Genomic DNA, 70,077 nt, shown 5'->3' with positions numbered 1-70,077 from the left:
GCATTAATCAACCAGAGAATGACTCTGGCGGGACGCAGGAAATGACACTTCTTCATGTATTTACCAACTCATTAGCATCTTGTGTCCATGTGTCAAGAGACCCCGCATCACACAGCTGGCGTCTAATATCAGGATAAGGGTCCGACGCAGTAACCTTTGGAACAAATTATGAGAGTGCTCCATGAACCCCATGATTTGATTTATTACCTGGGAAGAAAATGAATCATCTTGCCTCTCACCTCCACTTCATACACCGCATCTAAACTGGCCTCAGGTTGCCAGTTATCATAGAATTCCTTAACCATGTTCACGTTCATCGACTCACCGGGACGGAACAAGCTTTCAAAACCCAGGTATCTGATGTTTTTATAAATCCCCGAGTATTTCCTGGCTAGCTTACCATCATTAATACCGACTTCCGGGTCGGGACTCACTGCCGGAATAAAGGTTCGGTACCACATCCTAGCATGAGCTGGCACAACCCGAATGTCATACTTGCAGCCTAGTACTACATCCGCATCGGGATCAATACACTCCTCTTCCTCCTCCACTGGGGCGGGGGAAGGTGCCCGCCTACCTCTTATATGGATACTAGAGGCAACCTCTCAGGAATCTGTGTTAGAAAGTTTTCTAGGGCGGCGAGACATTGTACCTGCACAAGACGAACAACATTAGCCACAACATGTAAAACAAAAACAAGACCAAACGGGGTAACCACCCCACACTTATGTTATTGGCATATTCACAAGTATAATGTATATTCGGGATTCATACTACCGTTGAATGCATGCCACAAGTAATCAACTACCCGCCCAACCACCAATACAATGTAACAACAATATCACCACGGACTATACTAATGTAAAATACAAAATCAAGAAGCTAAACTAGTAACTAAGAAAATAAAAATAAGCAATTATACCAATTCACTACTACAAAATTTAGAAGTTACAATACAACACTACACAAGTACATAGCATGAATCGGACATCCCAAATAGTGCCTAGCAACACATTAGCATGGGGTGGTTAATTGATTAGCACTCGGGACTAACACGTTAAAGTTTCACAACATACGAACATAACCTCCCACCCCACACTTATTATCTAGCATCACATTATCTCATAACAATTATCCTCCAATTAAGCTACAATGTCACCTTCTATGTCGTTGAGGCATTTAATCAAGCACATGGTAGTCACCAAATTTACCTCATAAATTCATCTTCAATTAATCTAAGATTAATACACAAACATCACCAATAAATCACCTTACAACAACCACAACACCACCACAATGTAACAATGGCACAAAGTGCTCCAAATTTAAACAAAACACCTTCCATTTTCGGCCATATAGGCACCTCCACCATACTTCACCAATAAATTATTCCAACACCACCAAAACATACTAAAAATCCTCCACAATTATAAGAATAATGAAAATGCCACAAGTTAAGCACCATTTTCGGTCAAAAGATGAATATTAACCCCAAAAATAATTTTAAAAAATTTAAAAACTACCTAGGGTTAGATACATTAACTAAATACCTAAAATTCCTACTAAAAGAAAAGATATGAGAGAAGAGCACTTACCTTGATGAGTGATGGAGGTAGAAGAATTTGAGGGGATGAAGGATTTGAGGAAGAAAAATGGAGGAAAGAAGAGGGATTTGGAGTGAGGGAGAGAGAAGTGAAAGAATAGAGAAAGAGAGATGTGGGAATAGGGGAGGGGAAAAATGGGTTCTGCTTTATGTTGGGTTTAATTTTTGTTTTATTTTTTAAACTTTTTTTAAAAAAAAATCAGCCGTAATTATTTTTTGCCTTGCCGCGTCGCCCCATTCGGCGTGGTAGTGGGGGTTTCTAGAGAGTCAATTTCTGATAGATTTTGCCCGTTTGGCCTAGTGCGGCGCCCCACGCGACGCCTAATGCGGCGCGCTAGGCCACCTTTCTCAGAGTACCAATATTTTTCACTTTTTAGCCTACGGGTCACACCTTGAATCTTTTATATACTTATTTTGTGCTCGATTCATGCTTATACCTGTCCAAACAAGTACCAAAACTCCTAAACTCTAATAATCCTATACTATAATTATCTAACTATTCTACAAAAGCAAGAAAAAGGGTTAGATATAGTTCTGAGTTATAGTCGTCAGCTTGACTCCGTCACTTAGGCTCATTTGATCATGATGCTAGAGGATTGCTTGTCAAATCCTTCAACAAGGTACGGTTTCAACCTGTGCCAATTCACCTTAAAGCTTTCATTCCCTTCTTCATCCTGAATTTCAATGGTACCATACGGTGAGACATGTTTCACCACATACAAACCTGTCCATCTTGATTTGAACTTTACGGGGAACTGTAACACCCCAAAATTTTTTAAAGTACTTAAGCGCTATTAAGAAAGTTGATGTGTGCTAATTATATTATTTTGTGTGCAGGCGAGGACTATTAATATGATAGATATCAATTAAATATAATAATAAGTGTACGGGGCATATTATAAGTGATGTGGGGTCTAAGGAGAGCCCTAAGTCTAAGTCAAGTTGGAAATTACATGATAGACCAAAGTTCCAAATGAGCACGCTCAAGACCAAACTTTGGATGAGCATATATACATATATATAAGGAGTTATATAATTGACAACCTATCAAAGGAAATATCTTCGAGTCAAGTTTCTAACACTTTAAATCGTTCGTCATTTGGACACTCCTACAAGAAGTTATGACCAAATTCCCAAAGGCTGGCAGAATTATTCTACGAACTTCAAAAGTTATTTGCGGACTGCCGAATGGTCGCAGACAGGTCCAGTGTAGCCCAATTCTAGGCATCAGTTTTGCAGTCCATTTTGCGGACCGTATACCTGTTCTGCGGTCATTTCTGCGACCGCAGACCTGAGTTCGGATGGTCCATTTTTCTATTTTTATAATCCGACCCCATTTTGATAAATAGCCTTTGGGGCTTATTTGGAAGGCAAAAACCTGATATTTTTAGAGAGAAGTGAGAGTGTTCTAGAGAGAGGAAGTAGCTCAAGTGCTTTGTTCATCAAGATCTTTTCCAAGCTTTGAAATCCAACAAGGAAATCTCACAAGATCTTCACTTAAGAGGTAAGGATCTAACCCTAGTCTTCAATTTCGAGTTTGGGGTAAAAGATGAGTGATTGGAAGTATGATTCTTGGGTGTAAGAGTATTATTTATACATGCATGTAACAATAAGGTTTGTAGGAAGATTGTTGAGCTCAAATAAGTAAAGATTAGATTGTGGAATTAAGGAAATCTTGCAGAAGAACCTTGTAGTCAAATTTGCACACCTAGTGTTTGATAAAATGCTCAAATGAGCTGAAACCATGAATATCTTACTAATTTGTATTCAATTTTGTTATGTCTCAAAATAGATTGGGATTGCTAGGATTTTTGGAATGCTGTAGTAATTTAAGGAAAGCTCAAAGCGAGGTATGTTGGCTAAACTACTCTCTTAGGATGGAATTCCATAATGTTCCCATAAGTTTCAAGTATTGTTGGCTAAAGTTCCTAGTTCTTATGTTCCAGGTTATCCCTTATAAACTTGACTATTCCGAATGAGCCTCATGTCTAAATATATATGTTCAAAGTGTTGATTGAGTATTAAAATGTTATAGCTTTGAGTCGTATTTCAAATGAAAGCTAGTATGCCAAATTATGTAAGAAAAACTCGATATGGCTAAGACTCTTAATTGCTCATATGGGTACCTAAAGTCTTGATTGGAAATGTCTTGTTGTTAATAATCTATAAAGATGCTTGAAAATAAAATAAGTGAATTGGGGATATAGAGTGTGGCCGATGTGCCAAGAATGAAAGTTATACTTATGGCTAGTGGTGCCAATGAAATAAGATGATGTGAGAAAGATTATGAAATAAGCTTTGATTCAACTGTTCCAAAATTATTTAAAAAATAGAAGTTCCTAAAAGCTTATGTACTCAAGTCATGCCCATATGTGGCTGTTTTAACTGATGCTATGCTTGGTGAGTATTTTCAATGTGTTTTGCGTTTTTACATATTCGTGAGTTGAAATTGTGTATTGCCCTTTCTAGGGAAAAGTATTTCAAGAATAAATGGTGTGTTACTTATTTATGATTTTAACTTGCGCATCGATTTCCAATCATTTTACTCTATTCTTGTAAAGAAATCTATTGTGCTTATATTCTTCATTTCTAATGAACATAAAGTTGTGATTTCTGAAATATTATATATGTTGATATTTATGATGATGATACATGAGAGGAAAGAAATGAAAGTGTGGAATATCAAATATGGCCACCGTGCCTTGAATAAAGAATCTTCTGAATGACCAAAAGAGTCAAGGGAATATTGTTGTTGTTATTGGTTGAAAATACTAGTGGAGATTCATACAATGTGAAAGATGATGAGGTAAATACATTTGTACCTATGTTACCTTTGTGTGCAAAAACAATAGTATCATTAGCAAATCGAGGAAGGGTGGGTTGTAACAACCCACACCTAAAACTACACGTGCCGGTGTAGGAGTGGATTGTGATTATTCCTCCTATTTGGGACGAGATTGATGGGTTAATATAATTTCCCTTAATTGAGATGAAACTAGTAATAATTGTGCATTGGAAAAGTCTACCCACACGGCATATGTGAGAAGGCGGCCTAGCTGATCGGGTGGAGATCAGACGCCATGTTGCGCACATGGTGGTACTACTCTTGGTAACACTTTTCTTTCGCATCACATGTCGAACCACTTTGTTCGTGTGGAGATGGCCTAGCCGATTGGTCTTGATCGGACTCCATGCTACAAACACGGTGGTATGTCAGTGTTAATGATCTCCCAACCAATAATATATATTAATTTCGTATTTTGCAAGTTGTTATGTTTTAACTGTACATTTGGATATTGTTGATTGTGACTTGTTGTTTCTATGTTTTTCCTTTTCTTATCTGGGTATTCTATTTTGAAAGAGGACAGTCATCTTTACATACTAGTACTATTCCATATTTACTAACGTCCCTTTTGCCGGGGGCGCTGCATCTTCAATGGATTCAGGTGGTTCATCAACGGGCAACTTTGGTCCTCGTTAGAAGTTACTCCCTATTTAGCAGGTTTTGGTGATCCTACTCTATTCCGGTCCTGATATCATTTGATGTTATTCTTTGTGTTTTGAGGTATAGCCGGGGCCTTGTTGCCGGCATTTCCATATAACTCTTCTGTTGTACTTAGAGGCTCCGTAGACAGGTTGTGGGTGGTGTTTGATGTGGGGAATTGAACTAGAAATATTGATATTTGGAAAAACATATTTTTCATTATATCTATGAACTTGTAATATTTTGGAAATTATGAACGAAGATGCTAATGGAATGAAATGGGAGTTGTTAATGAAATCTTTTCAATATTTGACTAATGGAGTGCATCTCCTCTTTATTCATGAATGAGTTTGGGTAGAAGAAAATCTAATAGGCTTGCTCGGGCGGGTTCACTCGGTTGAGCACCGGTCGCACTCCCCGAGTTCGGGGCTTGACAAACTTGGTATTAGAGCCTAAGGTTTTAAAGTGTCCTAGGATGTCTCCGAGCCGTGTTTGGTAGAGTCCTTCTTATCGGTGTGTTGTTGACCAGATCTATAATGAGGTGGCTACTTTGACATTTAGGAATTTCACACTTCTTTGGTACTCCAGATCGTGCGATAGAGCTCAAGATAGGAAGCTAATTTCCTTGTCGTGTCTCATTTTCCATAGGAGTAACCCACGGGTTCGAGGCAGTGAGGAGGTTTTGAAAGAACTAGTTGCTAAGGGAAATGTCCTTTTTCCTATTAATGTCACGACGCCACCAGATTATGTGGTGAGAGCACCTATGAAACGAAAGAGGGTTGTTTGTACCGATAAACTAGAATGTTGATCTGTAAGAAGCGCCACTTGGGGACGTGTTGAATGACTTTTGAAATATGTTATGGTTGTTGATAGAGGGGGCACAAGATGGACAAATTCCCTAGGTTGGGTACACCTAGCCCGGTCTGCCCGATATACGGGCGGGAACAGTTTTCATCGTGTTATGAGTATGCTCAGGAGCGTGTTAGAGGTGGTAAGCTTGGGGATTTCCAAAGGCCCATAGAGCAAACTGTTACAGAGATTGTTACTCCCACCGTGAAGGCCTGGACGAAAGATAAGAGGGATTATTATGACTTATGCAAAAAGGGTAAACATTAGGTCGGTGGGGTGAGTTAGTTTAACGGACCTCATCCTCGTTGTGAGAAATATAGGCGATGTCATTCGGGGGTATGTCACTATTGTCACGCCCCAAACCTAGGGGATATGGCTGGTACCCGGTGCCTTACTGGCACGGGTGAACCACTCTGTAACTCATGATCGTTCGACCAAAACTAGAACATGCATAGGTCGAGTTGGTTAAACCCATTCTTTCTGTAACCATCATGGGCCAACATGACCACAACTCGTAATGTATAACTATAAGTGGGAAACGTTGTATCAATGAACCATTGTTCTCAAAACAGGAATACATATGGGCCATCAAGGCCTCTGACATACTGTACATGATGAACCTGTGTCTACAAAGCCTCTAAGAGTATTTGACATCAAAACATGGCCGGGACAGAGCCCTGACCTACCCATAAGTCTGTAGCAAAACTATGACACGAAGACTTACAGACTCGGCTGCACTCCGAATGAAGTGGAGTCTTACTGATCCTTCGTTGAATGTTAACCTCGTCTACTATGAGGGCTCGCCCAACTGATTATCATACCTGCAGGCATGAATGCAACGTCCACAACAAAAGGGCTTGGTCATGGGTATTGTACATGTATAAATGAATGCAATGTATAATGAAATAAGTCAATAAGATCTCTCAGAATGTCATAAAATCAATATGCCTTTGGATAAACTTTATCAACTTATGTATTTTTTGAGACCCATGAGCAGACGATATAATAATAGGACACATGGGGAATCAAGAACATAGGCACCCCTAGTACTTTTATGAATAAAGTCATTTATGAAAGTTGCAAATTTGCTCGTTTCATTTGTATCACATGGATCATTCCAAAAATAAAGAAAGGATAACCTTAACATACCTGTTCTTAACCCACTGGCTCAAGAGCTCAACTCGTATCCACTTCACGATCTATGCAATAACAAGAATAATACTATTGTCAACCATACGGATAATTCTTTTAATCGCATAACGGAAGATAACCTATCCTACAATGAAACGGACATGATTTCCCTTGTTATTAGCATCCCCTCAAGCCTACCATAGTCAAGGTAATACAACAACACAGCTAGCAACTCCCACAACAAGTTTTACAACCCAAACTATGATACAATGAGCGACAAGCTCGGCTACGATTATCAAACATACTTCTCCAATATTTCTTTCCTTCAAAACACATATCAATGACAACTACAACTATATATCCAAGTTACTCCAATGATTTCCAGCCACAACACAACTTCGAACATTACCGAATAGCCGACACAATAACAACAACGTCAAAATGTAATTTTCTGCTATTAATTCCATAACTCTCATTCCACAATTTAGCCATGACCTAGACGAATTTAAATATACTAAGGAGAGGAAAATTATTACCTTATTTTCCAAGAAATACTCTTATTACATCTTACTTCACATCAAAGAAAGCCCGGATTAACCAACGCGCCAAAGCGGAACAACGAGATCGAGGCGGTGCACAAAATCCATATATTGTCTTTGAGAAAGATTACACTTTGCTTTCATGAAATTTTGAGCTCATGTTTCTGAAAATTATCTCAAATTAACGTTCTTTGCTTCTACACTATGTTGAACCTATCTATTCTTCAATTTCATTCTCAAATCAAGTGAAACAAGAGACATAGTTGTACCATTTTTCCATTTACACATGTCCTCCTTAGCTTCTCTCTTGAGACATTGAGTTTAATAGTGCCACCACCACTTATGGGTGTAGATTAGTCACTAATGTTGCTGCCACCATGTGACATGTGGAATGTTATCCACTACACCAATTATTCAATAATTCAATTTAATTAGTCTTCCACTATAATTTTCTACTTAACTAATTACACACATAATTAATTTCTAAATCTCATTTCACTTAAATACTAATTAATTTTAACATACTTTATATACCTTAATATCATGGTCACATGGTATATTGTATTGCACTAGTTCATACATACAGGGTATTATAGCTTGGATCATTTTTTCATCCCAAAATAACAAACTTTGACGAAACTTATTTTATTCGATCTATTTACCCTATGACCTTCGCGACTTTACTTATCACTTGTTATAAATAGTATAAATACTTATAACCCCAAAAATAATCTTGTCCTTGAACTTATGTCAATTATCTTACGATAAATCCAACGTTCAAAAGTACGGAATGTAACAACCATGGTACCAACTAGCTCGTCGTTCGATAGTTTGAGGCCTTGAGTAGCTTCACTTCAGGTATTATGACTTGTACGTGTGGTCGGAATTGAATTTCGAGAAATCCGGAGTTGATTTAGAAAGAAAATTCTCATTTCGGAAGCTTTACGTTGGAAGAATTTACTAACGCATGATTTTCGAGAAAACGACCTCGGAATGGGGATTTGAAGGTTCCAACAGGTTTAAATGATGATTTTGGAATTGGGCATATGTCCGGATCAGGTTTTGGATAATCAGGAAGCGTTTCAGTGCCTATTGTGGAAAGTTGGCATTTTGGAAGGATTTCATAAATTTGGATTGAAGTGCATTTCAATGTTATTGATGTCCGATTGGGATTCTGAGCTTGGGAATAGCTCCGTATGGTGATTCAGGACTTGGGGATCACGCCCGGAAGTGGATTTGGAGGTCGGCAGGTTGTTTCGGGGTCTTTTGGCAAAAAATGGAAATTTGAAGGTTTTTGGAAAGTTTGACCGGGAGTGGACTTTTTGATATCGGGGCCGAATTCCAGTTCCAAAAGTTGGCGTAGGTCCGTAATGTCAAATGTGACTTGTGTACAACATCTTTGGTCAATCGGACATGATTTGATAGGTTTCGGCATCGAATATAGAAGTTTGAAGTTCTAAAGTTCATTAAGCTTGAATTGGGGTGCGATTCATGATTTTGATGTTGTTGGATGTGATTTGAGGCCTCGAGCAGGTCCGTGTTATGTTATTGGACTGGTTGGTGTGATTGGACGGGGTCCAGGGGGCCTCGGGTGAGTTTCGGATGCTTAACAGATTGATGTTTGGACTAAGGAAAATGCTAAGGCAGCTGGTATCGGGTGTAACCGCACCTGTGAGGTTTTGGCCGCAGGTGCGGAGCCGTAAAAGCGGCTAGGAGGGTTGCAGAAGCGGTTTTGGGCGAGCTGGGCAGTGCCCGTAGGTGCGAGACTTCTTCCGTATCTGTGATGATGCAGATGCGGCCTCTTGGAGCGCAGAAGTGGAGTGGAGCGCATGAGCGAGGTGCATTTGCGCACCTGCGATGTCGCAGAAACGGGTAATTGTCCGCAGGTGCAAAGGGGAAGCCTCCAGTGTTTTCCATAGAAGCAGTCTTGGTGTCGCAGAAGCGACACCGCAGAAGCGGCCTTTGGCATCGCAGGTGCGAAAGTCGCCTGGGCAGAATATATAAGTTAGCCAAATTGGGTTTTGGCTCATTTCACCTCTTTTCTCTTGTTGGAGCCAGTCTTGGGTTCGATGTTGAAGTGCCATTTTGTCATTCTTCATGAGGTGAGTAATTCCCACATATTGTGAGTTAAATACATGGTTTATATATGGATTTAGGCATGCAAATTTGTAGAAATTTGGGATTTTGGTAGAAAACCTAGAAATGGGTATTTTTGGATTTTGACCACGAATTTGGGCATGGAATTGAGAATAAATTATATATTTGAGTTCGTGGATGGGTAATGTTTATCTTCGAAAATATTCGGAATTTGGGCACGGGGGGACCGAGGGTGATTTTATCGACTTTTCGAGCGGAGTTAAGAATTGTTGTAAATTGAATTATAATGAGTATTAGAGTATACATTTATGGATTTGCACATTTATTGACTAGTTTTGAAGTGATGGGCATCGGTTGGAGTTGTTGGAAGGGATTGGGAGCCGGTTATGGAATATCGGAGCGAGGTAAGTCTCCTTTCTAACCTTATAAGAGGGAATTAACCCCATAGGTGAATCAAATCATTATGTGCTTCTATTTGTGGGGGCTACGTACATACGAGGTGACGAGTGTTCGTGCATAGCTACTAATATGCTTATGTCCGGGTAGTCTAGGACCCATATCATGTTGTACTTCCGATGCTGCGCCCTATTTGTTAATTTAATTGAATAAAACATTTAGAAACTCAATAACGGAATTGTAGAAAGGTTAAACCTCATTTACTTGACCGTTAAATGGGAATTTGTAATTCTTGGAATATTTGCCCCTTAATAAATCTTGAATTGGTTGTTTAATGTGTTTTCTCTTTTGTGGAGTGATCCGCATGCCTCGGTAGCAGATAGATGCATCTATGGTTCACGTCATTCGACCCTCGCCAGTGCACAGTTTAAATATTTATGTTGGATCAAGCCGTATGTGTCACGACCCAAACCGATGGGCCGCGACGGGCACCCGGTACCTTACTCAACCGAGTACCAACATAATGTATCTTTTCATGTCATACTATCATAGATAACTGAGCTGAAAGGCTGCCGTGAGATAAGTAGAATACAACATGTGATACCAACTTATACATAAGACATACGGGCCTATACGACCAAAATAACCACTCGTATACCGAACATAGGACGACAAGGCCATACAATCTTTTACGTACATGACATCTATCTAAAACCCTCTAAGAATACATAATTTTCATAAAGGTCGGGACAGAGTCCCGCCAGACCCAACAATACACGTCTAAATCATACTAACCAAACAAGCAACTCCGAAGTAAATGGAGCGCACCAACATCTTCCGCTGAGCTGATAGCCTACTTGAAGGGCTCTCGACCTGTCTATCGGGACCTGCGGGCAGGAAACTCAGCGTCCCCAGGCAAAAGGGACATCAGTACGAGTAATGTACCGAGTATGTAAGATACATAAATAAGTACATAACAGACATGGAAGAAATATAGAGTAAATGACTCAACTTGTAAGTCTGGATAACTCTATAAATCATGAAATAATTATAGTGTCGTGCGTATGCGTATGAATGTCATGTCGTGCATAGGTACATATTTCATAACATCATCAGGCCTCTGAGGGCATCCCATCATATCATCTCGGCCACTGTGGGCAAAATCATCAACGTATACCAGCTGATCAGGTGGTGGTGCGTATATAACGCCATAACCTTTCCCATATCCCATATACATATATATACATATATATACGCGTATATAATACCATTTGGTCATAGGTATATATATATATACGTGTATATAACGCCATCTGGTCATGGATCAATGTGCATGTATAAATGCATGAAATGCATATGAAATACATTAATAAAATCTCTCGGTACGTCATAAGACCGTTATGCCTATGATTAATATCATAAAATAAACTTTACTAAATTACGTATTTTTGAGACCCATGAACAGATGATAAAATAATATGACACATGGGGAAACAAGAACATAAGCATCTCTAGTATTTCTATGAATAGAGTCATTTATAGAATTTGTGCATCTGCTCATTTTGTTCGTGTCGTATAGATCATGCCAAAAAGAAAGAAGGGATAGCCTTAACATACCTGAGCCGATTCTCTTGACAATCCCTCTAACACACGTCAATTGCGACAACATGTAATCGGCAGATCGAAGTAGGAAAAAATCCGTATCCTCCAATCTCTCAATTGATAGGAATATCTAGCCAAAAATATCTTCAATAACATAGTATTGCCAACTAAAAGTATGATACAAGATTCTGAAATGAAATTCTTCTTTAAAAGTAGGGAAACGATACTTTTGGAAATCCCTCTAATGTCTTTAACACTAAAGTATTAGCAGCTAGCTCTTTTGGATAATGAATGAAACAGTAGCAATTGATTAGGAGAGCTTGTATAGTTATATAACAAAAAGAGACTTATCTTAGTGGGTGATGACTTAGCCAAGAACCCCTAACATATGTGCCACCTTTCTTCATATCATATGAGTCACTTGGTGAATTTATTAATCATTTCATGGGCTTCCATGTGGGGGCCTTTGTCCCACTTATTAATTATCCATAAATTCATAATTACATGGTGAATCTTCCATTAAACAAATAATTAACCAATTACCCACATAATTAAGAATGATCTCAAATTACTTAGAGTACTACTCCCTTTTAACACACCTTATACACCTTACTATCATGGTCATGGTTTACCTTGTACGGTACTAGTCCATAAATACCGGTTATTTTAGCTCGGGTTATATTTTATCCCAAAATGTCAAACTTCGACGAAATTTATTTTCTTCGATTTTCTTACCCTCCCACCTTCACGAATTTACTCATCACTCGTTTGAAATAGCATAATGCTTATAATCTCAAAATAATCTTATTCCGAACTTACGCTGATTAACTTACGATGAAACTTTAACATGCGAAAATGCAGGATGTAACATCTCATTTCTGATCTTCCATCAATTTAGTTATGGCGTACTTTCACGTACGAAAACATGGGGTGTAACATCATTCCCCCCTTTGGAACATTCGTCCTCGAATGTTAACTGATACACTTATCATTTTCATGACCTATGCCTTCCGAATACTTTAGTACTCTCCTTGCCATCTAGGCAATTGTTCTGTAAATAATTCCAAAGGCCAGGGCATTCCCCCCTTTAGGCCTTTTTCTCTCACCATGACTTGTGGTCGGAATCCTTCCAATCTCGTAACTATTGCTACCTTCTGTCATGCAGCCTGTATGACTTCTTCCTATTATGTGAGCCTATGCAACTCTTCCCTCCTCTTTCCTCCAAATTTTAGCTAATCTCCAGGCCTCACTTTGTGAACATATACTAAATTATGTCAAGCTGTCCCTCTGAGCGTCATTAGCTTTACTATATCTAAGTAGGCCATACTATACCATAACTCTTACTTTGATTTATCGTTATTGAGGTCTGCTACCAACTCCAGGTTACTCTCATTGCTTATCCTTAAGACTGATGGCCTAATCTCATCTCATACTTTGTAACTTTTATCCATCCCTTGTTGATTCACCTTAATATTGATCTACGATCTACCACTGATAACTTGAGCTCTTATGTAACACGGCCACTAGGGCTCAAGTCTTATCGGGGAATATCTGAAATGATTAGACGGATCCACTTGGGGGCGATACTATGCTTCCATAACCGTATTTCATATTATCCCAATGTGATTCACCTTAGGTGGGTATTTTAATCCCGTTCAATTCGTGAAATCCTCTTCAAGTCATTACTCAATCGAAGGCCCAAACGCCATTCTTTATCCATCACAATTACACCCTCATTATATTACCAGGGAAGCATTCTATCTCATCTAAATGCTATTAGTCTTAGACTCATTTGAGTTCATTCGGGCTATACTGAGCTTTCTATAACTTAGAGAAACCATCAGCTTTCTTATTTTTATGAGCTTAATCTCGAGGACTTATCCATTCTTATCACCTTCTCACTCGCCCTTTCTTATCCTTACTCCTGTCTTCCTAAAGCCTTGTCGCTTTACCATACTTTAGCTTGTGACCTACACATATCTATTTATACTACTCGTAACCTTCCTTCAACTTGCTTACACCATAGATTTTCTTGTGTCATTCTGAAACATCAAGCGAGACACCGTATCGTTTCTAACTCTTCTTTACTCTTTTTACTAGACTTCTCGATACCTAGAAACCATAGGTTGGAAGATATGCCACTGACGATGCCGCTATCCTCCCTGGATACTGAATCCCAATGCTTTTAGCCCTCAATCTAAAGTATGGATTATTCACAATCTTCTGCACCTGAGTATCTCGTATGTTGTTCACCTTTACCTTACTTTCCTTAAAATCTTGCATCATATCTTCTATCTTTTTCATGACCTTCCTTCCACTTAGGTATAATTCACGTCCATAACTTGAAGCTTTATTATAATACTTGCATCTCTGGTGCATATAAAATTCAGTGGGAGCTTCATACTGAGGCTGGTACTCTTCTAACTGGCCTTATCGTAGAGCCATTATAGAATAAGGCTAATGTACTATCTTTCTTGTACCTCTGATATTAAGAGTGATCCTTCAATGTTCTCAACCACGATTTCTATAATTTTCTGGGTCTAATAATCAGATTCCTGATTTACTTGGTTGATGTAACTCTTTTAGTTTCCTCTTCCTTCTGATCAGCCTTTATGTAGGCTTAAGCTATCTTCCGATCTACGACTTCTGGTATTAGTTATTACTTTAGCCTTTCATGGGCGTTATGGAATATCCATGATACAATCTCCTAGCAATTCAATCCTTTGTCTATGCCCTGGACTCAATTCTTTCTTTTAACTTATACCGGAGTCTTCTATGTCTGTATGAATGACAACATATATGGTGCATGGATATCACTCTGAAGTATTAAGTGCATAATCCCTTTTGTTCCCTCTGAGCTTCCTTTAAACGTAAGCTATTACTTTTCCTAGTCTTTCTGCCCCTCTGTTGCGTGTATACTTAGCTTATCTTATTTCCCACGCATGCCGGAATTTTTTTGCAACTCACATGGTCTCGAATATTACTTTTGATTTTTTTTCTTACCGTTACTTAGCCATGGTAGGTGCCACTTTCTCATGGAGTACATACAACGTTGTTGTGAGACTGTTGTTATAAGATCACTTCCTTTTTAGGTCACTGAGCTTAGGTCGAAGCCTTCTTCCTTACTTCCTCATCTAGTTTTTCATTGTAGTACTTAGGGAGGACCCTCTAATTCTTGCAAAGATGTGAGCTTATTACGGACCTTTTGATGTCCTTCCTTGCTTATAATTATTCGTAGTTACTTACCTCCATGCCTTTGTGCTTGTAGGGCTGCTTTTGCACTGATATTTTGACTGTCTTCCCAGTGGCACTCTCTTTTATTCCCTTAACATTCATACGATACCTTTAACTATCTCGACTCCTATCTGAATATATTTCGAGTAGTACAATGACATTACTATGAGGCTAAATTTACTATATTGGGTTTTACTATGTTTATCTTGCACGATCTGCTGATTCATCTGTAACCTCCTGTCTAGCCATAACTAGGCTCTTCCTGAATCAACTGCTAACTACTCGTTGGCCCATTCTCATATCAATATTTTGCGTAATCTCTCTTGGGTTATTTCCTTTGTCTAACTTAACTCTTACACTGGCTCCTTATTTATCAATAACATTCCGGGAAGGAACCCTTACTTCCTTTTCTTGACGTCGTGCTTGCATAATATTCTAGAATTGTACCGTGTCTGTAGGATTTGGATAAGTCCAATCTCACTCCTTTTCTCATTTTTTTATCGCATTTGTTTCCATTTCATAGTTACTAGAACTGCTTAATTCTGATTTAATGCCACATCACTCTATATTCCCCTCTTTAGGGAAGTACTAAGATTTAGCGCTATGATGATCTACGTATAGATGTTTTACCTCTTTGGCATCTTTTCACATCATCGATGACTCTTACCCGCCATGCGGTAATCCTTCTGCACTAAGGATAACAAAATTCCTTACTCACGAGGGTGACACTTAGTGTAACTGGAACACTTAGTACTTTAAGCTTAACTTTGCTCACATTGCTTGCTATAGGAAAGCATCTTCCTGAATGACCTTTAAGGGTTATTATTCTGTCGTCCATTCTATTATTGCCGAAATGCAATATCTGAATTCTCATGATGCCGACAATTATAAAATCACTCAGTCCCTAATCCATGTTTAGTTTATCTTGTTCACCAGCCCATACTAATTTCTATTACTCTGGGGTCTAACTCTCCCTTCTGGTAGTCATGTTGGAGTCACGAACTTATTTCTCGAAATGAGGATAAGACTTCATGGCCTATATTCTTTTGTTGTCTCAAGGCCTGTCACCTCTTGCATTTTCCTTCACTTGACTATAGACTCTATAATACTGTCATATTTTTGATCCACCGTTGTCATCCATATCTCACATCTTACTCATATTGCTTCATTATCTCTCTTCTTATTTCCCTGCTAATATTTCTGTCTATCACTTTTTTTTCTGAAAACTTCGACAAAATATGCTTTCGGTTTTAGCTACCCTTGCTTTATTCATTGGCTTTTCGGGTTGCCCAGCATTCTCGTTCTACTAGGGACGGGAGCCATACTAAGATAATATTTATTCCTTCCAGGATTCCAGTGCTTGTCCTTGGACATTCTAGTATTCATATCTAGCTATACTATCCTAGAGTGCACCATCTGGGTGTCTCACAAGGAGATCTATTATCACATTTGCTATATCCATCAGAAATGTTAACTAACGCAAACAATACATCCGTCATTTTGGGTCACTCTAACCCCAGCAGGATCCTAATATTTGTCCTTCTCTTATACTACTTCTGTTAGCCCCCCATAGGGCACAACTGATATTGGTGTGGCCGATTGTACATACCTCTGTTACCGTTGAAGGTAACTCAAAATTCTTACATTGATCTACCTGAGTGGGAAATACTGATAATCTTCATTAACTGGGTGCCTCATACCCTTCTTCACCTTGCTTCTTTTACTTGTTGAAACTTGTATCTAGCTTCTGAATCTCTTATTCCTTTTTTTACCGTAAGAGTGGATAGATATTCTTGTCTTAGGGATCCTTATTAAGAAGCTTGCACGTCTTAGTATCCTCATGTTCTACTGGAGACCTTACATTCATCATAAGCATGATGCAAAATCGAGTTCCTATGACTCAATTCTTCCACAGCCACATTCAGTCCCTTACCAAACATTTTTTCTAGATGTAGGCATCGTCGTATTATGAATAAGATAGAATTTAGGAAATTGAGTTCTTACAACCGAGCTCTACCACACGATCTAGAGTAAAAAGAAAGAGTGACAGTCCTAAATGCCCTGTAGCCTCCTGCTTATAAGTGTGGTACACGACACACTCATAAACAAGACTCTACTAGACACGACTTGTAGATTCCCTAGGATAGAACTAATCTGATACCACTTTTTTCACGACCCAAACCGATGGGCTGCGATAGGCACCCGGTACCTTACTCAACCGAGTACCAACATAACGTATATTTTCATGTCATACTATCATAGATAACTGAGCCAGAAAGCTGCCGTGAGATAAGTAGAATATAACATGTGATACCAACTTATACATAAGACATACGGGCCTATAAGACCAAAATAACCACTCGTATACTGAACATAGGCCGACAAGGCCATACAATCTTTTACGTACATGACATCTGTCTACAAACCTCTAAGAATACATAATTTTCATAAAGGTCAAGACAGAGTCCCGCCATACCCAACAATACACATCTAAATCATACTAATCAAACAAGCAACTCTGAAGCAAATGGAGCGCTCCAACATCTTCCGCTGAGCTGATAGCCTACTTGGAGGGCTCCCGACCTGTGGTCATGAAACGCAGCGTCCCCAGGAAAAAGGGACGTCAGTACGAGTAATGTACCGAGTATGTAAGGCACATAAATAAGTACATAACAGACATGGAAGAAATATAGAGTAAATGACTCAACCTGTAAGTCTGGATAACTTTGTAAATCATGAAATAATTATAGTATCGTGCATATGCGTATGAATGTCATGTCGTGCATAGGTACATGTTTCATGACATCATCAGGCCTCTGAAGGCATCCCATCATATCATCTCGGCCACTATGGGCAAAATCATCAACGTATACCAGTTGATCAGGTGGTGGTGCGTATATAACGCCATAACCTTTCCCATATCCCATATACATATATATATATATATATATATATATATATATATATATATATATATATATATATATATATATATATATATATATATATATATATATATACGCGTATATAATGTCATCTGGTCATGGGTCAATATGCATGAATAAATGCATGAAATGCATATGAAATACGTTAATAAAATGTTTCGGTACATCATAAGACCGTTATGCCTATGATTAATATCATGAAATAAACTTTACCAAATTACGTATTTTTGAGACCCATGAACAGATGATAAAATAATATGACACATGGGGAAACAAGAACATAAGCATCTCTAGTATTTCTATGAATAGAGTCATTTATGGAATTTGTGCATCTGCTCATTTCGTTCGTGTCGTATAGATCATGCCAAAAAGAAAGAAGGGATAACCTTAACATACCTGAGCCGATTCTCTTTACAATCCCTCTAACATACGTCAATTGCGACAACACGTAATCGGCGGATCGAAGTAGAAAAAAATCCGTATCCTCCAATCTCTCAATTGATAGGAATATCTAGGCAAAAATATCTTCAATAACATAGTATTGCCAACCAAAAGTATGACACAAGATTCTGAAATGAAATTCTTCTTTAAAAGTAGGGAAATGACACTTTTGGAAATCCCTCTAATGTCTTTAACACTAAAGTATTAGCAGCTAGCTCTTTTGGGTAATGAATGAAACAGTAGCAATTGGTTAGGAGGGCTTGTATAGTTATATAACAAAAAGAGACTTATCTTAGTGGGTGATGACTTAGCCAAGAACCCTCAAATATGTGCCACCTTTCTTCATATCATATGAGTCACTTGGTGACTTTATTAATTATTTCATGGGCTGCCACGTGGGGGCCTTTGTCCCCACTTATTAATTATCCACAAATCCTTAATTATATGGTTAATCTTCTATTAAACTAATAATTAACCAATTACCCACATAATTAAGAATTATCTCAAATTACTTAGAATACTACTCCCTTTTAAGACACCTTATGCACCTTACTATCATGGTCATGGGGTACCTTGTATGGTACTAGTCCATAAATACCAGGTATTTTAGCTCGGGCCATATTTTATCCCAAAAAGTCAAACTTCGACGAAATTCATTTTCTTCGATTTGCTTACCCTCTCACCTTCACGAATTTACTCATCACTCGTTTAAAATAGAATAATGCTTATAATCTCAAAATAATATCATTTTTGAACTTACGTCGATTAACTTACGACGAAACTTTAACATACGAAAATGCGGGATGTAACATTATCATTACCGAGCTTCCATCAATTTATTTATGGCGTACGTTCACGTACGAAAATAAGGGGTGTAACAGTATGACCTGAATATGATTTACGCATGATTGAATTGTTTGCTTTGGAATTTATGATAATTGATACCGCTTCATCGGCCTGAGATACAAAACAAATTATTAAACGATGAAAAATAAATTTGAAAATTTCTTGTTAACAAAAGAATTGTTTACTTATTTCATGATATTGAGATTACGGCCATTCTACGTAATCCATGCTTAATTATACCATTGATATTTTATTTATAGCCCATAGTAAGTGTCGAAGTCGACCTCTCGTCACTACTTCTTCGAGGTTAGGCGGGATACTTACTGGGTACGCATTGATTTACGTACTCATGCTACACTTGCTGCACATTTTTTGCAGGTACATATATGTCTAGTGGCCTTGTGGGCGCAGGGACACGGTTATTGCGGGGACTTAGGAGAGCTTCACTGTATACCACGATCCGCAGCCAGCAGAATCTCTTTCAGAGTATTCTCTTTCAGAATCTCAGCTCAGTAGCTAGTTTTGGGGCTATGCACCAATTTCTATGATATTCATGAGTTGTTATCGCATAATATTAAGGTAATGGCAGGATACTTGTCTACGTGTAGGGGCGGTGAATGAATTAAAAGGATGTTTTTTCTCAATGCGTGATTCAGAGGTTCAGGTTTTTATTTCTAGCGGAGGAAAGGCAATCGTACTAAGAATGTTCCGGTTGGATTGATGGAGTAACGAGACTTGATATTTTTGAGTATAGTGGAATCTTCATCCGAGATGTGGTGTTGTCGTCCTTGATTGAATGTGTTAGGTTTGCCGGTGTTATGGCCTTCTTCAAATCACCTTTGGGGAAGAGTAGTGTGAATGGTGCCGGGGAAGCGGCTGTCAGATGTCGCAGTGTGCTGTGGTTCAGAATCGAATCGGTAATCCTAATGTTGGTGTCTTAAGGAGGATGATCTTCGTGGAGATTTAGGGTTGGCGGCGATCTGTTGGTTCGGGTGCTACAGAGATGAATTTTGAGTTAAGGCAACAGTTGGGCATCGAAGGGTGAGGAAGGACATGTGGGAGGTGTCTTGCGGTGGTTAAACTTCTCGAAGGCCAAGTGTAAGGAAACAGAAGTCGAGTAGTTGCTTAAATGAGAGGATTTGACCAAAGTGGGAGAATGAAAGAGTAGCATACGGGTTCTGTGGTAGGATAGCCACACGCCTTAGGGGAAGTTAGAGTAATTTGGGATTCATAGTGGACAGTGACTAGGTCTACGAGCTTAATTTGGAATATTGGATGCTATATTGAGGAAGATTAGGTGTGACAGGAGGGAGTTGCTTGATATGAAGAAGGATACAACATGACTTTGGATTGAAATCTATTGTCGCACCTTTAGTTGATATCCAAGAGGAGTGAACGAACTTGTACAGCTGGTGAATGAGCACGAGCTTAGGATGGTTTATTGGTTTCGTGGTAATTGTACTCGGTGCAGCGTTGTTAGAGGATGTCGGCATAGAATTTCCACAGGTGGGTTATCTCCTGTGACCAGGTTAGCGGTTGCGTGGTGTTGATGAAGCTTCTACAAAGAATTTTACTAGCTATCCAGTAAAAGGTCGAATATGTGAATGTGGCTAGTGATTCAAAATGTTCATGAAATGTTTAACATAAGGATTTCGAGGAATTTGGCGGGTTGGTTGTGCAAGATCATGTCAATAGGGGATAAGGAATCTTGGTGGGTTCCAGAGTTATGCAATGGTAGCTTCAAGTTAAGTGGGAGAGCCCCACCGTCTATGATTGGATTGCGTAGTTGTCAACTTGTGCAGTTTCTGGTTATCGGTGTATTGGCGGGTTATCATGACTAAGGAAAAAGAACATCAGTGGTAATTTGAGCAAAGGATTTGAGGAATGTGTACTGTAATTGGCCTTATCGATTCATGTTCAGGTTTTGGGAAGACTCAGAGTTTATGCTTCGTAGGGATGTGATGTACAAGGAAAAGGAATTTAGCCGGTTGCTTCTTTGAGAGGGTGTACACGTGCTAGCAGAGCCTTAGAGTTGGTTATATTCGGGACCAAGCCAGAGTGGGTGACTCTCAACAATGGTCCTAGTGGATTCAAAAGTTAAAGTGCGGTGCCTCAGGATTTCGAGTCCGTAGTATGGTTAAGTATTGAGCTTTTGCAATGGATTATGAAAGGGGATGAGAGTGTTCTACGTTATCTTTGGTCTGCAGTGTAGCATTGGAGGAATGGGTGAAAGTAACTTCGGATTCATAGAGGAATTATCATTATGGGTATACCAGTTGAAGATGTGAATATGCGCACAAGGAGGGTATGAGATGGTTCATGGGTTTTGAGACAACGTGGTCTCGTGAAATAAGGTCACTCAGGATGAGTACGGAATTGGGTTCATGATGCTTTGAATGGAGCTATCATTATTCCTAAGGCAAGTCCAGAGTAAACTAGAAGTCGGATTGGTTAGAAATGGTTGAATTGGCATGATGGTGGCAATGATCAGTTCGTTCAGTGTGTTAAGTTATACATATGATTTGTGGCGGTGCGTGCGAGGCTTGATGGCCACCATAATTGAATTTATTTGGAGGCATTCGAGTATTATGGCATGTTATGTGTAGATGGATCCTGGAAGGGACATGGTGGTTTAGACCACTACTTGGGGTTGTATTTCCTACGGCTATGAGAACTCGGTCGCGTGTTGCTGTGGTTATCCTGAAATGAGTTAAGTGAAAGGTTCATATATGATGAAGTGTGTATCCTACTAGTGGTTCAGGAATTATGATGGAATTCTTATACTCTCACATATTGTCGTGTTAGATGCAATAAGCGACATAGAAATCGAAAGCTGAGGATCAAGGTTGCAGTTTGGTGTTGACAAGAATGTCACGAGCTCGAACGAGCAGGAAAGAATTCAGATGTTTAGAGTAAGGTGGTATTGTCTTTAGCGTCACCTGAGATCGGTGTCCTGTGTAAGAGGCTTTGTGTACTGATTTGCGGATTCTTGATTTGATTTACAACATTAATGTGGCCGGCATTATAGAGGTGCAGAATTGCTACCTGAGCGGAATGGTCATGGGAGCATGCCCCATAGGGAGATTTGTATAAGTGTGACATGTCAGTCACTTGATTATTAAAGATTGAGACCGAATATGAAGGTCATGGTAATATCGCAAGTGCGAGAGTTTATGCCTTAGAGGCATTCTATTCCTTGGGTTGTGGTCCATGTGAGTTTGTTTCAGATTTGACGGCTATTTTTATGTGTCGTGAATAGGTCATTGTGGGCCCTTGATGGGCTATTTAGCCAAGCATGGTATGATCAGAATCGGTTTGAGGTCCGTGGATGGATCTAAATGTGAATGTCGGCCCTATATTAGGCCGGATGTGTTCATTTCAGCATAGCGTTGTTTTCGGAGGGGTCTTCGGGCCTTGGATGTTATTTCTATCGTCAGCTATTACGTGTAATCTATATTTTGCCAGGTGGGTTGTGAGGTGGTTTGATTATTCACACTGGTATTGAGATCCCGGGAAATTTGTGGTGTTGTAAGAGCAGGAAGGCTCTCAAGATACATGTCATTTATTACACCTTAGTTATGCTTAAGTTTCGCAGCGTATGACACTATCCGTCTCCCCAGGATTTGTATTATGCACTTCGCGTGCTGGTGGTTGATATTCAGGTATATTATGTGTGGATCGAATGGCACGCCGCCATGGGTATAATGGTTGGATCGGGTTGCAGGCCACAACAATATAATATTGAGTATAATTTCCCATATCTATTCTTGTGTGTTTTGTTTCTCGTTTCTGAGGAAGGATCATAACATCCTTTCGGTTGTTTAATTAGTTACGTGGGTTGAGTAGTTCTTTCCAGAGTTCGTTTTTCCTTATGTATCACATTCGAGTTTGTAGCTTGTTGGCATATTGTGGCATCATATGTTACTTTTGGTAGTGTTTGAGGTGGCTTATTGCCTGAGCAACTTGTATTGGGTGAGATGAGATTATTGGACCTGGGCTCAGTGCGATCAGATTTATATTAAGCATATTAAAGAGTAAATATTGTTATTCAGTCCAAAATGAGGTAATGGTTCTTATCGGGAGGAGAGACTCCATAAATTGGGATTCGGCAGGTGGATATGAGTTCTACACATCTTCTCTGTCGTGGTAGTATTGCGAGAGTTAAAGCAAGGCTTAATTAGTCATGAGGTACACTACGGGCGTCGGTTAGTGGATATTTTAGCTGTTGCGCTTTAGAAAGATTGCCTTGGTCAAATGAGTTACTCGGTGCATGGTAAGAATTCTATAAGGGTATACAATCGTGTTTGGTGTAGTGTGTAGTGATTGATACGGTGTTCGTATGTTGGAAGCAGGCCTAGTAGAGAATTTCGGATGTTGGAATTTGGCCCTAAGGATTATTTGCCTAAATAAAGGGGGATCTTCAGATTTGCTCGAGCTAATGTGCTCAACTGAGTTGTGGTAGCACGGGTAGGTGCACGAGGTGTTAAACAGTGATTTCAGACAACTCCAGAGCAATCCTTAGCACGTTCGAGGATGAACGTATGTTTAAGTGGGAGAGAATGTAACGACCCGACCGGTCGTTTTGAACCCTAGAGCGTCGTTCGGAGATTTGAGGCCTTGAGTAGCTTCACTGCAGGTATTATGACTTGTACGTGTGGTCGGAATTGAATTTCGAAAAATCCGGAGTTGATTTAGAAAGATAATTCTCATTTAGGAATCTTTAAGTTGGAAGAATTTACTAAGGCATGATTTTCGAGTAAACGACCTCGGAATCGGGATTTGAAGGTTCAATTAGGTGTGTATGATGATTTTGGACTTGGGCGTATGTCCGGATCGGGTTTTGGATAACCCGGGAGCGTTTCGGCGCCTATTGTGGAAAATTGGCATTTTGGAAGGATTTCATAAATTTGGGTTGAAGTTCATTTCAACGTTATCGATGTCCAATTGGGATTCTGAGCCTGGGAATTGCTCCGTATGGTGATTCAGGACTTGAGGGCGCATCGGAAGCGGATTTGGAGGTCCGTAGGGTGTTTAGGGGTCTTTTGGCGAAAAATAGAAATTTAAAGGTTTTTGAAAAGTTTGACAGGGAGTGGACCTTTTGATATCGGGGTCGGATTCTGATTTCGGGAGTTGGAGTAGGTCTGTAATGTCGAATGTGACTTGCGTGCAAAATTTGAGGTCAATCGGACGTGATTTGATAGGTTTTTGCATCGAATATAAAAGTTTGAAGTTCTAAAGTTCATTAAGCTTGAATTGGGGTGCGATTCATGATTTCGATGTTGTTGGATGTGATTTGAGGCCTCGAGCAGGTCCGTGTTATGTTATTGGACTGGTTGGTATGATTGGACGGGGTCCCGGGGACCTCGGGTGAGTTTCGGATGCTTAACGGATCGATTTTTGGACTAAGGAAAATGCTAAGGCAGCTGGTATCTGGTGTAACCGCACCTGCGAGGTTTTGGCCGCAAGTACGGAGCCGCAGAAGCGGCTATGAGTGTTAAAGAAGCTGTTTTGGGCGAGCTGGGAAGTGCCCGTAGGTGCGAGACTTCTTCCGTATCTGCGATGGCACGGATGCGGCCTCTTGGAGCGCAGAAGCGAAGTAGAGCGCATGAGCAAGGTTCATTTGCACACCTGCGATGTTGTAGGAGCGGGACATTGTCCGCAGGTGCTAAGGGGCGGCCTCCAGTGTTTTCTGTTGAAGCGGTCTTGGTGCCGCAGAAGGAATGCCGCAGAAGCGGCCTTTGGCTTAGCAAGTGCGAAAGTCGCCTAAGCAAAATGTATAAGTTAGCCAAATCGGGTTTTGGCTCATTTCACCTCTTTTCTCTCGTTGGAGCCGGTCTTGGGTGCTATTTTGAAGTGCCATTTTGTCATCCTTCATGAGGTAAGTAATTCCCATATATTGTGTGTTAAATACATGGTTTATACATGGATTTAGGCATGAAAATTTTTAGAAATTTGGGATTTTGGTAGAAAACCTAAAAAATGGGTATTTTTGGATTTTGACCACGAATTTGGGCATAGAATTGAGAATAAATTATATATTTGAGTTCATGGGGTTATGGATAATGTTTATCTTCAAACAATTTTGGAATTCGGGCACGGGGACCCGAGGGTGATTTTATCGACTTTTCGAGCGGAGTTGAGAATTGTTGTAAATTGAATTATAATGAGTATTAGAGTATACATTTATGGATTTGCACATTTATTGACTAGTTTTGGAGTGATGGGCATCAATTTGAGTTGTTGGAAGGGCTTGGGAGCCGGGTATGGAATTTCGAAGTGAGGTAAGTCTCATTTTTAACCTTGTAAGAGGGAATTAACTCCATAGGTGAATCGAATCATTATGTGCTTCTATTTGTGGGGGAACGTATACACGAGGTGACGAGAGTCCGTGCGTAGCTACTAATATGCTTATGTCCAGGTAGTCTAGGACTCATATCATGTTGTACTTGCGATGTTGCGCCCTATTTGTTAATTTAATTTTTTAAAATATTTAGAAACTCGATAACGAAATTGTAGAAAGGTTAAACCTCATTTACTTGACCGTTAAATGGGAATTTGTAACTCTTGGAATATTTTCCCCTTAATAAATCTTGAATTGGTTGTTTAATGTATTTTCTCTTTTGTGGAGTGGGCCAAATGCCTCGGTAGCAGATAGATGCATCTGTGGTTCGCGTCATTCGACCCTCGGCAGTGCACAATTTAAATATTTATGTTGGATCGGTCCGTACGAACTCGGTATGATTTGCGCATGATTGAATTGTTTCATTTGGAGTTTATGATAATTGATACTACTTCATTGGCCTGAGATAAAAAAATTAATTGTTAAACGTTGAAAAATAAATTTAGAAATTTCTTGTTAACAAAAGAATTGTTTACTCATTTCATGATATTAAGCTTACGGCTGTTCTACGTAATCCATGCTTAATTATACCATTGATATATAATTTATAGCCCATAGTGAGTGTCAAAGTCGACCTCTCATCACTACTTTTTTGAGGTTAGGCGGAATACTTACTAGGTACGCGTTAATTTACGTACTCATGCTACACTTGCTGTACATTTTGTGCAGGTACATGTATATCTAGTGGCCTTGTGGGCGTAGGGACACGGTTATTGCGGGGACTTAGGAGAGCTGCACTCTATACCACGATCCGCAGCCAACAGAGTCTCCTTCAGAGTATTTATATTTTTCCTGTCCAATTTGTATTCCGGACAGATGCTGTATTTTATTTTACTTCCTAGTTGATGCTCATGCACTTGTGACATCAGATTTTGGGGTTATTATGGGTTGTTTGGTATTGAAATTGTAAAAATATTTTTATTTACTCTGTAAAGTCCACCTTTTATTATTAAATTGAAGGAAATCGTGATTTCAAATACTAAAATGAGTAATTAAGTTAATCAATTATTGTTGGCTGGCCTGACAGCGATGTTAGGTGCCATCACGACCTCTAATGGAATTTGGGTCATGACATCGCCAAAGGTTTAATTGGGTGTTCGGCGTAGGGATTTAGAGTTGAAGAAAGTGAACGGGTTATTCTCAAGATTTTCACTGTGAATATATTGGGTGAATTGTTAAGGAAGGTAAAGTATGTGTAGTCACATAAGGCCTTATGAAATCTTGAAGGAAATAGGCCAAACTATGAGTATGATGTTTCCCTATTATTTTCCTCCGTGTACCATGTGTTTCATGTGTCTATGTCTAAGAAGGTAGTTGGAAATCCTTTGTCTATCGTTGAGTTGTGGATGTATTGTTAGGAGTGGTTTTGGTGATTCTCTGGCAGGTGGATAGGCCCAGTTACAGGGAAAACTCTGCCGAAATCTTTAAGAATTTGTAAAGATAGCCAAATTTTAAGGGCCATAAGTAAGTCGAGATTTTGGAAAGGAAGTATAAGACCCATGTAGTCATAAGTGCCTATGTATAATGGTTGGAGTTAAAAGGATGGTAACTCTATTCTTAGGAGTGACTTGTAAAACATTCGAGGACGATTGTTCTTAAGTGGGGGAGAATGTAACACCCCGAAAAATTTTGAAGTACTTAAGCGCTATTAAGAAAATTGATGTCTGCTAATTATATTATTTTGTGTGCAGACGAGGACTATTAATATGATGGATATCAATTGGATATGATAATAAGTGTACGAGGCATATTATAAGTGATGTAGGGTCTAAGAAGAGCCCTAAGTCTAAATCAAGTTAGAAATTACATGATAGACTAAAGTTCCAAATGAGTATGCTCAAGACCAAACTTTGGACGAGTATATCTACATATATATAAGGGGTTATGTGATAGACAACCTCTCAAATTTGAGTATAGTTTCTAACGCTTCAAACCATTCGTCATTTGGACAGTTCTATAAGAAGTTATGACCAAATTCTCGAAGGCTGGTAGAATCATTCTGCGAACCGCAAAAGTGGTCTGCGGACCGCAGAATGGTCGCAGACCGGTCCAGTGTAGCCCAGTTCTGGGCATACATTTTGTGGTCCATTTTGCGGACCGCATACCTGTTTTGCGATCAGTTCTGCGACCACAGGCCTGAGTTCGGAGGGTTCATTTTCCTATTTTTATAACCCAACCCCGTTTCGATAAATAGACTTTGGGGGGCTTATTTTGAAGGCAAAAACCTGATATTTTTAGAGAGAAGTGAGAGTGTTCTAGAGAGAGGAAGTATCTCAAGTTCTTTGTTCATCAAGATCTTGTCCAAGCTTTGAAATTCAACAAGGAAATCTCACAAGATCTTTACTCAAGAGGTAAAGATCTAACCCTAGTCTTCAATTTCGAGTTTGGGGGGTAAAAGATGAGTGATTGGGAGTATGATTCTTGGGTGTAAGAGTATTATTTATACATGTATGTACCAATAAGGTTTGTGGGAAGATTGTTGAGCTCCAATAAGTAAAGATTGGGTTGTGGAATGAAGGAAATCTTGTAGAAGAACCTTGTAGTCAAATTTGCACACCTAGTGTTTGATAAAATACTCAAATGAGCTGAAACCATGAATATCTTCCTAATTTGTATTCAATTTTGTTATGTCTCAAAATAGATTGGGATTGCTAGGATTTTCGGAACGTTGTAGTAATTTAAGGAAAGCTCAAAGCGAGGTATGTTGGCTAAACTACTCTCTTAGGATCGAATTCCATAATGTTCTCGTAAGTTTCAAGTATTGTTGGCTCAAGTTTCTAATTCCTATGTTCCGGGTTATCCCTTATAAATTTGACTATTCTGAATGAGCCTTATGTCGAAATATATATGTTCAAAGTGTTAATAGCCTATTAAAATGTTATGACTTTGAGTCGTGTTTCAAATGAAAGCTAGTATGCCAAATTGTGTGAGAAAAACTAGATATGTCTAAGACTCTTAATTGATCATATGGGTACCTAAAATCTTGATTGGAAATGTCTTGTTGTTAATAATCTATAAAGATGCTTGAAATTGAAATAAGTGAATTGGGGATATAGAGTGTAGCCAACGTGCCAAGAATGAAAGTTATACTTGTGGCTAGTGGTGCCAATGAAATAAGATGATGTGAGAAAGATTATGAAATGAGGTTTGATTCAACTGTTCCAAAATTATTTCAAAAATAGAATTGCCTAAAAGCTTATGTACTCAAGTCATGCCCATATGTGGCTGTTTTAACTAATGCTATGCTTGGTGAGTTTTTTCAATATGTTTTGCGTTGTTACATATTTGTGAGTGCAAATTGTGTATTGCCCTTTTTGGGAAAAAGTATTTTAAGAATAAATAGTGTGTTACTTGTTTATGATTTTAACTTGCGCATCGATTGCCAATCATTTTACTCCATTCTTGAAAAGAAATCTATTGTGCTTAAATTCTTCATTTCTAATGAACTTAAAGTTGTGATTTCCGGAATATTATATATGTTGATATTTATGATGATGATACATGAGAGGGAAGAAATAAAAGTGTGGAATATCAAATACGGCCACCGTGCCTTGAATAAAGAATCTTGTGAATGGCTAAAAGAGCCAAGGGAATATTGTTGTTGTTATTGGTTGAAAATACTAGTGGATATTCATACAATGTGAAAGATGATGAGGTAAATACATTTGTTCCTATGTTACCTTTGTGTGAAAAAACAAAAAAAATAATATTTTTGGGAAGTATCATTAGCAAACTGAGGTAGGGTGGGTTGCAACCCACACCTAAAACTACACGTGCCGGTGTAGGAGTGGATTGTGATTATTTCCCTTATTTTGGACGAGATTGATGGGTTAATATTATTCCCCTTAATTGGTATGAAACTGGTAATAATTCTGGATTGGAAAAGCCAACCCACACGGCATATGTGGGAAGGCGGTCTAGTTGATCGGGGTGGAGATCGGACGCCACGTTGCGCACATGGTGGTACTACTCTTGGTAACACTTTTCTTTCGCATCACATGTCGAACCACTTTGTTCGTGGGGAGATGGCCTAGCCGATCAGGCATGATCGGATTCCGTGCTACAAACACGGTAGTATATCAGTGCTAATGATCTCCCAACCAATAATATATATTAATTTCGTATTTTGAAAATTGTTATGTTTTCACTGGACATTTAGATATTGTTGATTGTGACTTGTTGTTTCTATGATTTTTCCTTTCTTATATGGGCATTCTATTTTGGAAGATGTCAGTTAGCTTTACATACTAGTTCTATTCCATATGTACTAATGTCCCTTTTGCCGAGGGCGCTGCATCTTCAATGGATGAAGGTGGTTCATCCGCGGGCAGCTTTGGTCCTTGTTAGCAATTACTCCCTATTCAGCAGGTTTTGGTGAGCCCTACTCTATTCCGGGCCTGATATCATTTGATGTTATACTTTGTGTTTTGAGGTATAGCCGGGGCCTTGTTACCGGTATTTCTATATTACTCTTCTGTTGTACTTAGAGGCTCCGTAGACAGGTTGTGGGTGGTATTTGATATGGGGAATTGAACTAGAAATGTTGGTATTTGGAAAAACATGTTTTTCATTATATCTATAAACTTGTAATATTTTGGAAATTATGAACGAAGCTGCTAATGGAATGAAATGGGAGTTGTTAATGAAATCTTTTCAGTATTTGATTAATGGAGTGCATCTCCTCTTTATTCATGAATGAGTTTGGATAGAAGGAAATCTAATAGGCTTGATCGGCCGGGTTCACTCAGTTGAGCACCGGTCGCGCTCCCCGAGTTCGAAGCGTGACATGAACAGCCTAAGTCTACTATTGTATAGTAAGACTTTGTTCCTTTCACGAAAATCCTTTGGCTTAATCAGTCGATCATTCCATCTCTTTGTTTTCTCCTTAAAGATTCACGTATTTTCATTCGCGTCCAGTCTAAACTCCTCCTATTCGTTCATATGTGCTAACCTGTGTTCACCTGCAAGACTAAGATCAAGATTAAGCATCTTAATTGCCCAATAAGCTTTATATTCTATCTCGACAAGTAGGTGACACGCGTTTCCATACACTAGTTTGAATGGTGAAGTCCCTATTGTTGTTTTGAACGCAGTTCTGTACGCCTATAGAGATTCATCCAACTTTACAGACCTATCCTTACGGGAAGCAATAACTGTCTTTTCAAGAATTCGTTTAAGTTCACGGTTAGCCACTTCAACTTTCCCATTAGTTTGGGCATGGTACGGGGTTCCTATTTTGTGTGTGACCCCATACTTAGACAATAATGTAGCGAACTGCTTGTTCACAAAGTGCGACCCAGTGTCATTGATAATCACTTGAGGTGTCCCAAAGCAGGTAAAGATGTTCTTCCGTAAGAACTCACACACCACCCAAGCATCATTGGTCCTAGTAGGGATTGCTTCGACCCATTTAGAGATGTAGTCAATAGCTACTAGGATATACTCATATGAATAAGACGATGGGAATGGACCTATGAAGTCAATGCCCCAAACGTCAAAAATTTCACATACCAGAATAGAGTTTAGTGGCATCTCATCCCTCTTGCTAATGTTACCTGTCCTTTGACACTTGTCATATGCAGCTATATACGCCCGTGCGTCTTTGTACAAAGTAGGCCAATAGAAATCGGCCTCCATGACCTTTGCTGCAGTGCGATTTCCACCATAGTGTCCTCCAATTGCTCTATCATGGCAATGAGAGAATGCTTGCCATCTCTCCTTCAGACACACACCTTCGAATCACACCATCTGCACATAGTTTAAACAAGAAAGTTTCATTCCAAAAATAGATTTTTACCTCACCTTGAAGCTTCTTTCTTTGATCACGAGAGAGGTCATGAGGCAACCATCCACTAGCCAAAAAGTTGGCTACATCAGCATACCAAGGCGGCCTTTCGGAGACCGCAACAATGGAGAAAATCTGCTCATCAGGGAACTCTTCACTTACTTCAATTGTTTCAACCGGAGGTCTCTCAAGTCGAGATAGATGATCGGCGACTTGATTTTATGTGCCCTTCCTATCTTTTATCTCCAAGTCAAACTCTTGGAGCAATAACACCCACCGTATTAGACTCGGCTTGGACTCCTTCTTACTCAACATATATTTCAGCCTTCTATAATCAATGCACATTCTCCACCCAGTGACTGTTCTTGTGGGGATCAACTCATTGTCTTTATTTTTCACCGCTGTCATGCCTCCCTTCTTAGGTACAACTTGCACCAGACTAATCCATTGGCTATCAGAGTGTTATACGTGAAAGTACGCCATAAGTAAATTGACGGAAGCTCGGAAATGAGATGTTACATCTCGCATTTTTGTATGTTAAAATTTCGTCGTAGGTTAATCGACATAAATTCGGGAATGAGATTATTTTGAGATTATAGGCATTATGCTATTTCAAACAAGTGATGAGTAAATTCGTGAAGGTGAGAGGATAAGCAAATCGAAGAAAATAAATTTTCTACAAAGTTTGATATTTTGGGATAAAATACAGTCCGAGCTATAATACCCAGTATTTATGGACTAGTGCCATACAAGGTACCACATGACCATGATAGTAAGATATATGAAGTGTGTTAAAAGTGAGTAGTATTTTAAGTAATTTGATATAATTCTTAATTATGTGAGTAATTGGTTAATTATTGGATAATGGAATATTACCTAATTAATTAAGGATTTTGGATGACTTACCCCCCCCCCCCCAAAAAAAACAAAACGTGGCAGCATACCCCATCACTTTTAAAGTGACTATTCACTCTTACATAGATGACAAATTTAGAGGATTAAATGGCTTACTTATCTAATAAGTGGGCCACACCCACTAGAAGAGCTTTCCTACACTAGTGATATGTTTTATTTTATAATATCAAAAGACCAAGAATTAAAGAATTGAGAGAGTGGGCTGGTCGAAGTGAATCCTTCAAAGAGAAAATATTTCCATACCAAATTTGAATGATGTTGTTCGTTGATTCCGTGCCAATGGGATAAAGCGTGCATTGCAAATTCTAAGAGACCACAGTATAATCTTTTTCAAGAATATCATACGAAATTTCTCTACTTCGATCCGTCGTTAGATGTTTTTCGCAAAAGACGTGTGTTAGAAGGATTGTCAAGAGAATCGGCTCAGGTATGTTAAGGCTATCCCTTCTTTACTTTTGGCATGATCTATACGATACGAATGAAATGAGCAAATGCACAACTTGCATAAATGACTATATTCATAGAAGTATTAGAGGTGCCTATGTTCTTGAATTCCCATGTGTCTTATTATTACATCATCTGTTCATGGGTCTCAGAAAATACGTAAGTTGATAAAGTTTATTTCATAATATTAATCAGAGGCATAATGGTCTTATGACGTTCCGAAATTTTTTATTGACGTACTTCTCCTGCATTGCATTAAATTACATTGACCCATGACTAGATGACATTATATACGTTTATATATGTATATTATATGTATATGGGAAATGGAAAAAGGTTACAGCGTTATATACGCACCACCACCTGATCAGCTGGTATACGTTGATGATTTTGCCTACAGTGGCCGAGATGATATGATGGGATGCCCTCAGAGGCTTGATGATGTTATGAACACATGTATCTATGCATGACACAACATTTATACGCACGTGCATGACATTATAAATGTTTCAAAATTTACAAAGTTATTTAGACTTACAGGAGAAATTCTTTATTCCATGTTTTATCTATGTCTCTTATGTATTAATTTTCATGCCTTACATACTCGGTACATTATTTATACTAACGTACCTTTTGCCTAAGGACCTTGCGTTTCATGCTCGCAGGTCCTGATAGACAGGTTGAGAGCCCTCCAAGTAGGTTATCAGCTCATCGAAAAATGTTGGTGCGCTCCATTTGCTCTGGAGTTGCTATTGGTCAGTATAATTAGGACATGTATGATTGGTATGGCGGGGATTTGTCCCAACCTTTATGACGTTTATATATCCTTATAGGCTTGTAGACATATATCGTATACGTGAAAGATTGTACGGCCTTATCGGCCTATGTTCAGTGTAATATTTATCTTATATGCCCTATGTCACATATATAAGTTTTTATGTCAGATTGGGTCGTCTTATATTGAGTATTCCTTTATGATTATTCTGGTAAGCCATGACGGCCCTTTTGGCCCATTTGCCAATGATAGTACATTAAGAAAGATATGTTACGTTGGTACTAGGTTGAGTAAGGTACCGGGTGCCCGTCACGACCCTTCGGTTTGGGTCGTGAAAAAAGTGGTATCAGAGCAGTTCTGTCCTAGGGAGTCTACAAGTCGTGTCTAGTAGAGTCTTGTTTATGGGTGTGTTGTACACCACACTTATAACCAGGTGGCTACAGGGTATTTAGGACTGTCACTCTTTCTTCTTACTCTAGATAGTGTGGTAGAGCTTAGTTATAACAACTCAATTTCCTAAACTCTATCGTATTCATAATACGATGATGCCTACATCTAGAAAGACGGTTGGTAAGGGATTGAATACTGATGTGGAAGAGTTGAGTCAGAGGAACTCGATTTTGCATCATGCTTATGATAAGTAAATATAAGGTCTCTAGCAGACGTGTGAACTTATGGAAAAGAAGCCCTAAGGCATGAATATCTATCCACCCAAATGGTAAAAAGCAACGAGAGATTCAAAAGGTAGATACAAGCTTCAACAAGTAAAAGAAGCAAGGTGAAGAAGGGTACGAGGCGCCCAGTTAATGAAGATTATCAGTATTTACAATTCAGGTAGAGAAATATAAGCCTTTTGAGTTACCTTCAACAATAACAGATGTATTTACAATCGACCACACCCATCTCAGTTATGCTCTATGGGAACTAACAGATATAGTTTAAGAGAAGGACGTGCTGTGAGGATCCGGCTGGGGTTAGAGTAACCCAAAATGGTGGATGGATCATTTGCATTAGTTGACATTTCCAAAGGATATTGCTAATGTGCTAATAGATCTCCTTGTGAGACACCCAGAGGGTGCACTCTAAAATAGTGCAGCTGGATATGAGTACTAAAAAGATAGGTACTGGAAGCCTTGAAGGGATAAATATTATCTTAGTATGGCTCCTATACCTAGTAGAGAGAGAATGTTAGGCAACCCGAAGATCCAGTAGATGGATCAAGGGGAGCTAAAAGCAAAATAATGTCTTGTTCGAGTTTTCAAAATAAAGCAATATACATAAATGTTAGCGGAAAATAAGAAGAGAGTTAATGAAGCATTATGAGTAAGATGTGATACATGGATGACAACGGTAGATCAAAAAGATGACAGTATTACAGAGTCTATAGTCAAGTGAAGGAAAAGACGAGAAGTGACAGACCTTGAGACAACAAAAGAGTATAGGCCATAAAGTCATATCCTCATTTCAAGAAATAAGTTTGTGACTCCAACGTGATTACCAAAAGGAAAAATAATTAGACCCTAGAGTAATAAGAAATCAGCATGGACTGATGAACAAGATAAACTAAATATGAACTAGGGACTGAGTAATAGTTGGCATCATGAGAATTTCAGAGATTGCGTCCCGGCGATAATAGAATGGACAACAGAAGAAGATTCATGAGAAATTCAGAGAATGGTCATTCAGGAAGACACTTCCCTAAAGCAAGCAATGTGAGCAAAGTTAAGCTTAAGGGACTATATGTGCCAGTTATACTAAGTGTCACCCTCGCGAGTAAGGAATTTTGTTATCATTGGTACAGAAGGATTATCGCGCGGCGAGTAAGGATCATCGATGATGTGGAAAGACGCCAAAGATGAAGAGGTAAAACATCTATACGTAGATCGTCGTAGCTCTAATTCATAGTACTCCCCTAAAGGGGTGAATGTAGAGTGATGTGACATGAAGTTAGAATTAAATGGTTCTAGTAACTATGGAATGGTAAAGGAGGAATGCGATAAAAATGAGAAAGGGATGAGATTGCAATCATTCAAATCCTACAGATATGCTATAATTCCAGAACATTATGCAAGCACGACGTCAAGGAGAGGAAGTAAGGGTTTCTTCCCGAGATGTTATTGATAAATAACCCAAGAAGGATTACGCGGAATGTTGATATGAGAATGGGCCAACGAATAGTTAGCAGTTGATTCAGGAAGAGCCTAGTTATGGCTAGACAAGAGGATACAGACAAATCAGCAGATCGTGCAAGATAAACATAGTGAACCACAACATGGGGAATTCAGTCTCGCAGATATGACATCGTGATCCTTGAGATATATTCAAATAAGAGTTGGGGTAGTTAAAGGTAAATAAAAGAGAATGCCACTGGGAAGACAGTCAAAATATCAGCTCAGAAGCAAACCTACAAGTACAAGGGCGTGGGGGTAAGTAACTACGGATAATCATAGGCGGGGAAGAACATCAAAAATTCCGTCAAGTATACGATGTGATAAGATTGTAACTTTACAAGAGCCAGAAGGTCTCCCTAAATACTACAACGAAAGACTAGCTGAAGAAATAAGGAAGAAGCCTTCAACCTAAGCACAGTGACATAAAAAGAGGAAATGGTCTTGTAACAACAGTCTCACAACAACATTGTATGCACTCCATAAAGAAGTCGCACCTAGCGTGACTAATAAGCGGGAAATGAAACCAAAAGTAATATTCAAGACCATATGAATTGCACAAAATTCTGACATGCATGGGAACTAAGATAAGCTAAGTATGTACGCAACAAGGGGGCAGAAAGATTAGGAAAAGTAATTGCTTATGTTTAAAGAAAGATGAGAAGGAGCGAAAGGAATTATTCGATCAATGATCTAGAGTTATACGTTATGAACGCACTCAAGATTTCAGAGTATTATCTATGCAACATGTATGTTGATAATCATACAGTTGTAGAAGACTCTGATATAAGTTAAAAGAAAGAATTGAGTCCAGGTCATAGACAAGGGATTGAATTGTTAGATGATGGTATCACAGATATTCCATAGTGTCTATGAAAGGCTAAAGTAATAACTCATACCATGAGCCGCAGATCGGAAGATAGCTTACGCCTACATAAAGGTTGATCAGAGGGAAGAGGAAACTAAAGAGTTACATCAACAAAGTAAATCAGGAGTACGATTATTGGACCCAGAAAATTATAAAAATCATGATTGAGAATATAGCAGAATCACTCTTAATATCAGAGGTACACGAGAGATAGTACAACAACCATATTCTATAACAGCTCTACAAGAATGCTAGTTTAAAGAGTACCAGCCTCATAAGAAGTCAGTATGGAGCTACCACCAGATTGTTATGCACCAGAGGTGCAAGTATTATAATAGAGCTTCAAATTGTGGATGTGAATTATACCTATGTGGAAGGGAGGTCACGAAAGAGATAGAAGATGTGATGCGAGATTTTACGGTAAGTAAGGTAAAAGTGAACAACGTATGAGATACTCAAATATAGAAGGTTGTGAATAGTCCATACTTCAGATAGAAGGCTAGAAGTGCTGGAAATCAGTATCCAGGAATGATAGCGGCGTCGTTAATGGCATATCTTCCAACCTATGGTTTCTAAGTATCGAGAGATCTATTCAAGAGAGCAAAGAAGAGTTGGAGACGATGTGATGTCTCTCTTGATGTTCCGGAATAACATAAGAAAATCTATGATGCAAGCAAGTTGAAAGATTGCGAGTAATATAAATAGATAGGTTTAGGTTGCAAGCTATTGTATGGTAAAGCGACAAGGTTCTAGAAGACAGGAGTAAGGATAAGAAAGGGCGAGTGAGAAGGTGACGAGAATGGATAAGTCCTTAGGATTAAAATACCCATGTAATGTGAATCACATTGGGATGCTATGAAATACGGTTATGGAAGCATGGCATCGCCTCCAGGTGGATTAGTTTAATTATTTCAGATGTTCCCTGATGAGACGTGAGCCATAGCGGCAGTGTTACATAAGAGGTCAAGTTATCGGTATTAAGGTGAATCAATAATGGATGGATAAAAGTTACAAAGTATGAGATGAGATTAGACCATCATTCTTAAGATGAACAGGAATGAAGAAGCATTAAAGGACTTAGATTTATGCATATAGGATAAGCAACGAGAGTAACCTGGAGTTTGGTAGCAGAAATCAGTAACGATAAATCAAAGTAAGAGTCATGGAAGTAAATTCATACGGATGGATAAACAGATCTATGAAATAATGTATAACAATATTCGTAAGTTCAACCAAGTACCGAGCAAAGAACTTCAGTATACCCATAGATGCCTAGAGGGACATCTTATTAAGCTCTGTATATGTTTACAAAGTGAGGCCTAGAGATTGGCTAAAATTTGGAGGAAAAAGGAGAGAAGAGTCGCATAGGCACACTTACAAACTTTGAGTCGTACACACTGCATGATAAAAGGTAGCAACAGTTACAAGATTGGAAGGATTCCGACCATGAGTCGTGGTGTGAGAAAGAGGCCTAAAGGGGGGAATTCCCTGGCCTTTGGGATTCATTCACAACATAGTTTCCTAGATGGCAAGAGGAGTACTAAAGTATTCGCAAGAGCTATAGGTTATGATAATGATAAGTGCATCAATCAATATTCGAGGACGAATGTTCCAATGGGGGGAATGATGTTACACCCCATGTTTTCATACGTGAAAGTATGCCATAAGTAAATTGATGGAAGCTCGAAAATGAGATATAACATCCCGCATTTTCGTATGTTAAAGTTTCATCGTAAGTTAATCGACGTAAGTTCGGGAATGAGATTATTTTGAGATTATAGGCATTATGCTATTTCAAATAAGTGATGAGTAAATTCATGAAGGTGAGAGGATAAGCAAATCGAAGAAAATGAATTTTCATCGAAGTTTGATATTTTGGGATAAAATACGGTCCAAGCTATAATACCCGGTATTTATGAACTAATACCATACAAGGTACCACATGACCATGATAGTAAGATGTATGAAGTGTGTTAAAAGTGAGTAGCATTTTAAGTAATTTGAGATAATTCCTAATTATGTGAGTAATTAATTAATTATTGAATAATGGGATATTACCTAATTAATTAAGGATTTTGGATGACTTAACCCCCCCCCCCCCCAAAATAAAATGTGGCAACATCCCCCGTCACTTTTAAAGTGACTATTATGTCTTACATAGGTGGAATATTTAGAGGATTAAATGGCTTACTCATCTAATAAGTGGGCCACACCCACTATATGAGCTTTCCTACACTAGTGATATGTTTTATTTCCTAATATCTAAAGATCAAGAATTAAAGAATTGAGAGAGTGGGCTGGTCGAAGTGAATCCTTCAAAGAGAATATATTTCCATACCAAATATGAATGATGCTGTTCGTTGATTCCGTGCCAATGGGATAAAGCATGAATTGCAAATTCTAAGAGAGCACGGTACAATCTTTCTCAAGAATAACGTACGAATTTTTCCATACTTCGATCCGCCTTTACATGTTTTTCGCAAAAGACGTGTGTTAGAGAGATTGTCAAGAGAATCGGCTCAGGTATATTAAGGCTATCCCTTGTTTACTTTTGTCATGATCTATACGACACGAAAGAAATGAGCAAATGCACAACTTCCAAAAATGACTCTATTCATAGAAGTATTAGAGGTGCCTATGTTCTTGAATTCCCATGTGTCTTATTATTACATCATCTGTTCATGGGTCTCAGAAAATATGTAAGTTGATAACGTTTATTTCATGATATTAATCATGAGTTACAGAGTGGTTCGCTCGGGCCAGCACGACACCGGGTGCCAGCCACGCCTCCTCAGGTTTGGGGCGTGACAAAGTGGTATCAGAGCGGTTCGTATCCAAGGAAGTCTACAAAGCCGTGCCTAGTAGAGTCTCACTTATGGGTGTGTTGCGCGCCACATTTATAATTGAGAGGCTATAAGGCATTTAGGAAATGTTACCCTTCTTTTGTTTCCAGATCGTGCCATAGAGCTGAGTCGTAAGAAGTCAGTATGAAACTTTCGCAAGATTTTGTATGCACTAGAGGTGCAAGTATTACAGTAGAGCTTTAATACATAATGTGATAGGAAGGTTATGAAAGAAACAACAAATACGATGCGAGATTGAAAAGTAAGTAAGGTAAAGTAGAGGTGAAGAAGTTTCGAGATACTCAACTACAAAGGTTGTGAATAGTCGAGACTTCAGATATAGTTTGGGTTTTAGTTTAATTTACAGAGGAGACCGTAGTGAATATTTTGTAAATCTCTAAGAGTTAACATTCGAGGACGAATGTTTTAAAGGGGGGAAGGTTGTCACATCCCGTACTTTTCTACAGAGGATTTGTGACCATAAGACCCCGTAAGTTTACAACTTTAATACCGTAAGATACATATTGATATAGTATTTATTTTGAGTGGAACATTTATTATAGAAAAATGTTTAAAAAGTATGATTTTATATAGTTATTAATATTTTCGGATATGGTAAATTATACACAATATAAGAAAGTTTATGAGATTTTCTTTATTGTAAAAATAGAAGTTATTTTCTCACAAGAAAAGATGGTTATCTTTTTACCATTTTAAGAATTAAGCGTACGAGAATTTTTACTTTTTATATGAGATTAGGAAAATTATAAGTTGAGAAAATATATGTATTTTTTACATGGATGTTTTAATGGAATAATAGTGTATGTATTGATTTTATATGGTACCACATGACCACGATAGTAGGGTACATAAAGTATATTAAAAGTGAGTAGTATTTTAAGTAAGTTGAGATAATTTTTAATTATGCGGGTAATTGGTTAATTATCGGATAATAGGACATTACCTAATTACCTAATAAGTGGATAAAGATTTACATTTCCCACCCCCACCTCCACGTGGCAGCACCTTTCTAAGCCTATGAATGACTCTTAAGTCATTAGTCTAGGTGGCACAATTGCTATGTGAAAAAGTGTGTGCACAGATTTTCTTTTTATAAGCTTTTCATATCCTTTCCACGAGACAAACACAGATTGAATTTACAAACTGAGTATTCTGCAGAGATCATGGTACCAAACAACCAAATTGATTTATTAAAGCAAGCAAGGACTAAATTGGTAATTATCTAAAATATTTTGAATAAGTCTAAATTTTCCCACGTGGAAGCAACAAATGGACCCTTAGTGACTCTTGAATTAAATTGCAAGATGGCACCTTTGAAAGGGTTTGGTACTCTAATCCCCATTCTCCACAATATTAAAATAGAGGACTACTCAACCTGGATACTACCAAGCAAAAGAGAATGTTCAGTTAAAGGGTAAAGCCTTAAATAATAGGCAATAGCTACCTAGCTTTTATTCATTGTTAATCAAAGCGTAGTGTTAAACTTCACAGTTCATCAAGATCCTTAAAGCAAGTTTTAAGCAACTGTACCTCTTGAAACGAGATTTGCTTTCATCTTTTGCTTTTCTTAGATCAATGCCAGTAATTAGCACATACATCAAACTTCATTAATTGTTCTTCGTGATGACGTGAACAACAATATGCTGTAACTGATTATAAAGCCAATTTCTTCATCTATAAAGGCGGGAAGCTTCGTGCACCAGTTATGTGAGGCTATCCCCTTCATTCTTTTGCACGATTCCGATTGTACATAATATAATGAACGAGCTCCCAAAGATACTCTACTCTTAGAAGCTAGCAGTACTTACATTGCTGCCCTTCTTATGAAACGATTGATATTGATGTTACTTCTTTTATTCTTATATTATCAATGTTGTTGGTAGTTCCTGATTCTTGATGAAGAGTTAATCCTAATAACGTGTACGAAGGATACCGACCTTATGTCACTCCGAAAGGTTCAAAATGTGATTCCAATGAGTCCAGCATGCATCATATATATGTATCTATTTTACTCTACCGAGCCGCGCTATAGTCGGCCGGGTACAACACCTATTGTGCAACCACTGATCAATTGGGTTTTACCGAGCTCTACATGGCCGGGTACGATTCTACCGAGCCCTATGATGGCCGGGCATGTTTTACCAAGCCTATTACGGTCGGGTACGATATGATGATGGTGATGCCCACAAAGGCATATGTTTTAAAAGTTTATGTATATATATATGTATGTATCATGTATTTTATGTCAGTAGCCCTCAGAGGTACCCAAATGTCACAGGTTGTATATTCTCTATCCCTATTTACATTACTGTTCTTACTTATACTTTCCTGCCTTACATACTCAGTACATTATTCGTACTGACGTCCGTTTTATTTGTGGACGCTGCATGTCGTGCTGTAGGTCCTGATAAACGGGTAGAATCAGTTTGACGAGCCCTCATAGTAGACGAAATTGGCATTCAGCGAAGGATCAGTAAGACTCCACCTCAGTCGGAGTGCAGCCGAGTCTATGAGTCATCGTGTCAGAGTTTTTCTACAGACTCATGGGTACGCCGGTACCCTATCCCATTTGATGTCAAATAATCTTAGAGGCTTTGTAGACAGAGGTTCATTTTGTATAGTATGTCAGAGGCCTTGACGTCCCATATGTATTTATGTTTTAAGAAAAAAAATGTTTCTGTGATACAGTGTTTTCCCACTTACGCTTGTACATTATGAGTCGTGGCCATGTTGGCCCATGATAGTTACAAAAGGAATGAGTTCAGCCAATTCGACCTATGTATGTTCTAGTTTTGGTCGAACGATCATGAGTTACAGAGTGGTTCGCTCGGGCCAGCACGGCACCGGGTGCCAGCCACGCCTCCCCAGGTTTGGGACGTGACAAAGTGGTATCAGAGCGGTTCGTATCCAAGGAAGTCTACAAAGCCGTGCCTAGTAGAGTCTCACTTATGGGTGTGTTGCGCGCCACATTTATAATTGAGAGGCTATAAGGCATTTAGGAAATGTTACCCTTCTTTTGTTTCCAGATCGTGCCATAGAGCTGAGTCGTAAGAAGTCAGTATGAAGCTTTCGCAAGATTTTGTATGCACTAGAGGTGCAAGTATTACAGTAGAGCTATAATGCATAATGTGGTAGGAAGGTTATGAAAGAAACAACAAATACGATGCGAGATTGAAAAGTAAGTAAGGTAAAGTAGAGGTGAAGAAGGTTCGAGATACTCAACTACAAAGGTTGTGAATAGTCGAGACTTCAGATATAGTTTGGGTTTTAGTTTAATTTACAGAGGAGACCCTAGTGAATATTTTGTAAATCTCTAAGAGTTAACATTCGAGGACGAATGTTTTAAAGGGGGGAAGGTTGTCACATCCCGTACTTTTCTACAGAGGATTTGTGACCATAAGACCCCGTAAGTTTACAACTTTGATACCGTTAGATACATATTGATATGGTATTTATTTTGAGTGGAACATTTATTATAGAAAAATGTTTAAAAAGTATGATTTTATATAGTTATTAATATTTTCGGATATGGTAAATTATACACATAATATAAGAAAGTTTATGAGATTTTCTTTGTTGTAAAAATAGAAGTTATTTTCTCACAAGAAAAGAAGGTTATCTTTTTACCATTTTAAGAATTAAGCGTACGAGAATTTTTACTTTTTATATGAGATTAGGAAAATTATAAGTTGAGAAAATATATGTATTTTTTTACATGGATGTTTTAATGGAATAATAGTATATGTATTGATTTTATATGGTACCACATGACCACGATAGTAGGGTACATAAAGTATATTAAAAGTGAGTAGTATTTTAAGTAAGTTGAGATAATTTTTAATTATGCGGGTAATTGATTAATTATCGGGTAACAGGACATTACCTAATTACCTAATAAGTGGATAAAGATTTACATTTTTCACCCTACCTCCACGTGGCAGCACCCCTCTAAGCCTATGAATGACTCTTAAGTCATTAGTCTAGGTGGCACAATTGCTATGTGAAAAAGTGTGTGCACAGATTTTCTTTTTATAAGCTTTTCATATCCTTTCCATTAGACAAACACAGATTGAATTTACAAACTGAGTGTTCTGCAGAGATCATGGTACCAAACAACCAAATTGATTTATTAAAGCAAGCAAGGACTAAATTGGTAATTATCTAAAATATTTTGAATAAGTCTAAATTTTCCCATGTGGAAGCAACACATGGACCCTTAGTGACTCTTGAATTAAATTGCAAGATGACACCTTTGAAAGGGTTTGGTACTCTAATCCCCATTCTCCACAATATTAAAATAGAGGACTACTCAACCTGGATACTACCAAGCAAAAGAGAATGTTCAGTTAAAAGGTAAAGCCTTAAATAATAGGCAATAGCTATCTAGCTTTTATTCATTGTTAATCAAAGCGTAGTGTTAAACTTCACAGTTCATCAAGATCCTTAAAACAAGTTTTAAGCAACTGTACCTCTTGAACCGAGATTTGCTTTCATCTTTTGCTTTTCTTAGATCAATGCCAGTAATTAGCACATACATCAAACTTCATTAATTGTTCTTCGTGATGACGTGAACAACAATATGCTGTAACTGATTATAAAGCCAATTTCTTCATCTATAAAGGTGGGAAGCTTCGTGCACCAGGTATGTGAGGTTATCCCCTTCATTCTTTTGCACGACTCCAATTGTACATAATATAATGAACGAGCTCCCAAAGATACTCTACTCTTAGAAGCTAGCAGTACTTACATTGCCTGCCTTCTTATGAAACGATTGATATTGATGTTACTTCTTTTATTCTTATATTATCAATGTTGTTGGTAGTTCCTGATTCTGGATGAAGAGTTAATCCTAATAACGTGTACGAAGGATACCGACCTTATGTCACTCCGAAAGGTTCAAAATGTGATTCCAATGAGTCCAGTATGCATCATATATATGTATCTATTTTACTCTACCGAGCCGCGCTATAGTCGGCCGGGTACGGCACCTATTGTGCAACCACTGATCAATTGGGTTCTGTGATACAGTGTTTTCCCACTTACGCTTGTACATTATGAGTCGTGGCCATGTTGGCCCATGATAGTTACAAAAGGAATGAGTTCAGCCAACTCGACCTATGTATGTTCTAGTTTTGGTCGAACGATCATGAGTTACAGAGTGGTTCGCTCGGGCCAGCACAGCACCGGGTACCAGCCACGCCTCCCCAGGTTTGGGGCGTGATATTATAAATGTTTCAAAATTTACAAAGTTATTTAGACTTACAGGCGAAATTCTTTATTCCATGTTTCATCTATGTATCTTATGTATTGATCTTTATGCCTTACATACTCGGTACATTATTTGTACTGACGTCCCTTTTGCCTGGGGATGCTGTGTTTCATGCTTGCAGGTCCCGATAGACAGGTTGAGAGCCCTCCAAGTAGGCTATCACCTCAGTGGAAGATGTTGGTGCGCTCCATTTGCTCCGGAGTTGCTATTGGTCAGTATGATTAGGACATGTGTTGATTGGTATGGCAGGGCTCTGTCTCGACCTTTATGACATTTATGTATCCTTAGAGGCTTGTAGACATATGTCGTGTATGTGAAAGATTGTACGGCCTTATCGGCCTATGTTCAGTGTAAGTTTGGTCTTATAGGCCCTATGTCACATGTATAAGTTTTTATGTCAGATTGGGTCTTCTTATAATGAGTATTCCCTTATGATTATTCTGGTTAGCCATGACGGACCATTTGGCCCATTTTCCAATCATAGTACGTTAAGAAAGATATGTTACGTTGATACTCGGTTGAGTAAGGTACCGGGTATCGCGACCCTTCGGTTTGGGTCGTGACACAGAGATAGGGAAGATCACTCTCGCATCTAGCAATTTGATGATCTCCTTGTGCACTACCTCCTCCAAAATTTTGTTCAACTTTTGTTGGGGCTGCACCACTGGCTTGCTATTTTCTTCCAATATAATTTTGTACATGCAAATGGCTGGACTGATTCCTTGAATATCAGCTATACTCCAGCCAATGGCCTTCTTGTGTTTTTTTAGCAGCTCCATCACCTTTTGCTCCTGTGTACCTGTCAAGTCAGCAGAAATAATCACAGTAAAATTATTAATTTCAAGAAAATCATATTTCAAATAAGTGGGGAGGACTTTCAATTCCACATTAGGCTTAAAATCCTCCTCTTTTAGTTCCTCCTCATTAACCACTTGATTCTCAGTTTCAAGAGCTTCAGCCTCTTTCTTTATTTCAAGATCTTCATCCTCCACTGTGCTATACTGAGTAATACACCTTTCTAGAGTATCCCCCACAAGTTTGTCAAACTCGTATGTTTCAGTCATTTCCTCAACAACATCCAGTTTGAAACACAAGTAGGCGGACGCCTCATCACTTAGGTATTTTATCATCCTCTTCACCTGGAACACCACTTTTTAGTGCCTATCTGAGCATAAGCTGGCCCTCATAGATATCAAGGATAGCTCTGCTTGTACATAAAAATGGCCTCCCTAGAATTAGAGGCACCTCCTTGTTCACCTCCATATCCACCACAATAAGCTCTACGGGGAACATAAATTTGTCCACCCGCACTAGAATATCCTCAATGATTCCCTCATGTAAAATTGTGGTCTAGTCAGCCAGTTGTAAGGATACTGGTATTGATTTAATCACTCCAAGCTCACCTTCCAGTTTTCTGAATACAGATAGAGGCATTAGATTTATAGAAGCACCAAAATCACAGAGGGCCTTGTCGAATTTTTCACTCCCCAATGAGCATGGTATGGTGAAGTTTCCTGGGTCCCCACACTTTTGGGGAATTATATTTTGTAATATGGCACTGCAATGGGCATTTAGCTTGACCACGGTTGTCTCCTCCAATTTTCTCTTGCTAGACAAGATTTCCTTCAAGAACTTTGCATAAACAGGCATCTAAGTGAATACCTCTATGAAGGGAATGTTCATATAGAGTTGTTTGAGCATCTCCAAGAATCGCCCAAAATATTTGTCAAGTTTTTCCCGTTTCATCTTTTGAGGGAATGGTAGAGCTGACATATGTCTGCTTTCTTCAATCTCCTTTTGTACCCCACTACTATAGCCTTTCTGCTCTTCACCCTTTTTCTCTATTGGTGTCTCTGCCTGCTTGTTCACTACCATGGGTCTATCTTTCACCACTAGGTCAACAAATGTTTTGCCACTTCTTAGAGATACAACTTTGATTGTTTCCTTTGGGTTCTTTTCAATGTTAGAGGGCAAAGTACCAGGAGCCCTCTCAGATAACAAATTTGCAATCTATCCCAATTGTCTTTCTAAATTCCGGATGGTCGTGACCTGCTCTCGTATGGCTGTGCCCTTCTCTCAGATGGCTGTTCCCTGAGTCTCAAATTTTTCATCTGATTTGTTGATGAATGCCTTCATGATATCTTCCATACTAGACTGATTTGACTATTGTGGCTGGTATTGCTGCCTTTGCTAGTTCTGAAAACCTGGTGGTCCTTGACCCTGGGGTCTGAGATTATTTTGCTACCATGAATTCAAGCTCCCACTAGGTGAACTCCACGAAAAACCTGGATGTCTTTGAGCCATAGCATTATAGTTGTTCCCACCTTGGTAGTTTCCTCTATTAAAGTTCCCCACTGCGTTGACTTCCTCAGCTGATGATTGTCACTCATGTGTAGGGTGTCCCAATCCACAAAAGTCACATGCTGCTTGTTGTTCACTCTGTACCTTGGCCAATGTCATTTTCCTTATCTCATTGGCCATGGTTTCTAGCTGGGCTTGCATGGTTGTGTTAGAGTCCACTTGGTGAACCCCAACTAATTTTCTTCTGTCATTACTCTTAGTAGGCCACTGGTTAGCATCCTTTGATAATTCATCAAGGATTAATACAACCTCATCTATAGTTTTCTTCATTAGTGGGACTCCACATGCAGTATTCAGAGTTCGCCGCGAAGAAAGTGTCAGTCTATCCCAAAAATCCTGGAGTTGCATCCACAAATCTATGCCATTGTGCTGACACTTTCTGACTATCTCCTTGAATCTTTCCCAAGCTTCAAAAACCATTTGTATCCTTATGAACTTCCCTATTTTTGCAGCTGAGAAGTACTTGTGAAGAAACTTCTTGGTCATATCTTCCCATTTCCTGATCCATCTTGTGGGTAAGCTACGAAGCCATTGCTTCGCGTCATCTTTAAATAAAAAGAGGAATTCCCTTAAGTAGACTGCATCCTTTGATACTCAATTATATTGGAAGGTGTTCATGATATCTTCAAAGTCCATCAATTGAGTATTAGGATCTTCGTTCACCTTCCCTGTGAAAATGCAGTTGTTTTGGATAATTTGAAGCAAGCTTGCTTCAATTCGAAGTTGTTTGCTGCTATGGGTGGAGGTCTGAAACTTGACAGTCCTTGATTATAGACTGGCCTAGCATAGTCACCCAATGATCTTCCAGGCCCGGGTGCTAAATTCTCGAACTGGTCTTCAACCAAGGGTCAGTTTAGATTGAATCTTCGACCTCCATCATCATTGACGGTCTCATCAGCAATTTTTCGTGCAGCTTCTTGTTGTGCTGCCTCTCTTGCAGCTAAGTCTACTCCATCATTCTCTTTGTTTGCTATGGTATCTTGAGTCGAAATTTGACCCATGAAATTTTTTGTTAATTCTCTTTCTTTTCTTAGTTGTCGCAGGTGTTTCTCCAACTCTAGTTCGTAGGGTATCACTTCCTTTGAAGAGGATCGAGTCATACACCAGAGAAATCAAACCTGTATCCTGTACACAAGTGAGAAACGTGAATACACTAAAGTAAAAATTGGTTCCTGAATTAGTACTAAAAACTATTTTAAACACTATTGATTGCCAATCCTTGGCAACGACGCCAAAATTTGACGAGCACAAAATACAACACAAAATTATTGCTTGCTATGCAAAGATAGTATAGATTAATTACCTTCTCCACATGGATTGGATTTAAACAGTGTTCGAATAATCTCTAGTTGATTATTATCCAGAAAAATTAACACTTGATTTGATGACTATTACTACGATTAACTACTAAAAATTAAACAAATAATAATTGATCACAAAAGACAACAGATGAGCAACGAATAAATATCAATGAGGGGAATAAGGGTATTTGACTAGATAGGTGCAAGATAACTGACTCGAGATCCAATTCTTGAGTTAATTCACTCTATAATATGGTTGATTCTCACAAATTCAATCGATAATCAGATTACGCTTGAAGTTAATATTCTTCTTTCGATTAAACATTAATTCAGTAATTAATCCAATTGAAGCACGATAAATAATTGCAACAATAAAATGATGCTTATGATCTAAGGGTAACTTCTCACGAATATTCCCCTATTTTCTAATTCGATTAACAATTCAAGAGGCTCTTTCGATTACCTATTTGAATCACGAATTTAAACTAGAGCCTAAGATGTGAAGAAATTCAATATCAAACTCCTCTTTCGATTAAGCAAAATAATAATTAACTCCACAAGACAAATTAACGCTCCGTCAATTCATTCTAACAATTTTCAAGAATCGAATCCCTAATCAAGTTATCGAAACACCGTATCTGTCAACACCCTAATGAAAATTACTCCATAGCAATGGAGTATGACATCTCAATAAGGTTCAAAAATAAAGAAAACATCAATTCTAATAATTCGATACAAACTCACGTATTGCACCGATTGCTGGTCGAAATATTGATGAATTCTTGAGTCTTCTTGCCTTGGTTGATTCTCCAATCTTCCGTAGGTCAAAAGTCCTCTCAAAATCATATTTTTGGTGTATTTATACCATGTAGAAACAAATTCGGACAAAGCTACCCTTTCCTAGACGAAGTAGGAAACTACTCTGTGATTTTTTACACCCGCGTCGCGCCATGCGGCGTGCTTGTGAGGACAAATCTACCCTTTCCTAGACCAATTTTTGTGTTGTTGCACCGTGCCCCGCAGCACCCCATGCGGCGCGGCTGTGCCTTTTTCTCAGATAAATTCGTTTGTTCACTTTTTGACATCCGGACATGGTCCTCGACCCCCGAACGTGATCCCAACTTTATATTTTGAGCTTCTACTCAGACTTCAAAGCTCCAACTTGTTCGATTTAGCTCTAAATTACCTTAATAACTCGGAATTATTTTCTGCAAGATATAAAACAAGTAATAAGTGTAATTCACTATCAGTTAAGCTCAAACACACGTAAAATGCAGTAATTAGAGTGCAAGACTACGTCTAAAAGATGGGTTTGTAGCCTACCATCAATGTTATCCCATGTTTTTGTTTGTAAAAATACGTCGTAAGTAAATTGATATGGGCTCGGAAATGAGATCATATTTGAAAGTACATAAAGTAAGCTAGTCATGTTACCTTGCAGATTACAAATTCTTTTAGCTTTTAATCCTTCTAAACCTCTTGGTACTTGCAGTTCATGATTTTGAATATTTGTAACCTCCAAGGTAACATGACTAGCTTATGAGTGAGACTAGGGTTCTTAACATGATAAGAAGGTGATTTTATGATATATTTTAGTTTTATTATAGTCGTGTGTTAAGTTTTGAAGTCAAGCGAGTTGTGAAATAAAAGTCGACGAAAGTCGTCACAAGTTACGTTCATAAATTGTACTGAAATTTGGGTCTAATCTTACTGAGTCTACGAGTCTATATTCTAAATCATTAAATCATTTGTCGATACGATATCAGAGTAGAGAGATATTCGTATTTCGCGAGACTGCGCATACAGCTCCCTTTGAGACCCACAAGATCGATTGAGAATTATCTTGCTATATAAAGTTATGGTCTTCGTCTCCAAGCCTTATTTTCTACCCAAATCAGACCTAAAACTCTCCCAATACCTCCTAAATATATCCTTAGTATTTGGAAGCAAAATCAAAGGTAGAGAAGGTGAAACAAGTGGATTCAAGCATTTGGAATCCGAACTAGTCGATAGTTCGCCTCTTTCTCTCTTCGTGGATGATTGAAGAAGGTATAGCAATGAAGTAAGCTCCGGAAATTGGGGGGTTTGTGTGCTATAAGGTATGTTCTTCACCCATTTCCTTGGGTTGATTCGTTTTTAGGCCATAGCAAGCCTAGATGTTCTTCACCCCTCTCACTAGGTTGATAAGTTATGGCATTTGTATTGTGACAATAGTGTTGTTCATTGCTTTTAGACACAGGAGCTGCAGGTTAAGTTAGATTTAGGATTATACGGTGTGAGCACCTAATTTTTGACCATATTTAAATTTTTTACTACTCTTTAGTATATAAATAGTTTGTAAGTTTAATCTTGATATTTTAGTTTTTGTTTCACCTTTTTATAGGTTTTATTTGAGAAAATTGGAAACCAACAAAAAGATTCACATTTTTAGAATATTATTTTTTGTTTATTTGAAAAAGAAAAGAAAAACTCACAAAAAAATATGTTCTCTTTTAAGAGATACTTTAGCTAATATTTCATCATTATTTGTCTTAAAAAGAAAAGAATTTGAAAATGAAGCAAATAAAAAGAACCAATCAGGAATGACCAAGTTGCAAAAATTCTCTCACAATGGCATTGCCAATTCCATTTTTGTGCCTCACGTGCTCTCAGATAGCAGATTTTTCCTTTTAAGTGCATTGAAAAAAGAGAAAGATTCCTCCCAAGAAATTTTCACTCACCTGCTCACATATTCATCACACAATTAAGGGACATTCCTTACGCAACCGGGAGGGGGGGGGGGGGGAGGGGAACGAAAAAAGAAAAGAATGAGTGCTTCTTCTTCCTCATAGCAGCAACAAAAATCCACTGCTTCTTCACAAAACAAATCAGTGAACCCCCACAAATTTTAGCTTGAAACTAGGTTAAAGCAATCCCTAACTTCACCCCAAATTCTGGCTCAAAAACACCCCAACCAGCCCCAAAATGAAGTCATGTAGCAGTTGCAATTTTCAGTCGAGTTGTACACCAAAATCAGCCATGAAATCGCCTTGAAACCAATAATTTTTCCTCCACGAAACCCAGCACATCTTAACCAAAAATGGAATAGATCGGGTGAAGTTTTCTAAAAGTCCGTTCGAGTTAGAAGTTTTCCGGTCAAGGTCTTGTTCACGTTTCCGGTTCTGGCCGTGTGTCAGGTTTAAGTTTCCTCCTCATTTTGTACATTGCTGAAGGTTTTGAATCAAATTTGGAAAGGAAATTCTCAAAGGTGCATTTTAATTACATAATGAATATTTAATCCACTGAATGCTATATGCTTTATTGTTTGATTGTTTCTCTAGTTAATGAATAGCTTCTACTTGTTTAAGCTTTCAAATGCATGTTTGGATGGATTTACATGTTGCTCATGGAATTTCTCTTCAATTGTTAATGTTAATTATTTATTGGCTTTAATGACAGATATTGGGCTGTTTGCTTACTTTAGTAATTTGCGTTGACTGAAAAATCAGAAAATCAATTAATTTAGCATTAACATGCCCTTTGGAAGATTGTTAGATAATAAAATTGAGCCATTAAAGTTAATAACCAATGATGGATTATCTTACTGTTTGCTTGGTTTTCATTAAATTAGTTGTTGAGTTTTTCTTATTGGTTTCTTGTTTAATTAGAAAACTTATTAATTTACATGTTAAAAATATTGGTTTAAGTTTGGTACATAATCTGTTGAGTTGGGTTTAGTTAGACTTAGAGGATGAAGATTTGGCAGATGGGTTTTGAAATTTTAAAAAAAAAACAAAGTGGATTTGAAAATTTTCATTTTTATTTTTGGACTCTATTAAGCTGAACCATATCAGGCCCAATTAATAAGAGCTGTAGGTAACCCAATCTTAGTAAGTACATCCAGCTGGCCCATTTTCTTTTATAGACAAAATGCCAAGCTTTCCAGAAGTAGTTGTGTCTTCCTTTTAGCAAGAAGTTCATCAAGAAGTTGGTGTAAACAATTTGTAAATCATGCTCTTCCAATATTGTATTCCATAATCAATGACCTCACAACAAATCTCAAAGTAGCTTAGGACAATAATTCATGAACATCGTAGTTGCTTCCGGCGCGATTAAATAATAAATCGTCGTGACTATGGGTGCGGTTCCCGTGGCATAGTCACGATACGTAAACCCCAATTCGAGTGCGCATTTCACGCGACTTGACCATAGCTTCAAATAATAATAATAAACATGTTGTAAATAGCAGGTGCATTTTACGTGGCGCGGTTTGTAATGTGTACCAAAATGACAAGTGTACGATATCGTAACTTGTTCAAAAATAACTCCATAAATACTAAAAGCAGTTAAATAAATAATCAAAAGTGGTATAGAAGCGATAACACATAAAAAGTTAATAAACATGTAATAATTCAGATAATTAAGCCAAGTATTAATTGTTAAGTGACCGTGTTATAACCACGGAATCCGGGAGTGCCTCACATCTTCTCCCGAGTTAACAGAATTCTTTACCCGATCTTCCGTGTTCGCATACCATAAATAGAGTCAATTTCCTTGATTTGAGATTTTAAAATAAACCGGTGATTTGTGACACCATAATAAATATTTCAAGTGGCGACTCTAATTAAATAAATAATCTCATATGAACAATGTCACTTTAATTGAAAAAACTCCCTATTCTTCGGACAAAGGAGGTGTGACAGCTCTGACGACTCTACTGGAGATCGAACCCAGAATCTCTGGTTCATGGTTCAGAATTCGAGCTTAGAATAACTGTTATGCTTGGCTTTCTTGTGATTGTCTGATATTACGTGTTTGAGCCTAATGTGCAAATGCCGCTCTTTACCGCTTTGATATTGTCGTGAACTGTATATAAAACTGTTACGACACCCTTCTTCTCTCTAAGTCTTCTAAATCTTCTGGGAAGCGTGCGCTTCGCGTGGCTTCTTTTATGTTAGAGTCATATCCCTAATTTTAGAATGAGGATCAGACAAGTTGCTAAGCCGGTGAAGCTTCTGTATTCTCGGTACGCTGACCCCCTTCCCCCGGCTCGAGTTGTCCGCTCGGGTAAGCCTTGTCTAGAACTCTATACAGTAAGGTTTAAACTTAGAAGAACAAAGCCTCATGTGAGATCCCTATTAGGTACGCTTGTTTGCATAACGTGCATTTGACTTTGGGGACGCAACACGGGGGTTGTATCCGTCTAGGACAGTGTACCCCAATATAAAAAGACCATCCTGATACTTCTTACGTGCTACTTGTTGCATTTGTTTGTTCTGCTTTACATGTTGACTGGTTCTAGAATAGGGAAAGAAAATCAAGAAACACATGAGAGAAAAAATTAACCCGGTTCCTAAATTTCCCGGTATTTGAAAAAAAAGAGGAAAATAAGATCCTGAAACTCTGCCGAATTTTTAGAAGGTTGTCACAAATGAGTCCAAATTTTCAAAAATGACATTTTTCCCCGGTCTTGAAAAACTGACCGAACTACGCGGGTCTGATTCTCACCGGATATAAGATACGTAGGCAAAGCTCATCGGTTCCGGCTCACAATTTTAAAAAACAAAAAATTCAAAAATATTTTCCTTTAGTTCTTTATTTAGAAAAGTCTTTATTTGAGACACCAATTTTTAAAAAATATCCAAAAATAATTTTTTTTAATTTCTTCTCAAAATCCAAAAATATTTCCATTCTTTTTCAGAAGTTTATGTTTCGAAAATTGAAAAGAAAATTATTCAAAAATATTTTCTTTTTTTAAAAGTCTTTCTTTCATAAATTCAAAATCAAAAATCAAAAATTCAAAAATATTTTCTTTCTTCTTCAGAAGTTTTTCTTTCGAAATTCCGAAAAAAAAAACAAATCGAAATTCAAATATATTTTCTTTCTTCTCTATAAGTCTTTCTTTTCAAAAATTATCAACAAAAAAAACAAACAAATCAAATTCCAAAAATATTTTCTTTCTTCTTTATAAGTCTTTCTTTTGGAAATTAAAAAAAAATTCAAAATTCAAAAAAAAGAGTTAGTTTATTTACTTTATTCCTGATCTTCCCGAACTACGCAAAGATCTAATTTATGTTCCCACATGATATGTAGGCAACCCACATCAGGTTCGATCGATTCATCTAAAATGAAAAAAAGAAAGATAAGAAAAGAGAGTGTTTATTCTAACATGCTTGTTGTTTTGGAATAAAAGCTAGTTAAAGGTGGTCGGTTTGCTGGTTTGCAATGGCGAGTCCAGGATCTCTCAGAAATAAAAGCATTTTCACGACCGAAGGAACAAGAACCACTATTGTTGATCTAATTAAGGTCACGAAAAGGCAAGTAGACAAGTTGGTGATAAAAATAGAGGCAAATGTGAGGTTGACTTTACCAGATTTGAGTAATAGGACATGGCTTGCTCAGGATGATTTGATGATAGGGAGACATAAGAATTCTTCCAAGTCTTTTAGTAAACGAGTTGCTTTGAAATTTCCCATGTCGTCAGTCCTGAAATCCGATAGTCGATATTGGGAACGGTTTGATCAAAAATCAAAATTTGAGTGTTGAATCAAAAGCAATAAAAAGTACTGAATGACGTAGTAGTGTTGATGTGCATATTTGTGGCTAAGATGTTTCTTAGCAACTGGAAAGTCACTCCTTTTTTAGACAGGGAGGAGTCTTGGTAGCTTGTTTTGTCATCTTTTCTATTATCTGGGTTATCCAGGGTTGTAACCCAGATTTTAGTTTGTTTGTCTTATTGTCAAATGTCACGACTCAAAATCCATTAAAGGTCGTGATGGCGCCGGACACTGCTGTCAGGCAAGACAAAAGTAAATACTTAATTTGTTTCTCATTTTAATATTTTTGAAATCATATTTTCTTCAATTAAATGGTAAAAGATGAAATTTACAAAATAAGTAAAAATATTTTTAACAATTCAAATACAGTGCAATCCATAATCGTCCAAAACCCGGTGTCACAAGTGCTTGAGCATCAACTAGAAATATAAAATAAAATACAATATCTGTCCGGAATACAAATTGGACAGAAAAATATAAGTACTCTGAAGGAGACTCTGCTGGCTGCGGACTCGTAACGTGGAATGCAGCTTACCTAAGTCCCCATAATAACCGCATCTTTGTGCCCACAGGGCCACTAGCCATATATGCACCTGCACAAAAATGTGCAGTAAGTGTAGCATGAGTATGCAAATCAACGCATACCAAGTAAGTAACCCGCCTAACCTCGAAGAAATAGTGACGAGGGGTCGACTCCGACACTTACCTAGGGCCAACAATATGATAAGATGAAATTCTAATTAAGCAAGATATATATAATAATAAAACTCAGAACAAGAGATAACTGAACAAGTCTTCAGAAATATTTAAGAGCTTGAATCACTTCCTTCCTTTAAAGCATATAATCACACAAACAATGAATTTATTCGGATTATGAAAGGAACTTCCAGTTCTATTATCACACATGAATACCACCGAGGACGTTCGGCCCGATCCAACATAAATGTAAACTCTGCACTGCCGATGGTCGAACGACGTGAACCATAGATGCATCTATTACCCCACTGGCGAATCATACATGCGAGGCGGTCAAATATATATTTATCAATAAAACATAACCCTTTCTTGATTCTTTTCAAAATAAAGACAATTCGACTTGAAGCTTTTAAATCCTTAAAAATCCTCAACTCAGTTCCATTTGATACAGTTAACAAGTATAATCAAATAACGGTGTCCACAAGCATGGTGTAAACCTAAAACTACCAGGACATAAATGGGAATAGTAGCTACGTACAGACTCTCGTCACTTCGTGCGTACGTAGCCCAGACAAACAACAACACATATTAATTAAGTTCACCTATGGGGTAATTTGCCTCTTACAAGGTTAGAAAGGAGACTTACCTCGCTCCGAAGTTCTATCACCGGCTCCCAAGCCCTTCCAATAACTCAAACCAATGCCCAACGCTCCAAAACTAGTCAATAAACGTGCAAATCCATAAATACACACTCTAATACTTATTTTAATCTAATTTATAACAATTCTTAACTCCCCTTGAAAAGTCGATAAAATCACCCTCGGGCCCAAGTGCCTGGATTCCGAAAATTTTTGAAGATAAACCTTACCCATATCACCACAAACTCAAATATATAATTTATTCTAAATTCCATGTCCAATTTCGTGGTCAAAATCCAAAATAAAATTTCTAGGTTTTCTACCAAAAACTCCACAATTTCTACCAATCTTCTTGCTTAAATCCTCATAGAATCCATGTATTTAACTTATAATAAGTGGGAATCATTTACCTTGCGATGCTTGATGAAAATCTCCCCTTGAAGCTCTCCAAAATCGCCCCAACCAGATGAAATATGAGAGAAAATGGCCAAATCTCGTCTCTAAAATGACACTGCCCAGCCCGACTTCTCGCTTCTGCGGTCCAACAGCTGCTCCTGCGGCTCCGCACCTACGAAAATTCCATCGCAGGTGCGGTTCAAGCTCGGCCCAACAGCCCCCGCATCTGCGCCCCTTACACGTTTATGCGCCTTCGCTTCTGTGACTCCACGTGCACAGGTGCGGTCCCGCTTCTGCGGAACTCGACAACATCTGCGGTCCCAGCCTACCCCAGCAAGAACTGCTTTTGCGACAATCTTGGCCGCTTCTGCGGCTTCGCACCTGCGGCCAAAACCTCACAGGTGCGGTTACACCAGAAGACATATGCTTTAGTTTTTCTTACAAGTCCAAGCTCGATCCGTTAACCATCCGGAATCCACCCGAGGTCCTCGGGACCTCACCCAAATATACCTACACGTCCAAAAATGCATTACGAACTTAGTCTAGGCCTCAAATTGCGCCAAACAACATCGAAACAATGAATCACCCTCCAATTCAAACTTAATAAAGTTTAAAATTCCAAACTTCTCCAATCGATGCCGAAACCTATCAAATCATGTCAAATTGACCTCAAATTTCGCACACAAGTCATAATGGACATTACAAATCTATTCCAACTTCCCGAATCGGAATTCGACCCCGATATCAAAAAGTCCACTCCCGGTTAAACTTCTCAAAATTAACCAAATTTCCCACTTTTGCCAAATGATCCCGAAATGACCTACGGGCCTCCAAATCTACACCCGGAGGCGCTCCCAATACCAGAATCGCCATTCGGAGCTATTCCCTACTCAGAATCCCAAACGGACATCGAGAGCATTGAAATGTACTTCAACTCAAATTTAGGGAATTCTTCCAAAATGCCAACTTCCATAATAAGCGCCGAAACGCTCTCGGGTCATCCAAAACCCGCTCCGGGCATACGCCCAAGTCCAAAATCATCATACAAACCTGTTGGAACTTTCAAATCCTGGTTCCGAGGTCGTTTACTCAAAAATCACACTTTAGTCAATTCCTCCAACTTAAGGCTTCCGAAAATAGAATTTTCTTTCCAAATCAACTCTGAACTTCCCGAAATTAAATTCCGACCACGCGTACAAGTCATAATACCTGAAGTGAAGCTGCTCATAGCCCCAAACCGCCGAACGATGCGCTGGAGCTCAAAACGACCTATCGGGTCGTTACATTCTCGCCCACTTAAACATACGTTTGTCCGCGAACGTGCTAAGAACTGCTCTAGAGTTTTCTGAAATCATTGTTTAAAAGCTCGTGCACCAATCCGTACTACCACCACTCAGTTGAGTAATTTGCTCGAGCAAATCCAAAGATTCCCCTTTTTGTTTTTTTAAATTAGCCTTAGAGCCAAATTCCAAAATTCGAAATTTTCTGCCAGGCCTGCTCCCATCATCCGAACACCGTATCACTCACTACACGATGTACCAATACGTGATTGTATACTCTCATTGAATTCACACCATGCACCGTATCATTTACATGACCATAATAATATCCTCTGACAACAATAGCTGAAATACCACGCATCTGATGCTTACAACACACCTCATGACTCATATAAGTCATGTTCCAATTCTTGAAATGCCACAACAGAGAAGATGTGTAGAACTCATAGCCACCTGCCGAATTACAATTTATGGAGTATATCCTCCCGACAAGAACCGTTACCTCATTCTGGACTGAATAACAATATTTACTCTTTAATATGCCTTATATAAATCTGATCGCATTGAACCCAGGTCCAAAAATCTCGTCTCACCCAGTACAAGTCGTTCTGGCAATAAGCCACCAAAACACTACCAAAGATCTCATATGATGCCACCATGTGCCAACAATCCATAAACTCGAATGTGGTACATAAGGAAAAACGAACTCTGGAAAGAGTTATTCAACTCACGTAGCTAATTAAACAACTGAAAGGATGTAATGAACCTTCCTCAGGAAATGAGAAGCAAAACACGCAATAATAGATTTGGGAAACTGTACTCAATAACACATTGTTGCGGCGTGCAACACGATCCACATATGATACCATTGCATCATGAAACCCGATCCAACCATGATACACGTGGCGGCGTGCCACCCGATCCAATCAACATATCCGTGGCGGCGTGCCACCCGATCCAACCATATACCCGTGGTGGCGTGTCACCCGATCCACACATAATAATCTAAAGAAGACACACATCGAGCCATAACGCTCATACACACGAAATGCCCGGATATCAACCATAAGCACGCCAAGTGCATAATGCAAATTCTGGGGAGACGGGTAGCATCACGTGCTACAAAACTCAAGCACCACTAAGGTGCGATATATGACTTGTATCTCGAGAGCCATCCTGCTCACATAATAACACAAACCATACGGGATCTCAATACGAGTGCGAATAATCAAACCACCTCACAACCCACTTGGTATAATATAGATTACACAGGATAGCTGACGACAGGAATAACGTCCAAGGCCCGAAGACCTTTCCAAAAACAATGCTATGCTGAGATGATCACATCCGGCCTGATATAGAGCTCACATTCACATTTAAATCCATCCAAGGACCTCAAACTGATTCTGATCATACCATGCTTGACTAAGTAGCCTCTCAAGGGCCCACAATGACCTATTCACGATACATAAGAACAACCGTCAAATCCTGAACAAATTTCCACATTCCACAACCAAATGAACCGAGCGACCTCCAGGCATAAATTATTACATTAGCGATAGTACCACAATCCCCATACTTGTTTTCGAATCTTTAATCAATCAGGTTACTACATGACACACTTATACAATTTTCCCATGGGATACGCTCCCACGACCTTCCGCACCAGGTCACAAGCTTGCATATCCATACCACCGGCCACACTAATACTGTAAAGCAAATCAAGAAGCCGCAAATCAGTATACAAAGCCCCTTACATAGGACACCGATCTCAGGTGACACTAAAGGCAGTGCCAGCTCACTCTAGACATCTGAATTCTTCCCTGCTCATCCGAGCTCGTGACATTCTTGTTGACATCAACTGCAACCTTGATCCTCAACTTCCAATTCCCATGCCGCTCACTGCACCTAACATACCGATACGCAAGAGTACCATAATTTCATCATAACTCCCGAACCACCAATAGGGTACACACTTCATCATATAGAAACTTTTCACTTAACTCATTTCAGAAGAACCATCGCCCCACGTGACTGAATTCCCATAACCGCAGAAAATACAAACCTCGAGTGGTGGTTTAAACCACCATAATTCTTCTGGGCTCCATCTACCCATAACAGGCCCTAATACTCGCATGCCTCCAAATAAGATCAATTGCGGCGGCCGTCAAACCTCGCACGTACTGCCACAAATCACAGGTATACTTAACACGCTGAAGGAACTGATCACTACCATCATCATGCCAATTCAACCATTGCTAACCGAATCCGACTTCTTCTAATTTACTCTGGATCTTCCTTAGAAATAACAACAGCCCTTTTATCAATATAACGAACTCAATCCACACTCATCCTGAGTCACCCCATTTCACGAGACCATATTGTCTCCAAAATCCACAATCCATCTCATGCCCTCCTTGTGCGCATATTCGTGTCTTCAACTGGTATACCCATTGTGAAAATCCCTCTATGAATCCAAAGTTATTTTCTCCCATTCCTCCAATGTCACACCGCAGACCGAAGATAACGTAGAACACTCCAAGCTATTTTTCATAATCCGCTGCAAAAGCTCAATACTTAACCATACTATTGGCTCGAAATCCTTAAGCACCACACTTTGAACCCACTAGAACCATTGTTGAGAGTCATCCACTCTGACTTGTTCCCAATTATGATCAAACTCCAAGGCCCTGCTGGCACATGAACACCCTATCAAAGAAACACCTGGTTGAATCGCGTTCCTTGTAACTCACCTCTACACAAAGCATAAACTCTAAGTCTTCCCAAAACCTGAACATAAATCGATAAAGGCCAATTATAGCACACATTCCTCAAATCCTTTGCTCAATTCACCACTGACGTTCTCTTTCCTTAGCCGTAATAGCCCACCAACATACCGATAACCAGAAGCCTCTCAAATAGACAACCATGCAATCCAATCATAGGTTGTAGGGCTCTCCCACTTAGCTTGAAGACACCATTACATAACCCTGGAACCTACCAAGATTCCTTATCTCCTATTGACATGATCTCGCGCAATCGACCCGCCAAGTTCCTCGAAATCTTCATGTTAACCATTTCATGAACATTCTGAATCACTAGCCACATTCACATGTTCGACCTCTCACCAAGTAGCCAGTGAAATTCTTCATAGAAGATTCATCAATACCACGTAACCGTTAACCTGCTCACCAGAGATAAACCACCTATGAAAATTTCGTGCCGACACCTTCCAACAACGCTGCACCGAGTATAATTACCACGAAACCAATAAACCATCCCGAGTCCGTGCTCATTCATCAGCTATATAAGTCCGTTCACCCCTCATGGACATCAACTAAAGGTGCGACAATACATTCCAATCCAAAGCCATGTTGTATCCTGCTTCCTATTAAGCAACTCCCTTATGTCACACCCAATCTTCCTCAATATAGCAGCCAATATTCCAAATTAGCTCGTAGACCTAGTCACTGTCCACCATGAATCCCAAATCAATCTAACTTCCCCCAAGGCGTATAGTCATCCCACCAATGAACCCATATGCAGCTCTGCCACTCTCCTACTTTGGTCAAACCATCTCCTTTAAGCAACTACCCGACTTCTGTTTCTCACACTTGACATTCTAGAATTTAACCACCATAAGACACCCCACACATGTCCTTCCTTATCCTTCGCTGTCCAGTTGTTGCCTTAACTCAATATCTATCTCTGTAGCACTTGAACCATTAAATTGCTACCAACTTTAAACCCCTCCGAAGATCATCTTCCTCGAGCCGTCAACATTAGAATTACCCATTTAAATTCCGGAATTACTGCACTCCGTTGTCTCTGACAACCGCTTCTCTGGCACCATCTCACACTACACTGCCCCCGAAGGCGAATTGATGAAGATTATGACACCGGCGAACTTTAACGCGTTCAATAGGGACGATGACACCACATCACAGATGAAAATTCCACCACGCTCGAAAATACCAAGTCCCGTTACTCTATCAACCCAAACCTGAACATTTATAGTCTTATTGCCTTTGAACATTTATAATCCAAACCTGGATCTATGAATCATGCACTAGGTAAACCTCCTTTCCAAGTCATTCACTAATTCAACGAATAGACAAGAATCATACCATTACACAAACATGGTGCGATAGCAATGCACGAATCGTCATAACTGCAAAATTTCAAAACCTTAGGTAATGCTGATACTGAGCTGCAACGACGGAACGACCTTCCGCGAGGCGATGACAATAGCCCAATAAAATATGCACAGAGAAACATCCTGCACCACATTTGTAGTACCATAAAAATTCCTCGATTTCCAATTTATAACAAGTGCTTCGCATCGCATAAGACTGAATAGGAAGGGAATGAAGGAATAAGCCTCAAAGGATTCGAATCGCACGATGAGGAATCAAGAAGGGAAGTTCTCTTAACAGTATTGTAGCCTCTCGAAGATAAATACAGACGTCTCCGTACCGATCCGCAAGACTCTACTAGACTCGTCCATGACTCGTGAGACCTAAGTGAACCTAGTGCTCTGATACGATGTTGTCACGACCCAAAATCCATTAAAGGTCATGATGGCTCCAGACACCGCTGTTAGGCAAGCCAAAAGTAAATACTTAATTTGGTTCTCATTTTAAAATTTTTGAAATCATATTTCCTTCAATTAAATGGTAAAAGATGAAATTTACAAAATAAATAAAAATATTTTTAACAATTCCAATACAGTGCAACCCATAATCGCCCAAAACCCGGTGTCACAAGTGCATGAGCATCAACTAGGAATATAAAATAAAATACAACATCTATTCAGAATACAAATCGGACAGGAAAATATAAATACTCTGAAGGAGAATCTGCTGGTTGCGGACTCGTAACGTGTAATGTAGCTCACCTAAGTCTCCGCAATAACCGCGCCTCTGCGCCCACAAGACCACTAAACATATATGCACCTGCACAAAAACGTGCAGCAAGTGTAGCATGAGTACGTAAATCAACGTGTACCGAGTAACTATCCCGCCTAACCTCGAAGAAGTAGTGACGAGGGGTCGGCTTCGACACTTACCTAGGGCCAACAATATGATAATATAAAATTCTTAATAAGCAAGATATGTATAACAATAAAACTCAGAAGAAGAGATAACTGAACAAGTCTTCAGAAATATTTAAGAGCTTGAATCACTTCCTTCCTTTAAAACATATGATCACACAAACAATGAATTTATTCCGATTATGAAATGAACTTCCAGTTCTATTATCACATATAAATACCACCGAGGATGTTCGGCCTGATCCAACATAAATGTAAATTGTGCACTATCGAACCTCGAACGGCGCAAACCATAGATGCATCTATTAACCCGCTCGCAATTCATACATGCGACGCAGTCAAATATAAATTTATCAATAAATCATAACCCTTTCTCGATTCTTTTCAAAATAAAGATAATTCGACTTGAAGCTTTTAAATCCTTAAAAATCCTCAACTGAGTTCCATTTGATAAAGTTAACAAATATAATCAAATAAGGGTGTCCACAAGCATGGTATAAACCTAAAACTATCCGGACATATACGAGAATAGTAGCTACGTACAGACTCTCATCACTTCGTGCATACGTTGTCCCCACAAATAACATCACATATTAATTAACTTCACATATGGGGTAATTTCCCTCTTACAAGGTTAGAAAGGAGACTTACCTCGCTTCGAAGTTCCATCACCGGCTCCCAAGCCCTTCCAACAACTCAAACCGATACCCAACGCTCCAAAACTAGTCAATAAACGTGCAAATTCATAAATACACACTCTAAACTTATTATAATCCAATTTATAACAATTCTTAACTCCGCTTGAAAAGTCGATAAAATCACCCTCGGGCCCATGTGCCCGGATTCCAAAAGTTTTCAAAGATAGACCTCACCCATATCACCACAAACTCAAATATATAATTTATTCCAAATTTCATGTCCAATTTCGTGGTCAAAATCCAAAAATACAATTTCTAGGTTTTCTACCAAAAACTCCAGAATTTCTACCAATTTTCATGCTTAAATCCTCATAGAATCCATGTATTTAACTTATATTAAGTGGGAATCACTTACCTTGCGATGCTTGATGAAAATATCCCCTTGAAGCTCTCCAACATCGCCCGAACCAGATGAAAAATGAGAGAGAATGGCAAAATCTCGTCTTTAAAATGACACTGCCCAGCCCAATTTCTTGCTTCTGCGGTCCAACAGCCGCTCCTGCGGCTCCGCACCTGCGGAAATTCCATCCCAGGTGCGGTTCAAGCTCGACCCAATAGCCGTCGCATCTGCGCCCCTTACACGCTCCTGCGCCTTCGCTTCTGTGACTCCACGTGCGCAGGTGCGGTCCCGCTTCTGCGAATCTCGATCGCATCTGCGGTCTCAACCTACCTCAGCCAGAACCGCTTCTGCGACACTCTTGGCCGCTTCTGCGGCTGCGCACCTGCGGCCAAAACCTCGAAGGTGCGGTTACACCAGAAGACATATGCTTCAGTTTTCCAAACTCGATCTGTTAGCCATCCAGAATCCACCCGAGGTCCTCGGGACTTTACCTAAATATACCAACACATCCCAAAACGCATAAAGAACTTAGTCAAGGCCTCAAATCGCGCCAAACAACATTCAAACTATGAATCACCCTCCAATTCAAACTTAATGAACTTTGAAATTCCAAACTTCTCCAATCGATGCCGAAAACCTATCAAATCACGTCCGATTGACCTCAAATTTGCACAAAAGTCATAATTGACATTACGGACCTACTCCAACTTCCTAAATCGGAATCCGACCCCGATATCAAAAAGTCCAATCCCGGTCAAACTTTTCAAAATTAATCAAATTTCCACATCCGGACGTGCTCCCAATATCAGGATCACCATTCGGAGCTATTCCCTACTCAGAATCCCAAACGGACATCGATAGCTTTGAAATGTACTACAACTCAAATTTAGGGAATTCTTCCAAAATGCCAACTTCCATAATAGGCGCTGAAACGCTCTCGGGTCATCCAAAACCTGCATCGGGCATACGCCCAAGTCCAAAATTATCATACAAACATGTTGAAACCTTCAAATCCCGATTCTGAGGTCGTTTACTCAAAAAATACACTCTAGTCAATTCCTCCAACTTAAGGCTTCCGAAATTAGAATTTTCTTTCCAAATCAACTTCGAACTTCCCGAAATTAAAATCCAACCACGCGTACAAGTCATAATACCTGAAGTGAAGCTGCTCATGTCCCCAAACCACCGAACGATGCACTGGAGCTCAAAGCGATTGGTTGGGTCGTTACATCAAATCCTTCCATCTTTTATTTAATGAAATACAATTTGTCCCTTTGTGTTATTCTATCCCTTTGTCTCATTCTATGCTTAATTCTTTCACCGCTAGTTTTTGTGACATGACATGCATGCGGAATTTTTGACCGGCTTTTATAAAATTGATCTAGTCTTGAATTGGATAACTGAGAACAAGACACTTTTGGGGATGAATAAAGAGTTGAAACACTTTGAAATTAAGCTCGAGAAAAATTCACGTAGAACTAGAATAGTCATACTTGTGGAGGTTAATGATCTTTACCTTCAAATCATTATGAAGGTCGGGTTTGAGAAAGAATCAATTGAAGTTTGGTGGAAAGTGTCTTTCGACCACGACACACCAAGAAGACAGACATGTTCATCAATGCTATGATCGCAAAAGGATACTTTGTTTGGCGTTCTCGAGGCTGGGAGGCCCTTTTTCTGCTATCCAAATACTTTACAAAGTATTTGTTACCCCTTTTAAGCTCATGTTATTTTCTTTGACTCCATATTTTGGAATCAAGTTTCGAGTTAAAAGTCCAAAAATATAGAATTAAAAAAATGAATAGAAAAGTCCATGCCCCAAGAGTACAAACTAGGGAAACTCTTAGAAAGCTCAAGTTAAAAAAAAGAATAATCAAAGGTCCATGCCTTCAAAAAATAAAAGTTGGCCAACATGTTTTGAAAACAAAAGAAAAAAAAAGAAATGAAGAAAAAAAAGAAACAGAAAGAAAGATGAAAAAAATAGTTATGTTAGATGTTTGAACTACGTTTGACCTGATTCCTTTAAAAAATGATACGTAGGCTTACACGGTTCGGTCCAACCAAATAAGAGTAAAAAAAAATTAAAAAAACATTCCAGTATCTAAAACTGGGGCATGAGTTTGTTTTAGTTTTTTGAAAGAGTTGATTCCAAGAGTTGTAAAGTGTATGACCCCATCATTGAGTCTTTTGAACTTTCATGTCGTCCTTTCTTTTTAACCATATACAAAAGCCTTCCAAATAAGACCTCCTGATCAGTTTTGAGAATGCCAAGGGAAATCCGCAATGTGCAATGGTTTTCATATGAGGGACATGGTCATGGGTTCTCACTCAAGGAATCAAAAAAAAATGAGAGAGTCTTACTAGTGAAAACCCTCACGGGCACTGTAAGGCGACAGTAAGTAGAGATAAATAAATGAGAGAGATTTGTTGGGAAAAATCCTTCGGGGCACCACTAGTCGAAAGTGAGTCGTAAAGCTGATGCAAAGGATTCGCACGAACAAGTCCGATTTCAAAGGTCATAAGAATGGTAAAAGGGAAGATTTGATCAGTTTGATAGATCAGGCCATTAAGTCCAAAATACATGTCATGATCATTAAGGCTAATTATTGAAAAAAAACTCTTCTTTCTGTTCTTCCCGACAGGGGCATTTCTTGTTAATATTGTTTCTTTGCATCATTATGTCCTTCACTCTGAGTCAGTCCTTGTCAAAACAAGCAAGAAAAAATTTCAAAATCTGCTACCAGCTTTTCAGTTGCACAAAGTAAATTTGGCCAGTACACTCAGTTGTTACAATCAACATGCCTTGTGGATTCATGAAAATGCTTCCCCCCCAAAAGACTCTTGTCAACCTACTTAGCTAAAGCAAGTAAAGGTAATCTCAAAGTTAATCAGGGACTATCTGTAGTATTGAACAAGGACTATGAAGTGTGCACATCATGCAAAAGGCACTTACCAGTTTCGATTCTCTCCGATAGACAAATTGCTTCAAAAGCAAAAGTCATTCAAGATATCAGAAAAGGTTATCTAAGAAAAGAAATCTCTTTTTTGAGACAAGGCTGATTGAGCCACAAAACACCAATGGCGTTGCGAGAGAAACAATCAGGTTTGATACAGAAAGTAAAGGTCCCTTAAAAGCAATAACAGAGTCTTCCAGCAGTGCAACCAACTACCAATGCAGTCGGTCTTCCAAAGGTTGGATGATCACAAAGCCAAGCTGCCCAAGACTCAAGGCCACAAACTGACCACCACTTTCAAAACTAAAAAAAGTTTTTTTGTTTGAAACAGGAACAAAGCAGTGCAAGGAAAGTGGTTCAAAAAAAAAAGAGAAAAAAAAATAGAAAAAGAAGAGAAGAGAAGAGCCAACAAAGGGAAGTTTCTAAAATCTTTGCCTTTATTTGTCTTGCTAGTATGCATAAAAAAGAAAATAAGCATTGGGGCAATTTGTTTAGAAGAATTATTTTCTCAAAAAAAAGAAAAAAAAATGAAAATGACTTTTCTAAAAAAAAACAAAAAAAAAAAAACCAAAACCCAGAAATCCTTCTTGGTTCGTTTTAGCTTATGGTACACAATTCCCTAGTCTTGTTTTCCAACATAGGGTCTCCACTCCCTAGTTGATTTTATTTTAGACATGGGGTCTCCACTCTCTAGTTGATTTTTATTTTAGACATAGGATCTCCACTCCCTAGTCTTCTTTTCCAACATAGGGTCTCCACTCCCTAGTCTTCTTTTCCAACATAGGGTGTCCACTCCCTAGTTGATTTTATTTTAAACATAGGGTCTCCACTCCCTAGTCTCCTTTTCAACCTAGTCTTATTTTCCAACATAGGGTCTCCACTCCCTAGTTAATTTTATTTTAGACATAAGGTCTCCACTCCCTAGTCTCCTTTCCACATAGGGTATCCACTCCCTAGTTGATTTGATCTTAAAGGCAGAGTACACCACTCCCTGATATCTTTGCCAATATAGGGTATACCATTCCCTGGCCATATTTTCCCAATATAAGGTACACCAATCCTTAATGGGACATCTTTTTTACAATAAAAGAACTCCATCCAAAAGAAACAAAAACAAATCATGATCTTTTTGAGGTACATCATTCCCGACCCTTCATTCCTTTCAATAAAGAAGTAGTTTAGAGTTTTGTTACAATAACTCACGAAATTTTCCTAACAAAAATTTTGGGAAGAAACATTTTGTTCGTTTATTTGTTTTGGTGTCTGAGTAGGTTTTACCCCGAGGTACAGGGTTCGAGATGACCAAAAGAAAAAGTCTCAATCCATAAAGAAAATAAAGAAAAAGAAGTAAATCCAAAATGTAAAAGCGGATAAAAGGATGTAAACTGCTTAAGACATGACTGAAGTCACGAGCATTGCAATTCCTGTTCTGATCAGAAGAAGCCGTAAAAGAATGAACTAACACCTGCAACTAGCAAGCATCAAGGTTCAAATCAAAAGTCTGCATGATTCTCCATTCAAGACTCAAGATCAAGCTTTAGAAGACTTAAAGATAGAAATCTTGAGATATTTTTTTGACAATAAAGGAACACCATCTAAAAAAACAAAAAAAGTAAAAAATCATCATGATCTTTTCGGGGTACACCATTCCCGACCCTTCATTGCTTTCAATAAAGAAGTAGTTTAGAGTTTTGTTACAATAACTCACGAAATTTTCCTAGTGAAAATTGGGGCAGAAAAATTTTGTTTGTTTGTTTGTTTTGGTGTTTGAGCAGGTTTTACCCCAAGGTACACGGCTCGAGATGACCAAAAGAAAAAGACTTAATCCATAAAAAAAAAAAAGTGAATCCAAAATGCAAAAGCGGATGAAAGGATGTAAACTGCTTAAGACATGGCTGAAGTCACGAGCATTGCAATTCCTGTTTTGATCAGAAGAAGCCGTAGAAGAATGAACTAACACCTACAACTAGCAAGCATCAAGGTTCAAATCAAAAGTCTGCATGATTCTCCATTCAAGACTCAAGATCAAGCTTTAGAAGACTTATAGATAGGAATCTTGTAACTCATAGTTGATAGGCTTGTTTAGTTTCTTTTGATTTTGATTTTGATGTAATAACAGGACCACAGACCGGAGCCTTGACGGAGTCTCACTCGACTCTCGAACTCATCATTCCATCACTCTTCTTGAACTACACGCGATCTGATTCCCTTATAACCCGGGATATGCAGGTTGTCTACAACCAGGACTCGATTGCGCTCTTTTGTCTTATTTCTTTCCCTTTTAAATAATGGTTTGGTCAAACATTAGTCACACAGCTCACCTTGTGTTTGCCTGAAAACTCTTCATGTTTCCAAGCAAAGAGGGGCATGTTGTGAGCACTTATATTTTGACCATATTTAGTATTTAAATAGTTTTTAAGTTTAATCTTGATGTTTTATCTTTTATTTCACCTTTTTATAGGTTTTGCTTGAGAAAATTTGAAACCAACAAAAAGATTCACATTTTTAGAATATTAATTTTTTTGTTCATTTGAAAAAGAAAAGAAAAACTCACAAAAAAATATGTTCTCTTTTTAGCTAATATTTCATCATTGTATTTTTCTTTATTTGTCTTAAAAAGAAAATAATTTGAAAATGAAACAAATAAAAAGAACCAATCAAAAATGGCCAAGTTGCAAAAGATTCCCTCACAATGGTATTGCTAATTCTATTTTTGTGCCTCACGTGCACTCATATAACAGTTTTTTCCTTTTGAGTGCATTGGAAAGAGAGAAAAATTCCTCCCAACAAATTTTCACTCACCTACTCACATTTTTGGTACTATATTCACACCCTCACTCAGCTATATATCTACGCACAATTAAAACACATTCCTTGCACGACGCGGGGGGGGGGGGGGGGGGTGGGGGGTGGCGAAAAAAGGAAAAAATGAGTGCTTATTCTTCCTCACAGCAGAAGCAAAAATTCACAGCTTCTTCACAAAAAAATAAACAGTGAAATCCCCCACAAATTTTAGCTTGAAACTAGCTTAAAACAATCTCTAAATTCACCTTAAATTCCAGCTCAAAAACGACCCCAACCAGCCCCAAAACGAAGCCATGTAGTAGCTGCGATTTTCAGTCAAGTTGAACACAAAAAACTCCACCTTTTTCACCAAAATCAGCAGTGA

General features: G+C 38.7%; 1 protein-coding gene and 1 long non-coding RNA gene across 2 annotated transcripts; one reads left to right on the top strand and one right to left on the bottom strand.

Annotated features, from left to right (window-relative positions):
• Positions 1-30,670: 30,670 nt before the first annotated feature.
• LOC138897556 (uncharacterized) lies at positions 30,671-46,305 on the bottom strand. Its single transcript, XM_070183538.1, has 5 exons — positions 46,059-46,305; positions 45,901-45,965; positions 45,279-45,794; positions 31,370-31,487; positions 30,671-31,299 (listed from the first exon to the last, which is right to left on the bottom strand). Exons 1-5 carry the CDS (start codon positions 46,303-46,305, stop codon positions 30,671-30,673), a joined length of 1,575 nt encoding a protein of 524 aa, XP_070039639.1.
• Positions 46,306-50,972: 4,667 nt separating this feature from the next.
• LOC108946045 (uncharacterized) lies at positions 50,973-69,291 on the top strand. The gene is made up of 2 exons (XR_011410364.1): positions 50,973-51,564; positions 68,684-69,291. It is a non-coding gene; the product is annotated as an uncharacterized lncRNA (long non-coding RNA).
• Positions 69,292-70,077: the final 786 nt, after the last annotated feature.

The sequence above is a fragment of the Nicotiana tomentosiformis genome, chromosome 8, assembly GCF_000390325.3.
Source record: "Nicotiana tomentosiformis chromosome 8, ASM39032v3, whole genome shotgun sequence".
NCBI lineage: Eukaryota > Viridiplantae > Streptophyta > Magnoliopsida > Solanales > Solanaceae > Nicotiana > Nicotiana tomentosiformis.
This window is presented reverse-complemented; position numbering and strand designations above follow the sequence as displayed.

Bases quoted from the DNA above. Each gene is read 5' to 3' on its own strand.
- LOC138897556 (XM_070183538.1), bottom strand. From the start codon at position 46,305: ATGCCTGTTTATGCAAAGTTCTTGAAGGAAATCTTGTCTAGCAAGAGA. The intron at 45,795-45,900 runs GTGCCTCTAATT...GTGGTGTTCCAG, and splicing joins ATATGGAGGTGAACAAGGAG to GTGAAGAGGATGATAAAATA. The intron at 31,300-31,369 runs GTGAGGTAAAAA...TGTGATTCGAAG, and splicing joins TCAAAGAAAGAAGCTTCAAG to GTGTGTGTCTGAAGGAGAGA.